Genomic DNA, 72,089 nt, shown 5'->3' with positions numbered 1-72,089 from the left:
GCAAGTCCCTAAGCTTGGAGCAGGACACAGGTATTTAAGGGACAAAGGAGGTCAGTATGTCTACAGCATGTGAATAAGGGAGAGAGTGGAGGGAGCTGACACTGGAGAGGAAAAAGTGGCCAGATCAGGTAATGCTATCTAGACCACAGTATGGAGTCCAAATGTCACTGTAGACCTGGTGGAAAACCAGTGGAATTATAAGATTTGACTTTTTCGAGAGACTCTCCAGGTTATACTCTGGAGGTCAGCCTGATGAGGCACAAGAGAGGAAGTGAGATGATTTCTGAGGACTGTGGAGCACTAGTCCTTGCAAGAAAGGGTGGGAACTACTCCAGGGTTATATTAGTGGACATGGAAAGAGAGATATGTATGACCTCACAGCAATTTGAGAACTAGAAAAGTCGGACAATTTCTAAAAAAAACATAAATAAGAAAAAGCATGTATTAAGCATTAATTATGTATCCCGAACTATGTTAGGTTCTGGGAAAGATACAAAAAAAATTAAGACAAGTTCCTGCCCTCCAAATGCTTACAGTCTGGTTGGGGTGCAAACTAACTAATGCCTGTAGAACTAAGGTGATATATGGTGGTGAGGCCATTGTTCCTCTTCCCTAGGAATTAGCAACCAAAGCCACAACTGAGAAAGAGAGAGAGAAAAAGAGAGAGAATGAGTGGGAGAGGGAGAGAGGAAGAAAGAAAGAGAGAAAGAAAAGAAGGAAGGAAGGGAGAGAGGAAGGAAAGAACTAAAATCCTACACTATCCCCTATAGAAATTTGGAGCCTGACACCCAGAGAAAACTCTCTGAAACCTCTTCCTCCCCTTCCACTGACTCCCAGACTATATAAAAATAGATTGATAAATGTCACCAATGGGATTCTCTTAAAGAAGATGCTCAGATGGAATTGGGGGGTAAGATGTTTCTTAGGAAAAAATACCTGTGAAAGCATGGAGGAGGATGCAGGATCAGGCAGAGGGAGAAGTTGAACTGTGACACAGGATAGCCACAACCAACCCAACAGGGCACCCTGGGGTGAGCAATGCTCACCAGAGTACTCCACATGGGGCAGAAATGGTCAGCCCTTATCCTTACATCTGTCAGTCACCAGAGGAGATATAAGTTGTTCTGAGAAGGGTGTGATCCTCGAAGGGTTAGTTCTCTGCAGCTGAGGCAGTCCGAGAAGGAGCTGACAGCTAGAGTAGACAGTGCTGCATCTGGGCCATGTATCTTGTGTCCCTGTGTCCATTAGGGTGATAGTAGGTAAGAGTGCTTAATAAGTTCTGTTCTGAAGAAACCATTTTGGGGAAAGCGATTGTCCCTTCTTCTCCATTCCTATCCCCAGTCTATAAAGAAAAAAAGAAAAGAATGCATTCTATAAACGAAAGTTTAGTAATTATTGATATTTTATTAGGCATTATTTTTAAAAACCTGTAGAAAGTCCAGATGATAAATCTTAAAACAAAACGGTTCACCTTTTGCTCTGTTTGGCATATAAGGATGAGGAACCGATTACATCAACCCATGTGATGGGTACCTCTGTCCATCATGAGTTAATACATGCTATCTGGTAGCATAAGCCGACTTATTCTCTGTTTCGCTCCATCCAATTACTGCCTGATGTGCCCCCTGAATATTTTAAATTTTATTTACTATAATTATAATTCCTAAATTTTCATTTTTAAGTCTTCTATGAACCTTTCCATAATTTTTTGGTTCTTGCAAATTTTATTAAATTTGTGGGGTTTTTTTCCTTTCGACAGAGCAAGCATGGATGTTTTTAAATGTGGCTGATATTTCCAATATATGACGTATGAGGAAATCTGTTCCTGCTCTCTACTTTAATCTGCTGGATCTCACTCCTGGTGACTTGTTTTGTTATTTGTCAGTTTATCCTTGACTAAATATTACGTATGAAGATTTCGCAAGGCCTAAGATAAAAGTTCTTTATTCTAAGGAGTATTCCCATTTGCCTTTGTCAGATATGTGAGGATACAACTGGTCTAGTATCAATTTCATTGTTTGGGGTGCTCATAGCTTGAGGTTCTTGGTCATGGTCACAATTTTGGAGAGACAGTTTTCTTGCCTTTTCTTTAAACTTTTATTTTCTTTGTTTGCTCAGCACCAGGGAAAGTTCTCTGTAGTCAGAGGATTCTGTCCTGTCCTGTCCCAGAGAAGGCTGTCCTGGCAATTCTTCACTATCATTTCAGCTCTTTGAAAATTTGGAAGTTATTTTAAAATATTTTATCCAGCACGTTTTACCTATTTTCAACATGAGGCTTGGAATGACTTGCCTAGTCACTGTAATGGAAATGGATGCCTATGGTATATTTTAAGACAAGATATATTATCTAGATATGGAATTTTACTCTTTTCAAAAAAATTTAAAAGAAAAAAATTATGTATACAAATTTAAATCTCATTTCACCTTTTTCATACCAACTCCCATTTCAGGTAATTGCAAACAGAATTTTAATTTTAACCTTATTGACTTTTATTCTTCTGCCTTTTTTTCCCTGCTTTCATTTTAGCATAGCAATTTCATTATCTATTATTAATTTATGTATCTTAAATTTATTTATTGCTTCTTCCTCTGTGCAACAAGGGGATTTGTTTCTCTTACTCATTTGGTTTTTCCCACACTTGGAATAGGACTTGAAATATAATAGGGGCTTAAGTAGTATATGGTGATTACAGCAAATAAATATTTGTAATTATTTTGGCAAAATCATCAGTCAGGTAAGAAACTGTATCCCCATATATAAAGCAGGAGTATATCAGTCCATTAGAGATTATACAAAAAATATAGACAATAGAACTCTTTCTTGGGAAAGCTTATTGTCAAATGGGAAGACTGAATAAGCATTAACATATCATTAAGAATATCTTTGAAAATGATTATAGCTCATCTTAATACAATAGCAGTAGTATCATAAAACACAAGAATATTCGTAGTATTCTTGAGGTGTGTATGTGTGCTTCAGGACCTATAGAAAAATTCCATCAATTACTGTCAAAAGACAAACCTACCCCAAAATAAATGTATCAACAATTTTATGAGGGTTTGGTTGATATAAAATTTTAAGAACATAAAATATCTCTGTACTACTAATTATTATAAAAATTCACCATAATTACATCATAGAAAAGAAGAAAATATGTTTTATTCTTCTTGGGTTTATCTAAAGACACCATTAGATCAAATAAGAATTTATTGAACAGTTACAAAATACTAAATATTGTGTTAGGATCTAAGAATAGAATGATACCTATCCAAATGATGACTACATCTTAGTAGGTAAGTCTGGTGTTTGATGACAAATAAACCAAAAACAGCATAATATTCTGTTCTAAATAGGTTAATTGTGTATGCAACTCTCATTTTAAGGCTCTTTATACTTAATATGTTTTCAGATATCTTATAAGAGTATATGAAGAAAAACAGAAATATATTTAGAGAAGGCTTTCTAAAGCAACTCCTTCACCTGCCAATATGCAAGAAAATTCCTCCAAGAGCTATTGCCAAGAACTTGATTCCAGAGGGAATACACCATAGTTTAATTTACAGCCGCTTCTTGGCAGACCCTTCAAGAGCTTAGTAAATCTTTATAATCCCAGTCTCAGTAGTCAGAATCATACTCTAAGATATTAATATTGCATCAAGAGAAGATGAAATTTGACTTCTTTTTACTGTGATATCTTCCTAATTGTACCTCAGGTTGGCTGTGTTAGGAATTTCCTTTCTCATCAACGTTACTTCACATCTCTTTCATTTGTGGATTTTGGTGTTCACATTAGGTTTGTATTTTAACACAAATGTCTTTGGAAGGCATATGATGATTGTTATGATAGAATGACTCAGCAGATGATGATCAATTTTTATTCATGTTTTATTAATATTGAAAATCAAACAGTTCAATCTTATGACCTATGTTTAACTAATTTTATTCAGTTTAGTCCACGAAAAAGTAGTTCATGTTCATGATATGTGTATACAAATATTGGTTACTATAGTATATAACACCTTTTTCATATGGTGAAAAAAATCTTAAAACTTAAAGAAATATATATAGTAGTAGAAATAAACCTATGTGTAGTGAATTGTCTCCTAAAAAAGCTTCTAATTTTTAAGAAAACTTGATGATCTCTGTGCATAATTGCAGCAAAAATTTGGTACTTTCATGTGTTACTATTACTATGTTAGTGCTTCAAAAGAAAAAAAAACTTTGTGAACCAATTGTCAGTAGTCTTTTAATACAGAAATTATAGTTTAACATTGATTTGTATATCATTGTTTATAGCATATCACCGTCAAGTGCAATGGACTTTGCAGACAGCCATAAAAAGTCAGGCCACCTTTCATCGTGGGTTCAGAACGCAATATCCTCCAACGACAACACAGATCCCATTGTGGAGATTTATGATTTATGGTTCATGAGATCTCCCATAGCTCTATCTTCACAGTGTGTTGACTTTTGACTGGTGTAGTAGGATTCTGATTTGTAGAGCCATTAGTATAATTTTTCTAAAGGACAGCACATTCCCATTTCTTGAAGTTAAGTGAGTGCCTGAGGTTTAGATTTTGATAATGTGAATGTGAGAAAAGGAAAGAAATTTGTCTGTGAAAACATTACATGTGAGTTTAAGAAATATGATCTTTTTTCTTCTTGCAGAATTCTATACTTTTCAACCATAAAAAAACTTGATGCATACAACAATTCCAGAATTCTACTTCTAAAACTAAAAATAATAGAAATACAGACTTTTAGAATTTAGGTTGTAAATTACCAGCACGTTTCCTCTTAACTAAGTTCAAAATCAATCACAGCCTAATAAAAATGTCTCTATTGAGTATGTTAACCTTTATCTGATTATTTGATGAATAAAAGTATTCTCCTTTGATATCTCAGTAATCAGACATTTCAAAAATGAAGTTTGTTTAGAAAAATAGGAAGTTAAAGAGATATGGATAGCCACTGCTTTGTAACATCAGAATCAAATCGTTTTGTAACAATCTGCCATAGAATTAATTCTCATATAATATTTAAAAACTCAAAGAAACTTCTGTGATTTAAAGTAAATCAACTCTATAATTTGAGAAATCTTCTTACCTCTAAAGACTCAAGCAAACAATAATATTAGCATACTTATATATTATCCTCTTCATTATCTGATTGCCTAATGCAAATTTTCTTCTTTCCTAAAGTTGTAGGGTGTTGTGAATGAAATGCTCTGAATGAAACAAGAAATAGAACTGTACTTGGCTTAAATATTAGAATAATTAATAGTAAAAGTTCAACAATGTAAAACATCCTTATTTTATAATTCAAGATATTTACTACTTCTATTCCCACAATGTGAAGTGCCTATTTATCATGTTGAGATTACTGAGACTGATAATATTACATATCTTTCTCAAGTTTACCAGCTAGACTCTTAATTTAAAACTTTTTAGGCTTCTATGGCCAATCCATTAGAATAGATCTCTGCCCTGTCACTCACGCAAGGTTACACCATCTTCTAGTCATGGTAGGCACTCTCACAAGAATGGCACAATTTAATTCATGATTTACCATCTCCACTCACCTGCAGTTGTCAGGGTAGTCTCATTTGCTTCATTAAGAGCCCCTTCATTTCCATGAACTCCTTAGTCCCGTGCTCTTTCTTTATAGTAACTCAAGTTCCTTTCTCATACCTCGAGTTTTAGAAGCTATAGTTCCAAGTCCTACATACAGTTGAAAAGGATGTCTAGTCCGCCAAGCTAGCTAAAGCTGAATTTCCTCTAAAACAATTACTGTTACCTCTATTTCAAGACGTTTCTTTTCATAACAAATACAGTTTTCACCCTGTATGATGCCTCGTTCAACCAGTAGCTAGAGGAGATAGAGATCTCAAAAAGAAATCTCTGGGACAATCCCTGGAGATTGGTATAGAGATTTCCACAGAAAATCTCATTTGTTTCTAGTTTCAAACACATCCTTACAAAATAGCAATGGGAGATGCCTGCTTAGAGTGGGAGACTGCCAGCCCTTTGGCCCCAGACTCCAGCTGGCCCACTGGCATAAATGGCTTATCCAGAATTTTCTGTGGCAATCTCATAATCCAGGTATCAATAACCTTTGCTTATATTGATTAAACTTACACTAAAGTTACAAGCTACAACTGCTCAAAACCAAACTGGAATTATGGTTTGAAAACCATAATGCTCCAGTGTTGTCATAGAAGGGAGATTACTGTATTCATTCTAGTTTCAATAAAAATAATGTCTAAGTATGCCTTAGAAAGATTATTCCAGAAAAAAATCAGTTAAATACTACTGTCCTGTAAAACAGAATGCCCTATATACCTTTTATAGCAATGAAGTGAATGTAGGAGCACAGCCATAAACTGTTAGGATGGATTGTCTGTATTGTAACCTAGTAATCTCTGAATCAGCTAGGTTATTTTAGGTAATCGTTAATGGAGAAATTTGTAAAGATTAGGTGAGGTCTTGCTTAAATTACTCAGGTATCTAAGTAGTTTCAGCATTCAACCACCAGTTCAAAAGTTCCTCAGGTTGGAAATCAACACAAGCCCAAAAATGCCTTTGTAGTCGTGTATTCTAATCTTAAATTTCAATATTAATATTTTCAACATAGTCCTTGGAATTTTATTTCATAATCTGAAATACTTGAGGTCATCTTAAGCAATTAGTTTACAAATTCACTCCAATATGAAAAAATTAATTTGAGAGGAAGGTGGGAGAAAAATCTGTTGTAATATTCATCTCCAATGGAGGGGAGCACCCATAGTGTGATGAAAAAGTACTAAAAATTTAGTGAAATAGCCACTTGAAAAATACTAATATAATGCTTTATCAGTTTAACTTTTAAAAATATCACTTTCTATGCCAGTATGCATCAATTTCATTATCTTACATGGCATGTTAAATCACTTATACACATTACACATATTAAAAATCAATTTCCAGAAAATCTACTGTCAATTGCACCATTCCAAACTGAGGCAGATAAACTGTGAAAATTCACCGAGCATGACTTTATAATTAACAATATTTACAACTGACTTCAAAATCTATAGAGAACGCTTAAAGTTGCTACAAGAATATTATAATTTTTTATAATTTTTAGTGTTCACTACATACAGAAAACTGTGCAATACTCTTAAATCAAATGAAAAGAATGGAAAACCTGAAGTCATTTATTATACATAGAGAAATGGGATTGGCATGAGCTATATAAGACACGCCTCCTAAAATATACATGCAAGATCTTAATTAGCCTGATAAAGTCCACTTGCTAAGGACAATGTCCTAAGTGAAGTTTAAGCTAAAACAATCCTTTAAGGACAAAAGAGAAATAATTTCACATAGATTTACTATGAGAAATTTAATTTAATCTTTCTATCTAAAACAGTCTAAAATGGCTTTTACAGTTTTACACTTACTGTCCAATGAAAAACAACTGAAATAGATGTCTGCAGAGTCATATATGCATATAAGCGTCCAATCTCCTGGGTTTCTAATGTAGGCAATAGAAGGAATAAGGTAAACTGATATGTGCTTTAAAAGACACAACCCAGGTATGGACTACTGGCAGTAGCGATATCACTTTTAATCACATTATATTGGCTATTTCTCAGTTGCATGGCTGCTCCTAAATGCAGGATATCTGGGGAATGTAATTACCTAGGTTCCCAGGAAGAAGAAGGAAAAGAAGAAGAGATATGTTTAATGAAGAGCTAGATTATCAGACACTTAACCTCTATGGTTTTTATTGTCTTCACTCTCTAATAGAGATAATAACCCTCATTATAGTGCTCATATAAAGTTTCAAGAAAATACATGTTAAAGGCCCTGTCTATTTATTTCACAAAATAGATGCTTCACAAAATTCAGACTAAACTATAAAGTCTTAACCTCCTTCTGTGGCCCAGAAAATGGGTAAGATGCTTCAACCAGTATGTGTCACAGGGGCTGAAGCTGTTAATGAATACCTCATTCTGTCAGCTCTGAGTTCAAAGAAATAATGAAGAATTAAATATGGTGAAACAAAAGGCAGGGAGAGTGGGTTACTGAAACAAGGAGATCCCCTGGAGATACTGAGTTGCTGAGCGATAAGCTTGGCTTCTAGAGAATCAGAGGAGAATTGTAGGAAATAGAATCAATAAGGCAAGTGTTATGGCAACCTAGCTGAACCCTGGAATCAGGTACTGTTATACCAACCAAGTTCACATTTTCCCTGTTTCATAATGTGACTTAAAGAACTGTATATGGACAACTTCTCAGGGTCCTCCCAACCTTCCTTAATTAAAATGAAATTTATAAGTTTATTGAATTCTCTGTCAAACCAAATTGGTAGAGAATCAGTAGAGAGAATTTGGTTTTTGACCATGAGACTGTATTTATATTTTTTTAGATACTGAATCTTAGCCTTCAGGTTCTAAATTAGCGGAAGAAACTGTCTAACAAGGGCAATGTCATATCTTCCTTCTGTGTTGAGGAGGTGGATGGAAGGACAAATAATCCCGGGTGACATTATCCTGCCTGATTCCTTTGAGAGTGTCAGACTAGCAGTTGCTGAATGTAGATTGTGAAGGATGGGTAGTAGAAAAACAATTAACAAAGGAAGTCCCTCAAAAAAGAACAGTTAGCAGAAAAAGTTTCCCAATTCTCAGAGTCAAAATTGAGACCAACTGATATGGGAGATAGTGAAAGAAACCCTCAAGAAGTGTTTAGGAAAACTTTGACAAAAGGCTTTCAGTGTAGCCCCTGGACTTGTATATGGAACATGGGGAACGGTGGAGAGTTGAGCCCCAAAAGACACCACTAGGAGAGAGATTCCATTTCCCCCAATGAAAGGTAGAGCAAAGGTAGAATTTGTATAGTTTTGACTACCAGAAGGCTCTAAAAGACTCAACTATTTGTGAAAGGTGGTAGAATCTCAAATTGGCAGCTTCATGCTGGATCCGACTTTCAGATATCTTTTGATTGACTCAGAGTATTTTAATTTGGGAATATTTCACATAAAAATCCAGATTTACAGCATATCTGAAGAAGTAGGATATTTGGCAACAGTTGATCTATATTTCTCCATATGATCAATTAGTCGTAGCAAACTACAGCTGATCTTTTTCATCACGGACTATGGTTTCAAGATTACTACATTTCTCATCCTTTCTTATTGTATTATGGCAGATAACACTATACTCATTTTCTTTTCCTCATGGCTTCTAACAGCAGTTAAATTTGTGACATCTGCTTTTAAAACTCCTATAGCCTTGGAAATAGATCAACCACTGGGCTCAATATACTGCTTCAAAAATTGCATACTTCTTTGAATCATTTAATCCAGGACATACTGCATCACTGCATGTAGGTGTAGATTGAAATCCCAACTGATCAGTAGAGCATGGAGCAACTGAACTTAGAGAATAGTCACATGGAAGGTTGCCATGGAATTGCCAACCCCTTTGATTTAGTTCCCTTCAGCATCTAATAGGGATTGGTATTCGTTTTTTTCCTTTTCTCTGAAGGAAACACAGTTTTGATCCCTCACTTCTGAATTGTGGAAGACATTTGTTTTCCAGTTTCATTCAACGTTAAAACCTTATATGCTACCATAATTAGTGCTCTGTGCAGCCTATAGTCCCCCAGGTAACAGACATGGGGTGAAAGCCCGTGTTGTTATAGAAAGGGATGTTCTAGTGGATAAACTTCAGGAATTATAGAAAAAAATCTGACAGATGGATCAGCATTGTTGTTGGTCAATGGTGGCAGAGCAGAGGTGTTAAAATATCTAATTATTTCTAATTATTACAGGTGGAGAGTGAGAAGATATACATAAAAGTGAGACTTGAAGCTTGATATGGTATCTAAAAGTGGAATATAAATCGGTAACTCTGTCCTTTGAAATACATGAAAGTTTTGGAGTAGATTATAGACAAAGTATTTGGAACAGTGGCAGTAATTTACCACCACCAGAACGATATGGTGTTTGGTATTGGGAACCGGTTGTGCTGGTAGATATATCTTCCTCCACGCCATCTGATCACATCCCTTCCTTTTGGGATCTGTTCCTCCCTTCATCAAGTGGCCCAACTTCCCTTATCATGGGGATGATCCTGTGTCCCAGGCGTCCAATCAGACAGCTTCCTCCTCTTAGATACCATGATTTTCCATGGCTGAAGCCACAACCAAAATAAGGCACATCATTTATTTTTCAGAGCTTGATATAAATGTCAGGAAGGATCACATTGCTTTTCTTCAAATATCATAAGTTCTAAAGGTAATAAGTCTTAGATTATGACTAAGACTACAACTTGCCATCGTTCTGAGAATAAAACTAAGTAAAGCCAGAAGATCCTGAAAAGCACCATTTGAAGTCCTGGATTTAACCATGCCTGGCTAACGTGAACCAATACATTTCTTTTGTTTTGTTTATTTGTTTATAGGTGGTGTTAGTTGAGTTTCTGTCACCTGCAATAAAAATAATCACAATAAACCCTGGATAATTCCAACATCTTGTGTGATGGAATTCCACATGTGTAGGGTTGAGATTGCATGTAACAATCCTTCAATGTCCCCTAAGATATTTCTTGGCCAGAGATTAGTTGTCATAGAAGGCAGATACCTAAAGATATCGTTTCAGGTAGGGGACAACCAAACTCCTGGTGGATTATGTTGAATGTCTTAAAACAACCTTCACCGATTTGCTAGTACACGTTAATGGGAAATATGACATTCTAGATTGTGGTCTGAAGAAGTGAAAAAGTTGAGCTTTTCATCCTCACTGAGTTGGCTTGATAGTCAATGACTCCAATGCAAACATAATGAAGTGTTATATTTTAGCACAATTCAATATCCTGGAGGCATATCTGTAGTGCCTCTGTCAATAGGCAGCCAAGTTAATTACCTTCCAGCATGAATATGTTTCTCGCTTCAGTTTAGCAGGTCTGATAAGGAGGTGACAGGCACTTTCATGCCTCTATTTTTGTGCTGAAGTTTATTAAATCTAAAATGCTCAGAGTGAGGATTGGAAGTGATGCTGTTTTACTGAAAACTTCCTCCATAATCCCTGAATCACTGCCTTTGTGAGGTATTTGAAATATTACAGTTACTAGAAAAACAAAAATCAAACTGATGCCATTTGAAGACCTCATTATCCCCCCAAATTATATTTCTTGGCTATGAGAGGGAGCCAAATTATCTCTGTACTCCCTGCCAAGAAGACAAAGGCATTACCCTAAGCTATACAGAAGATGAGAACTCAGTATTTGTAGTATTAGTTGGAACAGAGCACATAGGATCCTTAAGGAATTCCTTTACTTATTTATTTTATTTTATTTTATCTTATTTGCTGAGGAAGATTCACCCTGAGCTAACATCTGTGCCAATCTTCCTTTATTTTGTATGTGGGTCACTGCCATAACATGGCCACTGACAAGTGGTGTAGGTCCACACCTGGGAACCGAAACCGGGCCACCAAAGTGGAGCACACCAAACTTAATCACTAGGCCATGGGGCCAGTCCCAAGAAATTCCTTTTTTAAAAGATTTTTACTCATGGCAGCAGAAATCCTGATGCAGACATGTACCAGTCTGTGGCAGTCAAAAGTACAGGTCTAGGAATTCCACTCTTGCCAATAGTGTGTTAAATGTTTAACACTGGAGGGAGCCATTGTGTTGCAAGGGGTTGAGGCCAAAAAGACAGAGACACTCTTAAGCCATTGCCCTTCCCTAAGAGTATATGTGTGGAAGCCCAGTAACAGGTAGGAGGCATAAGGATTTTTTGTTGTTAGGGTCAAATCACTAACGGGGAGCAGAGAGTTCAGCTAGTTGTTTCTAAGCATACAGACCATATACAGGGTATGATGTCTCTGCCAATAGTTACAGAAAGAAGAGACTAAAGTGAACAGTTGGTAGAAAATTCTCAGAAGTGTTTACCTATTCAGCAAAAAACATATTGGATATTTATCATATTTCAGGTTTCTTCTAGATTCCAGAGATACATAGACCTTGCTCTCTTACATATTTCATGAATTTCTTTTGTATGAAATGGTAGAAAGTAAGGTTTCGGAAGAAGGGGCAATAAGTTAAGGGCAGAAATGAAAAGGGCTGAAAGAAAACCAAAATCTCCCAAATTGATAGTTGTTAGCAGATTAAAGTTAGGGATGGTTTATTTCAGGGATTAAGCAGGTAACAAATAGCCCATATCAGATCTTCATGAGTAGACAATGGTTTTGTTCAATGCTTTGGGGGGAAAAATCATGGACAGATAGTAAAGGTTGAAAGCAGATATTTCAAGTCAAATCTAAAGTCAAAATCTAAGAAAGGAGCAAGGTCTCCAGAAATGGGACACTCTCTCAAGTGTTTAGGAAGAGAAAGTTAGGAGGTTTTTGTTGTGACTTCCCAATTCTGCATAATAGCATCTTGTTTCTCATTTCTCTTATCGTTTTTTTTTCTTTGCTGGGGAAGACTCACCCTAAGCTAACATCTGTTTCCAAGTTTCTTCCTTTTTTTTCCTTCTTCTTCTCCACCCCCACCCCTGACCCCTGCCATAGCTCTAGTACATAGTTGTGTATAATTGCAAGCTCTTCTGGCTCTTTTTTGTGAGCCGCCACCAGGGCATGGCTACTGACAGAAGAGTGGTGTGCTTCTGTGCCTAGGAACTGAACCGGGGCTGCTGAAGTGGAGTGCACAGAACGTTAACAGCTAGGCCATCAGGGCTGGTCTCCTACCTCTTTTGTTGGTCCCTCCTATCTAACAACAACAACAAAACAAAACAGCAAGCAAAGAAAAGTTTTCTTGCAGTCTTAAAGGCTTTATTGCATATCTGACATTATACAAATACATCATTAGAATAATCAAGTTTTTATTCATTCATGCAAAAACATTGATTAAATATCTAATAGATGTGATATGATATGCTAGGTGCTGCGTGTGCAATTATGAGCAAAATATCTAATGAAAAATCCTTGAAAGCCCCTTTTACCCCTACTTTTTAATGTATTTCTTGAATATCCCTCAGGGCCTCCAGCCATTTGCTTTTACATCCTAGGTATTTCTAAAGATTTGCCTAAATTAAAATCCAACAGAAGGAAAGAAAAATTTAGAAGGAGCAAAACCAAATATGTCAATACCACATCAAAATACATAAAAGGCAGATGAACCATAAACTATGAAAAGTGTTAGCCATGGGCCAATATAGTCATTTATTTATCATTCTGTAGTATCTAGATCTTTCATGAATATGACCCCAGAGGGTAGTTTCCCAAATTAGACAAGAGACATGATAATGATGAAGAGGATTAGATGGAAAAATGCTAACCACTTGGACAGATATCCTCAAGAGCCACACAGAAAGAAATGTAAACAAAGACTTGAGAGGCTGAGTTATGTTTAACCAACAGCAATGTTAATAAAGACAATCTAAGTTTTTAGATTCTTTAAAGATATTAAAGTCAACTTTTGATGTTGCTGTTCAGCTTAGTGAATTACTAATGAGAATACTAGTAACAGTTACTGCTTGGAAGTATTTTAACTAGGAAAGTCAAGGTTTCCTGATATTTCTAATTTCAAATAATTGGTCACAATCAATTTTGTTTCTACATTGTCATGTCTGAGAATGAAATTCCTAACTGAGTTCCCTACGAGTTTGAGGGTGTATCTCTTTTTAAAACCATTCCTATCTTGTTTTCTTAAAGTATTCTTTTGCATTTTTTATCCACGTTTGGATATCCTTTCTTATAGATTTATACGACAATATATGCATGTGATAAAGATGACAAATTCCATGAGAGAATATACAGTGGAAAAAGAAGACCCAATTTATCCTACACCGACAATTCTCAATCGTGATACCCAGAGGGGACCACAATAATCTGGTTCTTGGATATCTACACTTTTACATTTTCCTCAACAATATATTTAGGAAATTATTTCATATTGGGCTTTAATAAGTTTCATAAATTTAGAGAAAATAAGTCATATATTGAGCTATTGGAAATGAATAATGATAAAAGAATATGAGAGGCCAAAAATATTTAAAAAATAGTTCTTTTAAATGATAGCATGGTCTTTTCAATTAATTATTTTCACTGTTTCCTGTTTACTCGATGTTTTCTGTGTCAGTTAAGTTGTTTCAATGCATAATTTTCTCCAAAGAACTTTTTTTATGTGTATGTGAGGTTCTACTTAAATTATTTTTACTACGTTACTAAAATTGACTGATTCAGAGTAGAAGCAATGCAGATTGACAGAGATCTGGATTTGGATCACTGAACAAGTGATTACTGGAGGCCAAAAAGAAGGAACAGACAGATGATACGGTTGCTTGGAGACAGAGATTTAGAGGACCTGTGTTCATCTGGTCAGGCCACTGAAGAACTGTTCCCTTTGGTAAAATGCCTAGCGCAGTCTATTTTTATGGCCCAAGAGATGATACGTCTATTCACTTCACTTAATAGTCTGTTTCACAATCCATCTGATTTAATCGTTGGGATATTGCTTCTCTGATAGTCAGCTTAACATTTTCTTTACTTAATTTTATCTGATTTCCTCTACTTTTACTCTTTTCTCGCATCATTCCGGAGGAATATGACTGGCAGGCTTTAATGGAGGTATCTTGATGTATACCTCTAATTTGGGGCATTAAAATGATTAAGAAATTAGAACCATACAGTCATTTCTAATCTATCTCATTAATTGTCTTAAATATTCCTATTATGATTCCACATTGGTCCCATGAGTAATGATATAAGGAAGAACTCATTATGTTATGGAAAAAAAACCCCTACACATTTATTAGATTTATACCTATGGGTCAAAGTCCATTGCAATGTTATCCCTGATTAATATTATTTTACTTCCCTGAGTTGCGATTATGCTTTGCATAATGGGGTGATCAGGATTCAGTACAATGAAAGAGTCATGAAGGTCATGGTTGAACAAGTGGAATGTGGTGACTAATAGCTCTGGGGTCGAGAGTGATATTTAACATAGACTCCATTATTTTCCTAATGTATGTATCCATCTTTTTATCTAGAAATTAGGGCATTATTAATGCTCAGTGACATCATGTTTCTCTTATCAAATGAAAGTCCAAGACCTCTGCATAATATGCTGAAAGAGTAGAAGCTCCAGCTTTCAATGTTGTTACATGAACTTCTATGTAATAAAAAGTTAAATTTTAATTTGAGTAAGAAAATGGAGGATAAAATACACATATCTTGGCAATCTCTCCCTGTTAATTTGTTTCACTGATCAACAGAGTACATTTTTATAAAAAATAAGAGCATGCAACTTTTGGGGCTGCCCAGTGGCACAGCGGTTAAGTTCTCATGTTCCGCTTGGGTGGCCCAGGGTTTTCGCGGTTCCTGGGCATGGACCTACACACTGCTTATCAAGCCATGCTGTGGCAGGCTTCCCAAGTATAAAGTAGAGGAAGATGGGCACGGAATATTAGCTCAGGGCCAATCTTCCTCAGCAAAAAGAGGAAGATTTGTGGCGGATGTTAGCTAAGGGCTAATCTTCCTTAAAAAAAACAAAATGAAACATGTAACTTTCACTTCATACACAGAAAAGAGCCTGGAAGAACATAATTCACATTTCTTGCCTGTAATTTGGTTAGCTGGCACCACTGCAGGAACATTTCTCCTTTCAAGGAGGAAAATGAGAGCAGTTGGGGGCATATGGAAGCACTGGGTTCCCACAGCAAAGCTCTTCTTTTTTACTGTCTGCGTTACCACACTCTCAGAAAATATGTTGGAATCCCAAGATAAAAACAATTAAAATAACATGTGATTTAGTCATTGGACTGTAAATGATTTAGATATACACTCTGTCAGGATATAACATCGTCAAAAATAAATTTAACCATATGAGACAAAGGGTGGAGGTAGAATTTCCAGAAAACATTCCAAAAGAATCTCCCTATGGCTCTCAGGACAGAATAAGCCTCTGCTTCCCCAAGGCTCTTCTATCTGGAGTTGCTGGTGTGGTCCAAATGCACTGTTAAATCTACCATGTTTTCGGCCAGTTCGGATACAGTAAGAAAATGAATGGGCAACTTTAGCTTTAGTGCCTAATAGGGCAAGGAATTTATGGTACCTCTCTTTTCTATCTTGCAATTTCACCTACCTTTTTCTTATCCAGAAATTTAATTCCTGCTTTGTCTGAATGTTTGCATCCCCCCAAATTCATATGTTGAAATCCTAATGCTCAATGTGAGTGACAACAAATTTGGGAGGTGATTAATGCCCTTATACAAGAGGCCAGAGAGATCTCCTCTGCCTCTTTCACCAAGATGTCTGTAACACGGAAGAGGGTCCTCACTAGACCCTGCTGGAACTCTGATCTCAGACTTCCAGCCTCCAGAACAGTGAGCAATAAATTTCTGTTGTTTATAAGCCACCCAGTCTGTGACATTTTGTTACAGCAGGCTGAAATGACTAAGACAGTTCCTGTGGATTGCAACTCAGCCGTTAAACCCAGGCCCCTTAGCAACAACATTGACCCAGGTACTTTCTAATATTCTGTCCTGGAGTGTTAAATCTTGCTTCCTATACCTCTAGTCACAGACATCCTTCTAATGAATGAAAAGATTGTCTGAAACCATGATGTTATTTTTTACCTGAATATTACCTGTTTTGTAGAGGATCATTTCCATAGCCATTGCCTACCATATTGAACAACGTTAGGTTTCTATGATTAGCCAAAATGCACCTGAATTTGCTATGCCCATTTGGGTATTTTTCACTAGAAGTCTCTGCAGTCTCTCAAGCACCTGCAGCTAATTATTTTTTTTTAATTCTCTCCTACCTAGGATGCCCAGCACATCTTATCCGGGATCTGGGCACTCTCTCAGGATAACAAAGTTAGTATACTCTGACATTGAGATGGAGGTTAGTGCTCATTTTTGTTTAGCAAATATTTTACATGTCAAGTGATTAAGATTTCTCCAAGAGCAAAATATTAGGAAGATCCCAACTCACTATATGTTATTAGTTCAATTTCAGCGGTTATTGATTTGAGAGGGCATCAGTTTCTTGTGAAACAGAAAAGCTTGAATGGGCAAAAGCTAGTGTCAATATGCTATATAATGTATTGTTCACACTGGGGTCCTTTTGAGAGCGAAAGTAGGGCAAATATTAAGCTTTCAAGATGCCTAGGACACGAAGAATAAACCAGGCAAAACAAGTTGACAATCCCTCCGGCTATTATGTTCCCTTTGCTAGAATCAGGGAAGGCATCCTTGCATACATTTATTTACTGCTTCATTGAATGACTACAATATACTAGGCAATTTGCTAGGCCCTTAGGCTACACGGAAATTAAGGAAGACATAATTTTTGCCTTCATGGACCTTGTAATCTAATAGTGAGAACAACTGAGCAATTATAAGTATGATGAGGGCTACAAAACAAATGGAAAAATACAATGAGAAAGTATAACTAGGGACCTAGCTTAGCTTTGGAGATCAGGAAGAAAAACTTGGGAAGGGACTTAACAAAGCTGCAATGTGAAAAATGAGTAGGATTTAGCTAGGCAGCAGGTAGGAAAAAATGTACTTGAAGAAGAGAAAAAATTTGTAAAACTACCAAGATGGCCTTAACAATCCCCTCAGCTTGATTAAACTTTAGTCGGGCTTTTGCCTGACTCTAGACCCCTGACCTTTTCTTAGAGCATCCACTTTAGACAATATAATTGCAAACTCTTTCTCTATCCCTTTGACATGTAAATCTTCTTCCAGCCTCTTGTTCATTTTACAAACCAGGAATGTCTTTCTCAAGGATCTAGGAGCCATCCCTTTGAAATGTGAGCATCAAAGGAGATGGCACCACTATCTCCCAGTTTCTGTGGGAGGGTGGGAACCTAACGTAGATTAGAAATGATTAGCAACACAGATGGCCTAATAACACTGAACATCTCCCACCTAATGTCCTCCAGCGTTTTGCCATTAGCTCACCCCGGATTTTAAAATCTTCCTGCTTTTTGTTTCAGTGGAGTTCAGTTCAATCTCTCTCCCTTATTGCAATAGTCTTGAGTAAAGATCTACTTGCCTGTTTCACTCCATTCAATGCAGTCTTTCTTTTATAAAACTCAGCTAGAAATGGACCATATGGCACTTTTGAGGAACAGAAGGATGACCAGTGTGGTTAGAGTATGGAGAATTGAAAGGAGTGGTCAGCAGTTTTTGTTATTGGAGAGGGCAGAGCAACATTCATTTAGTGAGACACCATAGAGAAAAATGACTCGTGGATTTTTAAAATCAAACTTCAATAATCTAAGCCCTAAGTGTCTGGTGCAGATGAATTCTCTCTTTAATGCCCAGTTCCTCCAAACCCTTGTTTAAGTCTTAGCCATTGCTTAACAACATAATTAAATTCTTATAGCATAAGCTATGCTCATCACTGTATATTGGAGTGTAAAAAAAATTTTAAATGAATGCCGACTCCTGGAATTTTAAATTAAATCGAGGCATTTATAAGCTGCATTCAGAATGAACCTCCAATGAGGGACCAGGAAGACAGATATTTTCAGGCTGAGATTGTCAATTTCAATGTTTCTGGAACTCATACCATTCCCACTTGTTAAGTCTTTTCAGTCATTGGTCTCCTTTATGAGCTCTTCCTCTTTATATATTTTTGACTATTCTGTATTTTCCTAGTTATATAATTGGCTCAGTCTAATAGAAGCTAAGAAGAAGTTTCTTAGAGCAAATGATCGTTCACGACGTCATTTTGACATTATTCACTAATAAGGTAGCTCTAAGTCAAATGGTTGTATCCTTTGCCATACCCTTCTTTGTCTCTTCTAAATATTTAGATTTGACTCACTTTTAAAAAATGATCTGTTTAGTGAACACTTACTGCTACCTGTAAAGTGCCATTGAGGAAGAACTCAAAGATTTTTTTCCCCTTGGCCCTACCCTCTACCTCATTGAAAGAAAATAAGAATACTACTATGATTCTATGATTAGGCAGTTAAGGAGCATGTATTCATTACCACAACAGAACAAGGAGCTCTGCGTTGTGAAAAAGAAAAGTGTTATGCCAGGATTCTCACCTCTGGCTTCACATTAGCATGACAAGGGAGAGTTTTTTAAATACCCCGGAGCATGAGCCACATCTATGGAGATACAGATTGGATTATTTTGTGGCAGACCTGGGGTATCAGAATATACACTACATGTATATATTTTCTATGTCTTCAGGGAAATCTAATGTGCAGTCACAGTTCTGACAACTGATTAAAGGTAGAGTCTATGCAGGTTGATCTCTCCTGATATTTATTTATTAGGAAGGCCCTTTACACACTTCTCTTTGTGGCTCCATAGAAGGATCTTCTGCTCTAGTTCCAATCTGGGAGGCACTGGAGGGAAAAAAATTAATGTTTTTCTTCTACCATTACTGATTGTTTCCCACAGCAGGGAAGAATGGGGAACAGTATGGCATCCTTTAGGGGCATTTCTCAAACACTTATCTGGAATTACTCTTTTTTTTTTTTTTTGAGCCTGTTATACCTCTCTGCCACCTAGACTACCATGACGAAGCAAAATGATTTCTTGATGTAGTCTAGCCAAGTCTATTAAAGTTCTGTTAGTTATTTATGGCCAAAGTCCCTGCAAGTAACAACATACTATTTGCCAGCATCATTTCACATAGATAGATTTCTCCTATTTAGATGGCATGAATGCTCAGGAGAAGATTTGTGACCCTGTAACCCTTAGCCAAATATCATATTGATATTACTTACTCTAAAACCATCACATAGATTTGCTTATATGAAAACAATTCTGCCTACATCAACTCGTGCTCTAGTTGTGAGACAGGCACAATTTAAAAGTAATTGAGCCATATGGTAATACTTACTGTTAATAACAGAACTGATAATGTTACTATCAATACTAATAATTATTTCTTATTATGGCTTCAATTTATTGAGGGTCTACGATGTTCCTAAGGACACGCTAGTCACTTTATATTCATTTGCTCTTTTAATCTTCACTATAAATGTATGAAACAAATCTAATTAAACTCATTTTCAGATGAGAAAATTAAGACAGATATTTTAAGAAACAGAGCTGAAATTCAAAATCAAGCAAGTTGGACTCTCAAATATGTGATGTTTTCACTACAGTAAATGTTCAATTAAATATTAAAATTTCACTATAGTAAATACACTACATTAACAGCTACTGTTGATTATCTGTTATGTGCAAGACACTCAGCAGATGATTCCTGATCCTCACATTATTGCTATAAATTAGATATTAGTATTTATATATTACAAAGAATCTGAGACACAGATAATTTATGTAAATTGCCCAAGGCCTTCTCACAATTTAGTTACAAATCTGGGTTTGCTGACTCTGTAGTCCATTCAGGAATAACAACTTGTTAAGAAAAACGAATAGAAACAATTTCTGGAAGAGCAAACCATACATGCAAAGACTGAAATCTAAAAGTAGTATGGTATAACTGTAGCAATGGGCATACACATAGAAGAATGTAAAGAGATGAGTCAAGAAACCAGGGGATATCAAATCATGTGAACCTTTTTACATGTCATTCTTTTTGAATTTAGCTAACAAATATCAACATTTATAGGTCACTTTCCATGCCGTATACTCTGCTAGATGTTTTATATAATAGTCCAAATCCTGATTACATTGTCCTCTTGAGCATTCCCTTATGAAATTATATATTCTGTATCTTACGATTATAACCCTTTCACACAAAAATAAACAGCCAGTTATATTCTAATCTGCATATTTGTAAGAAGGAATATTAATCTGATGCCTTGCTGTCCTTCAGGAGTCCAGAAAGCTTGAGCTCATATAAAAGAAACATGTCCAGATTTTAGATTCTTAGTAATTTTTGTTTAGGTATTAATTAAACCATGAAAAAGAGGAAAGTAAGAGGAGAGAGTGACTTCCCTGGATGACAACACAGCTGCAAACCAGATCTAGTCCCAATGTAAAGCATTACACAAAGATCAGGTTCAAGTTCACCTATGAGATGTGAAACTTGAGAAGAACCAGGTCTCTCTGTGCCTCCAAAATCCTGTCAAATTTTATACTAGAACATGGCTATGGAGAGTTTACGAAGAATTTGAGCTTCTGGAGCACAGGGGTTACTCCTTGATGTCTTTTGCTATCCCCTTAGCATTTTTCAATAATGGGCACTTAGAAGTTTAGTTATCAATTCAACAATACGTACTTCCTATATTATTTTATATTCAATGAATTATAGAAGGAGGCTGAAAAAGGACCATTATTTTAACTTTCTCTTTAGCTTGAAGGAGTGACTGGTTAGATAACCTCTAACGAGACCCTTCCCTGAGCACCCATACAAGCAGGTGCCCTCATTTAACCCTTATATTATTCTCTACCACGAGTGCCTATTGTTTTCTTTACAACACTCATCTATAAGTATACATTTATTTATTTGTTTCCTTGCTTAACACCCATTTTTCCGTTCTAGAAAATGAGCTGTATAGTGGAGGTGCAAACCTTTGTTTCACCAGTGTGCCTAGCAGTCTGCCTGGATTTCGAGATGATCAATAAAATATCTTGAATGGGTGATCAGTCACTTCTAACATACCTTCCCTCTCTATTCCCCCAATTTATAGTAGTTATGAAACAGTCATTAATCGGGCAATACATGATAAATGTAATAAAATATCTAAATATACAAGTACATAATAAAAAGGAAAAAGTGAGAACTAAGAGTCATTAAGCCATCACCCGTATAGCATGCAAAACAAAAGTTTACTTCTTTTGTTACTATTTTTATCTATTATTGCTAATTATACTATTATATACTAATAAGACTATTAGTACTATTAATTAATCAATTATTATTAATTATAAGGTACCATTAATTAATAAGCATTATTAATTAATTAATATTATTATTATCATTCTATGGACCAGAAGAGTTAAAATTGATTTTTGAATGCATTTGACTAACTTCTGGAAAACAGCTCATGAGTAAATTAATCTGCTCTTGCAATCCTGCCAAAATTGGGGAAAATTTCAGCACTAAAAGCTAAGGAAGAATGCTATCAAGATAATAGAAACTGAGAAATTAGTGCTTGAAAATGCAGATGTGACCAGACTAAGGAATGACACCAGTGCCACTCCAAAGGAAGCACTAAATCACTGAAAAACACTAATACTCACAGTGCTACTGCTACTATTAATAGTTATAATGAAAATAATAGTTCACCTATGTTGAGTACTCCCTATTTTACAGTTATCGTAAGCCTAATGTACTGGTTTATTTATGACTTACAACAACTTTATGAGGTAAGTGCTATTATCATCAATATGTTACAAATAAGGAAAATGAGGCACAAAAAGGTAAAACGATTTACATAAGCTCCCACAGGTAATAACTGGAGCAAGAAAGTTAAACCTAGATAATGCCAATTCCTCTCAGGCTGAATTGGTGATAAAAACATATTCCAACCAGTCCTTTAGCTTAAGATCTGGTCGAAAGACATAGATTAAAATGTGGTAAAAAACAATTCAGGGAATTAATTTTTTAAGAGAACATACTTTTTGTTTTGGCAATGAGTTTTTAGATACAACATCAAAAAAATGACCTAAGAAAGGAAACATTGGTAAGTTGGGTTTTGTTAAAATTAAAACCTTCTGCACTGTGAGAGACTATATCGAGAGAATGAAATAGAAAAGCTACAGACCAAGAGGAAATATTTGCAAATACATATAAAATAGAGGGCTTCTATCCAAAATATACAAAGAACTCTTAACCTTCAATTAAAGAAAACCAAACAATCCAATTAAAAATGGGCATAAGATCTGAATAGACATATCATCAAATAAGATATACAGATGGTATGGAAGCATATGAAAAGATGTTCAACATCATTTATCACCAGGAAATTGTAAAGTAAAGCAACAATGAGATACCACTGTGAGACTAATAGAATGGCCAAACTAAATACCAAACACTAGGGAGGATATGGAGCAACAGGAGCTCTCATGCACTACTGGTCGGAAAGCAAAAGGGTATAGCCACTTTAGGGGACACTTTGGCAGTCAATTTAAAAACTAAATATATTCTTACCATAAAATCAAGCAGTTAAGGTTCCAGATATTATTCACCTGATTTGAAAATGTATGGCCACACAGAAACCTGCATTTGAATGTTTATAGAAACTTTATTCATAATTGCCAAAAAATGAAAGCAAGTGAGATGTCCTCCAGTTGGTGAATGTATAGAGAAACTGTAGCACATCCATATAATGGAATATTATTCATCAATAAAAAGAAATGAGATGTCCATCCACAAAAAGACATGGGGGAACCTAAAATGCATATTGCGAAGTGAACGGAGCCAATCTGAAAAGGTTATATACTGTATAACTTCAATTACATAATATTACGAAAAATACAAAATTATAGAGACGGCAAAATCATCAGTGGCTGTCAGTGGTTTAGGGTAAAAGAGTGAAGCACAGGGGATTTTTAGCGCAGTGAAACTATTCTATATGATATTCTAATGGTGTATATTTGACATTATGCATTTGTCAAAACCCACAGAATTTTACAGCACAGAGGATGAACTTTAATCTGTGCAAATTTTTAAAAAGTCATTTAGGAGATGATTAGAGGATCCCAGGAAGGAATGCACACTGTGACAGGAGACTCTAACTGTATTACAAACAATCTCAGTGAAAAGAATTGGGGAAAAAGTGCTGACCTAAGCACTTTGGTAATGAGCAAACTTTGGTAATGAGTAGAATCTCTAAGACTGAAGGCAAAAGAAATCCACATATACATTGTATTTTAGTCAGTAAAATTGCTTCCCACAGGGATACAGGTTATCAACTCTGATATTGTTATACAAATACACTGCATTTGAACAATTAAGGAAATGACTGGCAGATGCTGGGAGCCTGGTTTCTCACTGTTGGAGGGGATGTTTACAGCTAAGCAAGGGAAGGAGGGTAGAGACTCATGTGGAAATAGATTAGAATTGAAGACATCAGTATGAACTCATGTTTAGCTTAATGTAGATGCAGATGATTATACACAGAAATATTTATAGATGAGAATATTTACACGGATTAGCACACATATACATATTTCTTTGCTCTGTCGATTGAGACTGTGTAGAAGCAATGACTCTCCAGTACCAAAGAATACACCTAGCAACCAGACCTTGCTCTCTAATATTCTCCAATAATTATTCTAAGGGAACAGAGGTCCTTGGAGAAATGGCTGATTCTAGACTGGGGCAGGAAATATAAAAGAGGGGCCAGGAGCATCTGGTAGCGCCAGAAAGTAAGAAAGGTATCAAAACAACAACAACAAAACTTACATTGATGAGGGTATGGCAGAGGAACATAGGCACCAACTGGAAGCTCCCAATGGTCAAAGTGGGTATAGTTTAACAACAAAATAATTAAATTGATTTGAAGTATAATCCAAATTATAAAATAAATATCCATTAATCCATACCATATCAGTAAATTATTGGATAGATAAAAAATGGGGAAGAAGCGACAAATTTCTCTTGCAAAAAAAGTTCCAAATAATTCATGCAGATTCTCTGTCCTCAAGAATGAGAAGCATGAATCCAAATTTATAGTGTGGGCTGTGCATTGTGACTTCTTCTCAAAGCGTACAAAATGGAAAGGGGGAAAAGGATTAATTTTATAGTGGGAAAAGCTGACAAACACTACCTCAACCAGGTGACCAAGGTCAATATCAACAGCAATAAATCATGTTGCCAGTACGATGTCTTGATATGATGTGATGAAAAGGGCACTTTAGTTATGTGGTCCTTCCCAAACCCATAACCCTAATCTAATCATGAGGAAAACATCAGACAAATCCTAGTAGAGGGTGTCCTGCAACATACTTGACCTGTAATTCTCAAATTTATCAAGGTCATCGAAAACGAAGGAAGTCTGAAAAGAACTGCAAGGAAGAGCTTAGAGACACGACAAAAAAATGTCATGTAGTATCCTGAATGGAATCCTAGAACAAAGACCTAGAAAAAGATTTTGTGTAAAAACTAAGAAAATCAAAACAAAATGTAGGCTTTTATTAATAATAACATATGAGTGTTGGCTTATTTTTTTTAACAAATGTACCATACTAATATTAGAAGTTAGTAATAGGAAAACTAAGTGAGATGGTATTTGGCAACTCACTGTACTAAATCCTCAATTATTCTATAAATTTAAAACTACCCTAAAATATATATTCTTTAAAAAAACCCAATATTTTATTTCAGGGAAATTGTCCCTTAATGTCCCTTTAAATCACCTGTCACCTGTCCAATAACCAGAATGGCCCTGGAGGATGGCAGCGTACTACTGCACTCGAATAAGAAGTAGCAGCAGTCACAGCCACCAGGTCAAATGCGGGATCTTTGCTAGAGCAGATTAATCTATCATGCAGCCATTGCTCTGCAAAATGCATTCTTTTTCAGCCTCGTAATAAAGAGGATTAGTAACGGTTTGCATGCAATTAGAATAAAAGACTGTATCCATTTAGTTTTGGAACAAGGCTGTGTGAACTCTCCCATCCTCAGTCACAATACAGTCTGAAGAGATCTGGACTCTGCATATTCCTGTATTAGTTTTCTGTGACTGCCACAATTACCACAAAGTTAGTGGCTTAAAACAACAGAAATCTATTCCTTCCTAGTTCTGGAAGCCAGAAGTGTGGAACTAAGATTGTAGGAAGGACCACACTCGCTTCACAGACCATAGAGAAGGATCTGTTCTTTGACTCTTCAGCTTCCAGTGGCTCTTGGCATTCCTTGGCTTGCGGCCATGTCTCTCTCTCTGCTCCGTATTCATATCACCTTTTCTTCTGTGTTGGTGAGCATACATGCGCTCCACTCTTACAAAGATACACATGATTGTCTTTAGGATAATCTGGTATTTACGTATACATATTTAGTATCTATAAAAGATTACTAAATTCATCAGAATAAATAAGATTGGATAGAGAAAAGCAGAGTGGGGCGCGGGTACGAGAGAGAAAGAGACAGAATAGAAATAGTAAAGAGAAGGAAATCAAGGAATAAATATTGGAAAATTTCTATTTTTAGGAATTAGGAGAAGAAAGAAAAGGAAGAGCTAGTTTCCATCATTTACAAAACAAAAAGCTTAGATTCGTTTGTTTATTTATGCATTTATTTATTTTGAGGAAGACTAGCCCTGAGCTAACATCCGTGCCCATCTTCCTCTATTTATACGTGGGACGCCTACCACAGCATGGCTTTTGCCAAGCGGTGCCATGTCCGCACCCAGGGTCCAAACCAGCGAACTCCAGGCTGCTGAAAAGCAGAACATGCTCACTTAACCGCTGCACCACCAGGCTGGCCCCTAAACTAGTTTTCTATTAAAAGAGCTAGATGGAAGAGCTAATATGACCATCCAAAACCCAAAAATCAAAACTCCAGAAGCTAAGAATAAGTGTGTACAGTATGGATGTATTTCTATAAAAAATATAATCTAAAGGAAATTACACTATCTGAACTCCTCCAAGATTGCCTAACTAAAGAGTCCATGGTTTATAAAAAGAAAGTAAAAGACAGTCATTTCAATGTGAGATAAGAAAAAAGTTTTGTTTTTGCTTTTATAACTAAATTGGCATTTCCTTGTATTTTGAATAAATTTGAAGAAAAAATCTAATAATATTTAATTATCAACTTGCAACTTTGTTGAGAAACTTACAACTCTTTTTTCTTCTGTCTATGTCTGAATAATTCACTTCTATACTCATTATGAACTATTTATACATCCATCTTATCAGCAGCCCACTATATTTTAATCTTCAGAGTAGACTACCAACATTTACAGATTCAAATTCCCATGGATATCTTTAAATCCAATTTACTTTTTTCTTCTGCTAAATTGTATATTTTCTTCTTTTCTAATAAGATTTCTTAGGTAATAAAACTTTTATGCTTCAGTGTTTCCATTTTGCATTTATTCAGTGAAATTGTTTTGAAAGTACTGCTGTGTGTTTCAGCTAACTAATGCACCTAGAGGTTATTGTTATTTTTTTTAATCTCCTTACCAGGATCAAAAAAGGATCTTGTTTCCAAACGTGTCCTATATCTCTTTCCTGCTTTTCATCTTAGCCTTTATAATTGATATATATTTTATTTGTTCAATATTATGTTGTCTGTCTCTTCCACTAGAAAGCAAGCTCTATGAGAACAGAATTTTTGTTCGCCGCAACAGCACTTAGAAGAACAGAGCCCAGCTTGAGTTCAGTATGCCATAAATACTCCTTAAATGAATGAATACACATATTTCTGCCAAATATTTGAAAACACTTTCATCCTAAATTCACTTTTCTTGCTTTATGGAAAATCTTGTATCATTAATATGGAAATTTTTCCAAGTTCAATTAATGTTAAGCAATAATTTTTCACAGAAAAGACTATGAATAGTAATTTTATTCATAAATTTCTCTTATATATACAAAACATTAAATTTGTGAGAAATAATTTTGTAATGTAAATTTCATTTACACAAAGTTTAAGGAAATAAGAACACAAACTGTAGCAATACGAAAGTAATTTGAATAAGTAAAACCACATTTTCTAAGTATTCTAAATTAGCTTTCAAACCTGGCTTACCACAATCAAAGTTCTAATATTCATTAGATTACGGATCCCTCCTTTGCTCTGATTTTTTTTTTTTTTTTGGCAAAGATGGTAACAAGAAGACTTTGTTAATTATGAGTTTTCATAATTTATATACTTGAAATTTTTAAATATAGTCTTACAAATGCATTGAATTGTTCTGGGCATCAGGTTATATTTCAAGCAATTTCTCTTATTCTAGACTTTTCAGTTTAGTCAAGGTAAGAGGTAAGCTAAACGAATGAGTATATACAAGTCATTGGTTACACCCGGTTATTTTATAAAATAGTATAAATGATCCTCACTTTGCATTTTAATCTGGTTCCCTAAGATCCGACCAAAGTACCAAATTGCCCACTGGAGAGCTCCACCTCCATGTCCTAGATCGTAAATTCATTACGTTCCAAACTGAACTGCTTACCTTTTTACTTCTCACCACTTCAACCCTGCCCTTCTCCTATATTTCCTGTATTACCAACCACATAATAACTCAGACTAGAAACTTGAAAATCATAATCAACTCTTTCTTTCATCCCTTTTGGAGTCAAATAATCACTGGTTTTATCATTAAATATTGTTTTAAACTATTCCTCTTCCCTACTGCCTCTGCCACTGAACCAGTCCTCAGTTTTTGCTGAGACAATCACAGTAACCTCCTAACTGATTTTCCTGCTTTAACTTTCTCACCACTCCTTATCTATCCTTCACACTGCCTAAAGATGTATTTTTCCAAAATGAAAGTCTCAGCCGACCATGCCCTGTCTGAAATCCTAAACTGGTTTCTGATTGCCTACTGGAAATTCAAAATTTATAGCATACCATGTGAATAAATCCAGCCCAGATAATCTTGCCATACCGCTATTATCTGCCTCTATATGCTAAGCATTTTGACACGTCATTCTGTCATAGGCATTTCATTTCATTTGTATTGGATAGCTTTCTTCTCTGAGTATAGTTAAGATGCATTTCAATTACTACAGTATAAATATCATCATTTCTTAAAGACCTCCTCTAATTCTCGAGGAATTGTTTCAACCACTTTGCTCCTGTAGTGATCTTATATGTATCTCTGTTTTAGAATTTACTAAACTGCATTGTAATTCTGTGTCAACGTATCTGTTCAACTAGGCCAAGAATGGTGTGCTGTTTATCCTTGCTTTCTCTGTGTCTAGTACGGTGCCCGGCACAGAGATGTTATGTCATTATGGTTATTGCACTTTTCAACTCTAGAATTTCCATTTGGTGTTTTTTATATTTTCTCTTTACTGATATTCTCTATTTGATGAGACATTGTCATTGCACCGTCCTTTACTTCTTCAGGCATTGTTTTTTTTAATTCTGTGTACCTATTTATACTGCCTGCTTTTAAACTTCATCTTCTAAGTGTGACATCTGGTCCCTCTCAAAGACAATTTTTATTGCCTACGTTTTTTTTTTTTTTTCCCGAGTATGGATCACATTTCTGTGTTTCTTTTTTGTATCATAATTTTCTTGTTGAAAACTGAACATTTTAGACAATATGTTGTAGCAATATTGGATACTTACATCTCCCTTCTCCCCAGGCTTGCTGTTGTTTCCTGGCTTATTTTTGTAATGGCCTGCCTCAATTATTTCAGCCATACCCATTACTCCCTCTGTGTGCAGTCTCTGAAGTCATTCCCCAGAGGTGCGGCCTTGGGCAAGCACGTAGTCATGTGAGATTTAGTAGATTTTCTTGAATAAATGTTTCTCTATTTTCTGTATTCCCTTATGACAATTTCCAGAGACTTTACATGGTTCAGATTTTTTTAGTAATAATTTTAACCAATGATGGTTGTTTTTCTGGGGGACGTGGCCATTGAGCTCCTCCTGGTGCCATTTTAGAAGCATCTTTTTTATATCATCCTTATTTATGACAAAATCTTTCAGTATTTTAATAATAAAATTCATTTCTATTTTAATTTTCCAGAAAACTTGAGTTGTAGAAAACTTACCACGTCTCTGGGGATTAACATATAAAAAAGTACTTTAACTGTTGAGATAATAGTGTAAATCTTACTGAATCTTAAAAATTTAATTTGCTAGGTGATCTTTGGGCTTGAGTTTTTGCCCTGTCTTAGAATTACTAATTAAGTAGATTTATCTTCAATATATCAAAACTGACAACAGTATGGACATTGAGTAATTAAAGATGAGGAGATTCTTCTTGTATTAATTTATTTTATTTTATTCTATCTTGGTGTTATAGAAATGTATGATCACTATATATTACCAATGAACTAAATGATAGATGAAACAATAATACCAGAGGTGAATATGGATTTAACAGTCCCCAGCTTTGACAAGGATTCAATACCTTGTCCTTGAGACAAAAGCAGAGTAATGGAATGTGGTCAGATACAAAAGGAAAAAATAGTTTATAAAAAGGCATATTTGAGAGTTAAATTCCATGGACAAATATAAAATCAAATTTGGTCAAAGATAACAAGGAAACAAGACAATGTATATAGGGATAGTATGTGGATGATTGAAAATGAATTATCAAATCATTGTGTCCTGTGTAGAACCCAAACAGCATCACTCTCCATACTTTAAAGAAATGAAAATGGAAAACAATGAACTAAAATTTATGGGATGCAGCAAAATCAGTTCTAAGAGAGAATTTTATAGTGATAAATGCCTACATTAAGAAAAAAGAAAAATCTCAAACAACTTAGCTTTACACTTCAAGGAACTAGAGAAAGAAGGACAAACTAAGCTCAACGTTAGCAGAAGGAAGGAAATAACAAAGATCAGAACAGAAAAAATAAAATAGAGACTAGAAAAACAATAGAAAAGATCAACAAAACTAAGAGCTGTTTTTTCAGAACATAAACAATATTGACAAACCCTTAGCTAGTCTGAGAAAAAAAGAGAGAAGACTCAAGTAAATAAATTCAGAGATGAAAGGGGAGACATTACAACTGATATAACAGAAATAAAAAGATCATAAGAGACTACTATAAAAAAAATTATATGCCAACAGATTGGACAAACTAGAAGAAAGGGATAAATTTCTATAAACATACCTCCCACAAAGAATGAAACACAAGGAAATATAAAATCTGAATAGACCAATAATGACTAAGGAGGTTGAATCAGTAATCAAAAACTTCCCAGCAAAGACAATCTCAGGACCAGATGGCTTCATAGGTAAATTCTAGCAAACATTTAAAGAAGAATTAACGTCAATCCTTCTCAAACTCTTCCAGAAATTTCAAGAGGTGGGAACAGTCCCAACTCATTTTATGAGACCAGTATTACTCTGATACCAAAGCCAGATAAGGACACTATGAGAAAGGAAAACTATACACAATATCCCTGATAAATATAGATGAAAACATTCTCAAAACAGATTAGCAAACTGATTTTAACAGCACATTAAAAGGATCATACACCATGATCAAGAGGGATTTATCCTTGTCATGCTTGGATCATTCACTATACACGAATCAATAAATATGATACACCATTTTAATAGAATGAAAGAGAAAAATCATATGATCACCTCAACAGATGCAGAAAAAGCATTTGTCAATATAAATGTCCTTTCACAATAAAAACTCTCTGGGTGTAGAAGGAACTTACTACATCATGATAAAGGCCATATATGGCAAGCTCACAGCTAACATCATATTCAATGCTGAAAGGTTGAAAGATTTTCCTCTAAGATCAGGAGCAAGACAAGGATGCTCACTCTCACCACTCCTGTTCAACTTAGTACTGGAAGCCCAAGCCAGTGCAATCAGGCAAGAAAAAGAAATAAAAGGCATCCAAATCAGAAAGGAAGAAGTAAAATTGTCTGTTTGCAAATGATATGAGTTTATATATAGAAATCCTAAAAACTCCACCAAAAAACTATTAAAACTAATACAAAAATTCAGTAAAGTTGCATGATATGACATCAACCTGCAGAAATCACTTGCATTTCTCTGTACTTACAACAAAATATTTGAAAAAGATATAAAGAATACAATCCCATTTAAAGAGCATCAGAAACAATAAATAATTAAAAGTAAATTTAACTAAGGAGATGAAAGACCTGTACACTGAAAACTATAAGACACTGATGAAATAAATTGAAGAAGACACAAATAAAAATGAAAGATATTCCATGTTCAAGAATTGGAAGAATTAATATTGTTAAAATGTCCATACTACCCAAAGTCTTCTATAGATTCAACAAAATCTCTATGAAAATTCCAGTGGCATTTTTCACAGAAATAGAAGAAAAAAAATCCTAAATTTTGTGTAGAACCAAATAACCCAAATAGCCAAAACAATTCTGAAAAAAAAAAAGAACAAAGCTAGAGGCATCACACTTCCTGATTTCAAACTATACTGCAAAGATGTAGTAATCAAAACAGTATGATACTGGTAAAAATACACATAAATCAATGGAACAGAATCAAAAGCCCAGAAATAAACCTCCACATATACAGTCAAATAATAATTGACAAGAGAGACAAGAAAACTCAACAAGGAAAGGACAGTCTCTTCAATAAATTGTGTTGGGAAATCTGGATAATCACATGCAGAAGAATAGAATTGGACCCCTATCTTACACAACTTGCAAAAATTAATTTGAAATAGATTAAAGACTTAAATATAAGACCCGAAACTGTAAAACTCCTGGAAGAAAATATAGCAAATGAGCTCCTTGACATTGTTCTTGTCAATGATGATTTGAATATGACACCAAAAAGCACAAGCAACAAAAGCAAAAATAAATGGGACTACATCAAACTTAAAAGCTTCTGCACAGCAAAAGAAACAATCAACAAAATGGAAAAGCAACCTCCAGAATGGGGGGAAATATTTGCAAACCATCTATATGATAATAGGTTAATATCCAAAATACATAAGAAACTCATACAACTTAATAACGAAAAAACAAATAATCTGATTAATTTTGTTTTCCAAACAAGATATACAAATGGCCAATAGGTACATGAAAAGATGCTCAAAATCACTGAACATCAGGGAAATGAAAATCAAAAATTTAATGAGGTATCACCTCACATCTGGTAAAATGGCCATTGTCAAAAAGACAAGAGAGGGGCAGGCCCTGTGGCCTAGTGGTTAAGTTTGGCATTCTCTGCTTTGGCTGCCTGGGCTCGGTTCCCAGGCATAAAACCTATACCACTTGTTGGCAGCCATGCTGTGGCGGTGAAACCACATACAAAATAGAGGAAGATTGGCACAGATGTTAGCTCAGGGCAAATTTTACTCAGCAAAAAAAAAAAGACAAGAGACAACAAGTATTGGCTGAGGAGAAAAGGGAACAGTTGTGCACCATTTGTGGGAATGTAAATTGATGCAGCCACTATGAAAAACAATACAGAGGTTCCTCAAAAAATTAAAAATAGAACTCCCATATGATCCAGCAATCTCTCTTCTGGGTATATATCCAAAGGAAATGAAAACAGGATATCAAAGAAATAGCTGCACTCCCATGTTCACAGCAGCATTATTTACAAGAGACAAGATATGGAAACAGCCTAAGTGTCCATCCATAGATGAATGGATAAAGAAGATGTGATGTCTATATATATATGTGTGTGTGTGTGTGTATATATATACACACACATATATATATGGGATATTATTTAGTCATAAAAAAAGAATGAAATCTTGCCATCTGCAACACTATGGATGGACCTTAAGGGCATTACGCTGAGTGGAATATCAGACAAACAAAGATAAATACTGCATGATCTCACTTCACATGAACTTTAAAAAACAAGCTCATAGATACAGGGAAGAGATTGGTGGTGGCCAGAGGTGGCGGTGGGGGGCAGGGTGAAATGGACAAAGGGGGTCAAAAGGTACAAACTTCTACTTATAAAATTAATAAGCCATGGAGATGTAATGTACAGTAATGATGACTATAGTTAATAATGCTGTATTGTATATCTGAAAATTGCTGAGAGTAGATATTAAAAGTCCTCATCAAAAGAAAAAAATTTTTTGAAAGTATGTATGGTGACAGATCTTAACTAGACTTATTATGGTGATCATTTTGCATTTATACAAACATCAAATCATTATGTTGTACACCTGCAACTAATATAACATTATATGTCAGTTATGCTTGTATAAAAAACGCTAAGAGAGTGGATCTTAAATGTTTTCATCACAAAAAATAAAAAACAAAAAATGGCAATTATATGAGGTGATGGAGGCGTTGACTAACCCTGTTGTGGTAATCATTTCAGAATAAGAACGTGTATCAAATTGTCATGTTGTACACATTAAACTTATGCAATATTTTATGTCAATTATATCTTATTAAAACTGGTGAGGGGAAGCACAAGGAAAAAAATAAGAAAAAAAATTCTGCAAACTAGGACTGCTTATGCTAGCACTGGATCCCAATGAACCAAAAACTTTAGGAAAGAGAGGATCCTATTCCCAGGCACATTCTTATTTATATAAAATGCTATCATAGTCCACAATCAAAATAATAAGTTTGATTAAATGCTACAGCATTCGTAGTACTTTTTAATTAGAAAGGTTGAATCACAAAAAAATTACCTTTGGGTAGTATACTGAAATAAAACAAAATTAGCGTCAACTTGCATCTTATACCCATTTCCATTTTAAAATAAAACCTCCAACACTCCATATGTCAGGCCTCAAATGATTTATTTGGGGCACCTTGTCCTCTCCCTGTGAGTTGTTTACCAGCATAAGCATTTTTATCAAAAAAAAAAAAATAGTTCTTGGATAGCTTTGGAAAAGATAATCTGCTAAAATTGGAATTTCCTCTGATAGAGCATCCAGAGTGATTAACTTCTCCTCAAAAGAGCAATCAGCCATGAGCGCAGCTGAGAAAACGTCTCAAAACTGGAGAACTTGTGGTGTCTTGGTGAATATATTTCCAACTGTCACCGCTCATGTTGCTTTGGGCATGGAAAATATTTGTGGCTAACACTTCCCCCTTTTCATTATTCTCTGGCAGTGGCACTTCCGAAAAACAGGGCCCTCTCTATTGTTGCTTCTGTTCTTAAGGGTTAGGCAGGAGCTAAAGCAATGCACACTCTCTAGGAGAGCTTCCTCCTAGATGTCATTGATGCCATCTGTGTGCTGACATCCGTGTTAGGATAAGTATGGTGGGATGGAGCATTCTGGGCTGCCCTATTGTTACAGTGCCAGGGTCGTTTTTGCCCATCGCCCGGAAATCTTGTCACTGAGATGACAAGATTGCAGAAGAGAGAGGGTTTAATCACAACATGGCCGTGCAAGGAAGCAAGAGCATGAGTCTCAAATCCACTTCCCTGAAAATAGGGGCTCAGGGATATTTATGGGATGGGGTCAAACTGGTCTGAAATGTGGAGATAGGTGATTGGAGGTGAGGTAGGTGAGGTAATTGATGATCTGCGCAAGTGCAGTCAGACTCCATGCCTCTACATAGGACACATGCTCACAAAATGGCAGTGTGAGAATGATCTGAGGGTGGAGTTTTTACCCTGTTGACATCAAAAGGTCACCTATCAGACATCTGCATGGGTCCAGTTGATGAGTTGGTGGTCTCAACCAGCCTGGAGTGGACAAAGGGGTTCTAATTCTTGAGAAACAGCTCAAACACCCATTACCATGGTGACCCAGGCTCCAGGGAGATGATATCTACAGGAGCCTAGTGGGAGTCAGAGAGCGTATTGCCTAACAGCATAGTTAACAATGGGTGGGTTAAACAGCTAAAAGCTATAATCAGTTCCCAGCTACTTAATCAAGGGCTAACTCCTTGTTGGTTTCACTATAACATTAGTGACTGCTGGGATGCTCCACCCAAATCCTTCCCTTTAGAAGGGCACTCAATTTTCCAGACGCCCAGTGTTGATTGCTGATGGCTCATAGCTGAGACATACTTTGGGCCTGAAACTCAGCAGAAGGGATATTTATCACCCAAGAATACGCTCCTTTTCTGGTTCCAGTGACTGGTTGATCAGGGCTACAAAGCGTTGTCTTCTTGCCTTAATTTGGGCCAACTCTGCAGAAGCTTCCTAGTTCCAGAGCTCCCCTTGGGGCTGCTTTAGACCTCTATCAACAATTGCATCTCAGCCTGAGTTCTTTCCCTCCTCAAGCCCTGTCTTCACTCACAGGTTTCTTCCCTAGAACATTCCTCAACAAGGCTCCTAAGTGCAAATGTTCATTTGAAAGCCTGTTCCCTGGGAACACACCCCAAGATAGGCCAAAATTTCCTTAATGGAAAAGTGAAGGTCTTTGGTGTGATAATATGTAAGACACCTCCTGGCTTTAAGGTGCTATGATTCTAAACCATAGTTTCCCACTCTCCTCCTACAGTTACATGTGCTTATCTTAGTCAGCTATGGATTGAAAAAATAAATTAAATCAATCGTTCACAATCACTAACTAGATTTTCTACTAAATGAAGAGTATGACTTTAACTGCATGGGCTTTCAGTTAGCATAGGGGCTACAGAGACAGATTTTCTTTAATTACTCCAGGTTCTGGGCTACATTCTGGATAATTTAGGTGGTGGATAGTGACTGTAAGATAACTGCCATAAGATCATTTATTTTGAGGGCAGATATTGTGCTAAATGCTAGGGAACACACATAATTAATAGAAGCATCTACACTAACAGCTTTCACAATTTAGGAAAGACACATGCTTATAGAAGTTGTATGGAAATTGCTGTGACAAAGGTGGTACTATACAGAATAGTGTGATTATGCATTAAGTATTACAAATATTTTTAATTATACGTTTAATATTTCATAAGGTAGGAGAATAAACATAGAAATAACTTAAACTTTAAGATTTGAAGTGGAATTGTTTTTGACAAATAAAGCCACCTAGAACGAGGATATTTGAATAATCAAAACATTCTATTTGTAGACCATTACTCATGAAGATTTTTAATATTTTACTGAATCTCTGGAAAGTCAGTGAAAATAGGGAGGAAGGACAGAGAGAAAGCTTTTAAAATCTAAGAGAAATTCAAAAGCACATCTGATGTATATCATAGATTCACAATATAGATGAAATAAAAGAATTCTTAGGAAACTATCTTTCTTAAAGGTTGATGCATAGTTACTAAAATTCCAATTCTTAAGATACATTTTGGGATTCCAGTGTATTTTACAGATTAGATTCTATTCTTGCAAGTGTATCAATGATAGAGTAATTCACCAGATTCTTAATGTCAGATGCTACTTGCTACTATAAATGTTGACTCTTCAAAGTCATTTAACTTAAGAAAGGGCTACTTTCAGAGCAGCTACAGTTCCTGATGCCGTTTCTATGGATTTTAAGTACTGTAGTATAAATGATACATTGCACCAAATGCCACAGGCTCAGGTGACTGTAGTTTCCTGCAGCTATCAAAAGTTTTACTTGCTAAAACGGTATGACCAGAGACCGACAAGTTCCAGGAAAACGGAAAAATACAGAAAACTTCTCATTGCTTTTGAAAATGACAGATTCAAATGATCATTCTAGTTCAATCAGATGAACTACAGTGACCTGATTCACAGTTTGACAAGTGACAAGAAGATTGACATAATGGAACATTTGTTACTAGTCTCTCTATTTTACAATGTGGAAGTACAGCCAACAGTTATTTTCTGTTGAGCGAATAATGCACTCTGCAAGAAAGAAGACCAAAATGGCTATGGTTAAAGAAAAAAATTAATCTTATTTTTAAAAATTATAAGTGACAGGAAATATTTATGTTGCGCATGGGAAAAAAAGTATTTCAAAGAAGATTGAGTGAATTCTAATCTATTGAGCATGTGTAGGTTCCCTGTGGAAAAAATTATTTTACCCTTCAATACCTTACTCATTAAGGTAAAAGAATTTAAACTGACCATAGGTGTCATTTACTTTCTTTTACAACTTGGGATACTGCTGTTCTCTGAAATATGTTGTATTTCTTAACATTTTTAGAGTCTTTCTGATAAAGATCTACTTCATTTATCTGAACATACTGACATTCCCAAAGCAGAAACTAATTATCAGAAACGTAAAACTTTGTAAGAAACAACACAGAAAAACTCAAATCATTCATCACACAATCTCAAAGTAAGTTCAACCCTCAATTTCTAAAAACTGAAGGCTATCTTGATAAATGGTAGGATTTTGACTTTTTTGCTTGTTTTGTTTTGCGTTTTTGTCACTCAGAAAACAAAATGATGATATCTAACATTGAAAGTTAAATTGAGTTTTAGAATTGAAAATCAAGTTGAAAACATAGTATTTATATTTTTATCATATAATGTCAAAAATAAAATCACAGACACTAGAATGATACTGTATATGTCACATAATGATCACTCAGTAATTTTCATTGAATGGATGAGCAAATGAATTTAGTTTAGAATATTTAATGTTATACATTTCAGACAATAATTATTAATCAATGGAAGTAGTGATAGTTTGAGGTTTTTGACCTTAAGGTAATGTGATATCTACATATAAAGGTTATCCTTCTTGAGAAACAAATTAATCTTTTGTATTGACAGCAGTGCATTTCCCAGTTGGGGAATCATTCCAGAGATCTCAAAACAAATATCTTCTGTCATTTATTATCCAACCTACATCCTTCCCTCACCACCATAATCTTTCCTAAGTTCCAAAGATGCCTGAGCTTAGAGCCTTTCTAAGCCTCTCTAAGACTCATTGACCTCAGCTTTAAAAAAGTAGATGGTAGGGGCCAGGTCGTGGCAGAGTGGTTGTTGCTATACTCTGCTTTGGTGGCTGGGGTTTCGCTGGTTCGGATCCTGGGCATGGACATGGCACCACTCATCAGGTCAGGTTGAGGTGGTGTCCCATATAGCACAACCAGAGGTACTCACGACTAGAATATACAACTATGTACCCAGGGGGCTTTGGGGAGAAGAAGGAGAAGAAAAAAAAAGATTGGCAACAGATGTTAGCACAGGTACCAATCTTTAAAAAAAAAAAAAGTAGATGGTAATACCTACTCTACCAATTATCAATTTATTGCCTTTCAGCTCCAAATTCACTCTTAATTGCCTGCTCTGGAAAAACGGAACTGGGTCCTTTAAATAGTTTTCCTTTGTCACCTATCAGTAAAGAGTAATAGAGGGATATTGCAGGAGGAAAGGGTTTGCTTACCAGTTCTGTGGGGCCTCTGGGCTGGTTCCTGCAGCACATGTAGCTCCTGTATTGCCAGCTCCTGTGGTGCACACCTTTGCTGGCATCGGGCTCCTGCAGTGCATGGCGGCCAGCAGCATCCAGCAGCTTCCCATGGCACCTCCTAGGCAGTTTCATAGAGCAGTGTCTCCAGCAAGACACCTCCCCATGAACAGATTTTCCTAGCACCTTAAAAGAAAACTTTCCAGCATGTTCCCCACCATGCCACCAGAGCAATTTCACTGCTGTTCACGGAGAACTCTCACCAAAAAGCACTGATCTCTGCCCTGGAGGCAAGGTTCTTCACTGGCTGCTCTATCTTAGCCCTAAGGGTGGGGACTGCTCATTATATCTGGTACCCCTATACTTTTTGGAATTCTCTTTATTTTTTACTAGATAATACCTTGTCATTCCAGTCTACTGTATTGAATAATTACATTAAGTATGGGCTTTGACATACTATCCCACATTATTTAAAGATTACACATACTTGGCATATGCAAACTGAAGTTCAGAACATGCCATCCCAAAATATGCCATTCTCGCATATTGACAATTTTGACTTAAAGGCACTTGAAAAACGGCAAGTATAAGAAAAACATTCAGATTTTCCTTCTTTTTCTTAAAAGCAGGTGATGAAATTCTCATGTGAAAGATATTCCTTATACCTGAAGGAGAGTAACATTCTTATCATCAATGACAAAAGGTTGAGACAGACAGAATTCTATACAAACAGACCTTGTTAAAATAATTCTTATCTTCCTTTAGCCTCTTCACAAAGTTTAGTTACTTTTCCAGAATTGCCTCTCTTTGTTCAACCTAATATAAAAACAAGCAGGTTTCACCATTTCTTTGAGCCTTCATTCCTTCTAAAGGCTCCCATGTCACGTAAAACTTGTATTAAATAAATTTGTAAGCTTTTCTCCTATTGATCTCCAGATCTCCTGGTCTTACGTCAATTCAATTCTCAGACCCAGTTGAAAAAAACTCTAATAAGGTAAAGGTAAAAATTTGCCTGCCCTACAAAACCATCTGATGTATAACAGACGCTCTACAACTCTTATTTCCATTTCTGTCCTTGGATTTTCAATATCATTACATCAACTGTATGTTTGTCAGAAGCAAAATTTACTAAATATTAGACATTTTACATTTAAGCAGAATGTAGAATCTGTCAAAAGTAGTTACATTTTCTTTTCCAATATATTGGCAATTCAATTGTAAGGAGAACACCAAGGTGAAATGTATGTAAACAACTATGATTTAAATTAATTAAAGGAAGAACTGACAACTTCTTTTTATATTACTGACCCCTTTCTTCCCTTTCTATATTCATTCATGGCGCCTACTATGTACCAACATTGTTGTAGGTACCAGGGGAATCAGTGTAAAAGGGAACCCTGGGTAGGATAATTTACGCTATTAAATCAAAAGTATTTATGATTTTATGGTATTAAATCAAAGAAAAATATAAGCATAATATGATACAATAATTAGAATAAGGGAGGTAATACCAAGATTATAAGTGAGATAGAGAAACTTATAGAAAGGTTCCAATCCAGACTATATGAAAACTAGGTAGGGGAATGAGGGATGTTTGCTCAGATAAATCTTCCTAGAGAAGGAGTTTTGATAAGATTACGTTGGAAAATTGATTGTGGAATGATAAGTAATACTTAACGAGACAAAAAGGCAAATCATTAAGAAGCATGTTGTAGGTAGACCATATGTAAAAGCTTAAAGCATTTAGAAGCACACACAGAAGCACAGAAAATTCAAGTACAGTAAGGAGTTCTTGACGGCAGGATGAAATACATAATGCAAGAAGGAAGGAATGGCAGAAGATGAAACCATAAGGGCAGGCTTGGTTACCTATGTACCACTTAGCTTGCCATGTTAAGGTGTCTTAGACATGCTTAGCGTGCTTAACATATCCTGTGGGGGAGCACTGAGGATATTAGCAAAGACCATGACATGATCAGTCTTAGGTTTTCAGAAGATTGTAGTAGCAATAAAAAAAAGAAATGATTGGGGGCTGGCCCCGTGGCCGAGCGGTTAAGTTCGCTTGCTCCGCTGCAGGCGGCCCAGTGTTTCGTTGGTTCGAATCCTGGGCGCGGACATGACACTGCTCATCAAACCACGCTGAGGCAGCGTCCCACATGCCACAACTAGAAGGACCCACAACAAAGAATATACAACTATGTACCAGGGGGCTTTGGGGAGAAAAAGGAAAAAATAAAATCTTTTTTAAAAAAAAAAAGAAAGAAATGATTGGAGGATCACACAGAGTGGGCCAGCAGGCAAAGACAATATAAGATATTTAACAAGAGGTTACAATAAAGTAGAAAGGACAAAGGAGGGATATTAAAGAGATATTTTTGAAAAAGTATCAAAGCTCTTAGTGAATAATTGTATGGAGTAATAATGGAGAGAGAAATGAGTTAGTGGTGCTCCCCTGGTTCTGGTTTAAGCAATAGGCGAAATGATACCAAGAGAGAGACCAAATTGTAAAGAAGCTGATTCGTAAGAGGGGTGGGAAAGGAAATCGTTGCTTCAATTTTGAACTGGTTAAGTCTCAGGACAAGATATTCGTTATAATTAATAGGCATTTGGATATTTTTATTTCACACTCCGGAGGATGATTTAGATGGGTGTATATGATATGCATTAACTCACAACCAGTATGTTTCATGTAGATGGAATCAAGAAAAATTGTCTTTATATAATTTAAAAATGGGGGTGGGGGTTGCATCAGTAGGCTATTCCCACAATAGTGTTGCACCAACAAACTGCCTGAAGATTTTAGTGGCTTTAGCTAGGATAGAACAAGATTGCAAGTGAAGAAAATGGAGAAGTCAATGTGTGGTAAAAGAGAAGATAAAGAATGGAAAGTTTAGTTAGGAATTGCCAACTCAAATTCCTTCAGTGTCCAGGCAGAGAGCCTGCATAAATGCAAAAGATTTTTTAAGTATTAGTAAAGAAAACAGATCTGCCTGTAGCTATTTTGCCTTCCATTGGCTGCTGCCTGTTCCATTCTTTCCAGTTTTCTAATAGCTTTCAAACAGTCCATGATGGATACAAGGAGATGCTGAGAAAATGCCTGAGAAACTGCCAGAGGGAGAGTTCTAAGAGGGCAGGTAGAAATTCTACCCCTTCTTCAAATAGAACTGCTCCACTTTTAACACTGTTATAAATTTGACTTCCTACTAATTTTTTTTTATAGAAAAAGTTTCGCTGCTTAAAAAAATGGAAACCACTGGACAATGGAATCAAAGGGGCTTCAAATACTTTAGATCCATTTCTATGCTTGACCTTATTGGCTCAATGGAAGGATTGTGGGAGGTAACAGCGGCTTGAGGGAAGGAGGTCAATCAGTGTGCAGTCATTTCACAAAGTACTTCCTATTTTAAGGGATATAGAAATATGGGCTGTGAGGTCAGATGATAAGCTTCAAATAGCTGTGGTGCCTACAGAAAGTGACTGACTTCTGCAGGAAGTAAGCTGGTTGGGACACCAGGATGTACTGTCCTAAATTAGCCTCTTCAACCATCTCCACATTTTAGAAGGGGAAAAAAAAAAGAAAAGAAAAATCTTCCCTAACGTGTCCTTCAAAAGCAGAGGACTCTCGTGCACGTATTTTTAAAACAGAAAGCTTTCAAAAATATTTACAAGGAAAATTATGCCATTATTCACCGGAGAGTGTTCATGATATAATCTTATTTATCTCATCATATCCTAGCGCAAATTGAATTTTCTTAGTTACCGGAAGGACACACAGCTTTCTGAGAACAGGCCAACTGAAAATACGGTTGTTCATTCTGGACCTAAATATCATGTTTTTGATTCCAGTTACCCCAGGTATATAGTTAGTGATTGTTCCTTACATATTTTTGAGTATGTTATTTTCTTGAAAAAATATTAATTACATGGTTAGGCATTAAATGTATTAAATTTAAATTTCCACAATATCTCTAACATCTAACTTGTTCTCTTTAAACTTGAAATTAAAGCCTCTTTAAAGTCTGATTATACTACTGCAAATTCTTTTCCTTGCACTTTTCTTAGAGACTCAGGGTTACCTTGCATCATTCAAGGTTATTACGGCTCCTGGTTGAGCTCCAGGGACAAGACAGACATTCTTATTCTGTCTTACAGAGAAGTGATAAGTAACAGGATACAAGACAAAGAGGTCTCTAGGTTAGTTGACGTATTTTTGTTTGGCAAAATTACAGATGTCTAGAATTATGATAATTTCCTTGATCTCTTTCCTCTCTTTCATTATCCTCACTTCCTTTCTACTTACTAATAGCTATGCATTGTCTTAGAGGGCAAATATTATAATCCTGGGAAATTTGTTATGTTATAAAGGTTAGGGAAATTTTCTTCTTTAATCACTCCACCTCTAGCATTTTCCCAGGCACATGGTAAGTAATTGTACATAATACATTTTTGTTGAACTGGACAGATTCTGGCTCAGGAAAGAATAACAATTTAACAGTTCAGTATAAACATAGGCTAGAATCAGGATAAAAAATAAATAGATAACTTCCTAACACCTGTCAATCGGGAATCTATTACACTAACAATGAATAGTAGAATTAAATCATATTTGATTTTGAAAATAGATGCTATATAAATTTTGGTGAGCTCAAAAAATAAGCTTTGTAAAGAAATTTCATCATAATTTTGCCAATTAGTTAATATTTCCAGCATTTTGTTAAATATTTGGTGTATCAGTCTCTGTGGAATTTGTTGGAGATGGAAAGAAAGCGTACTGTATTTGTTTTGGGAAACTCCCAATATAGTTAGAGATAACCGTGCAAACAAATAATTGCACTGCAGTGTGGAAACTGCTATATAAAGGTATACATACGCTACAGTACACTGTGAGGGTATAAATCAGCCAAGCGAAGCCAAAACTATCAACTGAGGGCTTCTCAGGAGAGGCTGCTTTTGAATGGAAGTTGGAAGGAAAAGTAGGAGTTGTGAGCATATGCAAAGTTATGACAATGTAAAAAGAAAAGTAGCAAGTTCAGGGAACAAATCAGAGAGAGTGCCAAGAATGAAAAGACATTAAGCACAAGACAGAAGTACAAATTATGGCAATATAAATGAGAATTGCAGAGAGATGAGAAAGCAGGGAACGTGTTACGAAGAACCTTGGAAAATATACAAATATGATGATATTTTACAATAAAACAATGGTAAGTCATACAATTGAAAAATAAAAATAGTAGTTGAATTTTTCTTGTATGTGAAATACCTACATCAAAAATGAATGAATTCCCATTTAAAGAATAATAATTAATGATAAATTCTAAAAATATACTAATTGAAATTTGAGGAGAATAGGACTTTTTTTCCTAGAAGGAAGGATGAAAAGTTATTAATTGGTTATTAATTTAATGCTAAATTTTTATGCTATTTCCAAATGCATAATTTTATAAGCAAATAAATTTTGATCAAATTCTTTTGTCTTTATTTTCAACTGGCCTCTCTTATTCAGGAGTTGGCATTCTTTCCACCTACTCCCCCAAAAGAGGGAGTTGGCCAAAGAAGTGAATTAAACATTGCAAATAACTGATTATTTAGCACAGATAAAATCAAATTTATATTGTGCAATGTTAATGAAAATATTACTGAAAACACTCATAATATTTTCCTTGCTCAAAATAGAAAATTTATCTCACAAAAATATTTAAATTCTGTTTTAATTTAGACAGTATTATAGAATTAAACAATAAATTTTAGAAAAAGCAAAATATTACATAAAATGCCACTAATCTAGGGTAATCTCTTTACTAACTTCATGTAATAAACTTCCAGTTTTTATCACAAATAAAATACTTCATGTATGTAAAAAAATTTTTATAATCCACATACTGTTTCATAATTTGACTTATTTTTTATTTAACCTTGTATGCTAAATAATTTTATAGACCATTAAATATTTCCAAAAAGTATAGTTTTAAATGCCTGCCTAATATTCCATTGTATTGATGTAATAATTCCTGCTTATAGGTTAGTTTTTTTCAAAATGTTCACTATTTTAAATATAGCTGAGATGAATAAATCAATGATTATTTTTTTAGGTCAGATTTCCACAAAAAGGATTACTAGATATTTAAGTTGTTAAACTTCTGGTACTTGCTGTCAAGTTACTCCACAGAAAGATGATGGCAATTTATAGTCCAATTATCTTTATCCTTTAGTCTTACCTGTATTTAAAAACCAAAAATTGTATCATTGATGGATGCTAAAACATGTGGGTTAACCTTTAATGAGAAAGAGGATATTTACAAATCCTAAAATATCTCCCTGCAAATTTATATTTTAAGCCAAAAATAGTGATTTTATCATAGAAAAGTCTGGCAAATACCACTTCAACCAAGTAATTGAAGTTAACATCATCAGTCTGGGATAAAACTACAAGATCTGGGGGGCTGGCCCAGTGGCCTAGTGGTTAAGTTCAGGGTGCTCCACTTGGGCAGCCTGGGTTCCGTTCCCAGGTGCAAACCTACACCACTCATCAGTGACCATACTGTGGCAGCAACTCACATACAAAATAGAGGAAGATTGACACAGATGTTAGCTGTGGACCAATCTTCCCCAGCAAAAACAAAACCAAACAAAACAAGAAGATTCACCAGAAAGAACACAGCCTCACTTCCATGGTGTTCCTGCCAAAACATACACATACCCTGATATAACCATGAGGAAACATCAGACCAACCCATATCGAGGGATATTCTATAAAACCAAATAGCCTACAAGGTTCAAATTGGCAAGATCAAGAAGGATAAAAGAGGTGAAGAGGAGGAGGACACAAAGAATGGTAAATGAAGTAAAATGTAAACAACTGCTGAATATGGGTAAACGGTATTTGGGAGTTCCTTTTACTGTTGCAACTTTTCTGTAAATCCAAAATTATATCAAAATTAAAAATTACGAAAATTGTCAACATAATAGAAACAAACCATAACAAAAAAGAAATCTGGTTAAATATATTATGTATTAAAGGCAGTCCTCACTTTCCATGGTATTGTGGGAGCATAAAATAATTGTGCAGACTGAAAACATGCTGAGAGATCCTAAAAAATAGGAAAAGTTGTGACTTCAATGACCTTTAAAAATTTTTGTCAAAATGTTAAAAACTGTCAACGTCAGTTATAAATGCATAGGGAAGTGGAAAACTAATGTTTATTTTGTACAGTGCAATTTAAAACATTATAATCAAGAATTAAAGTGTTTTCTTGGTAAAAAACTTCACAAGAGTAGTTTGAAGAGTGTTTGTCTTCCTATTCTTGGCAAACTGACTTAATCTTTTTTTAAGTTTGAATCAGCTCCAATATTATATTCTTTGCATTTTCATGCCATGAAATACCTCCAAATGTTTCTTAATGTGAAGCTTTTTGCTGGTGTCATTTCCTCTGGGACATCTTCATCGTTTCATCAAGATCACTTTCCTCATTTATGTTGACAATTTCACCTTCATTAGGTTCCGCTGGCTGCGTATCTAGTCTTTGGAACAGTGGCAGTGTCAACATTCCCACACTCAGCTATTTCTACTATAACTTCATTTCCATCCAATTCAAATTTCACTTCCACTGTTATTTTGTTTCCTTGCTGCACTTTCATATTTATTGGCCAATTCTCTATTTCAATTATTAATTTTTATAGAATGTCAACTGGGTTTATCACTGGGAAGCAAGGAGGCAACACAACTACGCGTGTTTTGCTCTCTGTACGTGAACTAAATAAGAGATGCACAGTGACCAACCACTGACAGACTTTGAATAAAGTTATGATTGTTTACTGATCATGATGTGCATCTGTTATAAACTGTGGACTTAAGAGTTAGCAGAGGGTGCCAGCCGGGTGGTGCAGCAGTTAAGTTCGCACGTTATGCTTCTCAGTGGCCTGGGGTTCGCAGGTTCGGATCCTGGGTGCGGATATGGCACCACTTGGCAAGCCATGCTGTGGTAGGCGTCCCACGTATAAAGTGGAGGAAGGTGGGTATGGATGTTAGCTCAGGGCCAGTCTTCCTCAGCAAAAAAAGGAGGTTTGGCAGTAGTTAGCTCAGGGCTAGTCTTCCTCAAAAGAAAAAGAGCTAGCAGAGAAATTTGTACTTTATGCTTTTAGTCACTGTCATTATACTGTGGTATGGAAATTTGAAACTCATCAGAGGACTGGTATTTAACTGAAGCTCTGTAACTGAAATTTGTGCATATCAGAACCATACAAAGCAAAGACTGCCTGCACTTTCCTCTGTGATGTTAATAGGAAAAAATACTCTTTGATAAAAATAAATTTTTAAGTAGATACAAATATTTTGAGAATTCTTTGATATGACCTGTTTGAATCCTCAGTACTTCAAAGTGGCTACTAAGATTCCCAGAAACTCAGCTGTGGGTTTTCCTTTTAGTTCTACCCCTAATGACAAATCATATAAATTCCTTTGAACTCTTGAATCGTCTAAAAAAAGAAAATTGGAATACATTTTTTCTAGGATGGCTCCATCTTACTCTTGTCCTAGCGTTGTTATTTATAGCTACCCTCCACTCTCAAAATTTGGAGGATAAATTATACAGCTTGCCCCCATCCATTCTTTTCTGTATCAAAAGTTTTGTCCTATGCTAAACTAGAAATATTATTGTGACATAGTAGCATTGACATTACAATGTTATAACTGTTATCTACAGTTATAGGAACATTTAATATGCTAAGTAAAAAAAAAAAACAACTTCAAAAATGACTTTTAAACATATTCTACAGTGTGAAACTCTACTCCTTAAATTTTCTGCGTCTTGTATATTTTTGCAAGACATAGCAAGTTCTTGTAGAGATTGTAAACTCTTATCAGGTCTCAATGCAAACTCATTTTTACCACTGAAAAGAATTCTGAGTAATTCACCTGATATCACTAAGCATAGTATATGTCCAGTGACCTGTCCTAAGGAACAGAGCCAGCAAGCAGTAAAAGCTCACATTAAAAATGATCTAAGTCAGGAGTTTTGTACATTCCTGGTTGTCCTTTTGACAGATCTGAATTCAGAAACACAATGATATTGGTTTATAAACTGGATTATATATTTAAAAATATTTAGACACTTTTACGTGTGGTTCAGAACAATGGAACAACAAACAATGTTTAGATGAAAGAGGTTTAATTTACTTGAGATATCAGAATCTGCTCCAGCAATTTCATTGTAACTATCCCCAACATTTATTTCAAATAATAGAGTGGATAGATTAAGACTATAATAATCTTCCTACACATCTCCTAGGTTTTAAAATGCGAATTTTGAACACAAACACCTCTAATTATATCTTAATGTTCACTCTGAGCTCCATTCACGCAGAAAAAATTGTATGCTATTACATGACGATAAATCAGGAATTTAAGCAAGATACTGACATTATAATTTCTTTACTTAAATCACGAAAAGAAAAGAAATACCAGAATGTTTTATCTGAATGTTATTTTATATCTAATGTTTTAATATATTTGATATCAGACACAATCTTTCTGATATTTCTAATGGAATGAAAAATTTTTAAATCTGAGTTGAAGATCAAAATTAATACCATATGAATAGATTGTCCTTTGTAATCTTTGACTCTTGACAAAGCATTTTTGTTTTTTTGAGTTTATTTATAGGAAGATTTAAAATTTTTAAGTCCTACTTGACTTTATGTATAAAATATCACCTTTACTAAAAAAAAATAAAGTTTATGGACATTAGTATGTCCTGGAATTTCCAGGTTACGTATATGACATAATATACAATACCATAATTTAATCCCTTATAACTAAATTCTAGGACCAAGATTTGGTGTACAGTATACAAATTATATAATAATGACCCAAGTTATAGTAACTGTGACATTTCAAATATATTCTGTAGTATCACATTTTGGCCAAACTTCTTTGATGGAATATATGTGCATAAATGCAATATGCTATAAATCTCTGGTAATCTTCAACTACTCAGTCAGCCATTTTCAGATGTGTTTATCTTTAAATATTTGATTTGAGCTCATATTGCAGTATTTCAGTATTTTTAAACAGTGGCTGTTACAGAAAAGAATATTTAACTTCATGTTACCTGGCCTGTGCAAACAAAGTAACTTTTCTGACTCTGGTCTTCCAAGTGTAAAACGGAAGTATCAGATTACAGTAGTTCCAATGATCCCATGTTCTATGGGTTTGTAAGAGTCTCAAGAGCATTCCCAAATCCCAGAGTTACTGAGGAGTTATTTATGATCGTTATTATTTTGTTAGATTTTTAAAATTTATATATTCAGATATTTATTTAAAAATCAGAATTCTTACAGATTTCCTCCAAATATTACCCAATGTCTGTGGGAAACAATAAAAGTATCTAATATTTTTTAAATGTTTACTATCTGTAAGAGCGCTGTGTTAAATAACTTAATTTACATCATTATTTATCTCCATGAATCCTCTCAATGCTTCCAATGAAGGAAATATGATTATTATCCTCATTTACCAAAAAAACAAAAAAAACAAAGAAAAAGAAACTTAGGGCCGGCCCAAAGGCACAGAGGTTAAGTGCGCACGTTATGCTTCTCAGCAGTCTGGGGTTCGCCGGTTCAGATCCCAGGTACGGAGGTGGCACCGCTTGGCAAGACATGCTGTGGTAGGCGTCCTACATAGAAAGTAGAGGAAGATGGGCATGGATGTTAGCTCAGAGCCAGGCTTCCTCAGCAAAAAGAGGAGGACTGGCAGTAGTTAGCTCAGGGCTAGTCTTCCTCAAAAAATAAAAAAGAAAGAAACACTAAATAATAGATCCAATGTCACATAGCTAGTAAATTCATGATTGGGACTCAAGCTCCGATTTGTCTTACATTAAAGTGAGTGTCCTTAAACAATGAATTACAATATAGGGGAGGGAGAGTTAGAGATTTTACCTTGAGAATACTTTTAATATATATAAAAGATTAAGTCAATTTTCTCTAAACTACTTGGATATGGCATTTATATAAAAATATTATATATGATCCTTTCTAACTGCAAAATCTGGGATAGCACATAAAAGTCTGATTAGCTATAATTTAATGAATATCTTTATTGTAACTATATTTAATCCAATGCTATTTTAAGAATGTTGTAGGCTGACCCAGTGGGGTAGTGGTTAAGTTAATGCTCTCTGCTTCAGCGGCCCGGAGTTCGCAGGTTCCTGTCCTGGGTGTGGACCCACACACTGCTCTTCAAGCCGTGCTATGGCAGCATCCCACAGACAAACTAGAGGAAGGTTGTCACAGATGTTAGCTCAGGGCCTGTCTTCCTCAACCCCCAACCCCTTCAAAAAAGAACCAATGTGGAAAGACTTTGCCTTTAAAAAAAAAGAATGTGGAACTTCTTAAAATAAATATATGTTGATCGTCCAAAAATAAATAAAAGCTTCATGTCAAATAGAAATGACAGAAAGGACGGGCTTATTTTAACAGTGCATTGTGTTCTAATTTGCTTATGATTTATTGAGATTTGGCATCATTTTTACCAAAGTCAATTTTATCAGTAACTGAATAAACAGTTAAAGGCTTTTAAGCATGTTAAGAACCACTCAAATCCAGACGTTGATTAACATCATAGCTAACTTTTGTCCTAACCTCCAATTCTTGCCCCATTTGAAAAGCCTATTATAATTCTGGCATATTTATTTTTTAAATATCAAATAGATGAACATTCCTGCATCCACGGAACTTAACCATGTTGGGGAAGACAGACAACGTTTAAAAATCAATCATTTTAGCTATCTGACTTTGGACATATTGCTTGATAATTCTATATCTTTTCTGAAAGTAAAACTACTACCTCTGATTCAAAAAACCTGCCATTTAAGCTAAAAAATGCTGAACTCTTGAAGGAACAATATTCATTTCTACATTTATGCACCCTATCGCCCCGAAAGGAATACTCTCCCTGCTCCACTTATAAATCTTATCCATCTTTTAAATTCAATTCAAGCTTTACCTCTTCACTGAATCCTTTGTTGAACTTGTGATAGTTCTTTATTTGTGGCACTGTGTTATTCACATTCTATGTTTTTTAAAACACTGACTGTATATTATACTTTTAATAATACACATAACACCTGGTAGGGTCTTATGAATATAGTAGATACTTCTCAGTATAAAGAAATGTAGACAACTATTAAGACAACGACAATTTTAAAATGGCCCATGAGTGCCAAATGCAGTGACATAAATTTGTTCTAAAATACTAATTATGTTACTTTTTAAACAATTACATATTTATCTTTTAAAATCTAATAGATTAAATAATATACTTAATTATCTGAGATCCCTGAAAAGTTTATTCCCTGTGTCAACATCTACAATTGTTTAGAGTCAAGTTTGTCATGTTCATTCATTCATCTGTCTCTGCTGTGTCAAATATTTTCACTTGTAGAACTTAGAGTATATGATGCAGGTATAAGTTCTCCCAAAAGGAGATTTCAATGAGGAAATTCACAAATCAAAGTTCTCTTTATATTTCTTTGGCCAACACCAATTACTTACTTGAAATATGCTTTCTGACCTTTTTGGTTACATTCAATGATTGTTTTCAGAGAAGGTAATCAAGTCTAACCTGTGCAACAGCTTAGAATTTGATAGCTGAGCTACATTTTGTAATCAAAAAGCAGTAAAAACACAATTGTTCAAACTTTTCCATATACATCAGCACCATGGATAGACTTTCATAGATTGTTCTTATTGTTCAGTAATTACCTAGAGATTCAGAGCCCCCAGGGTCTGAAAATCCACTTTCCCATTTAGGAATGTGTTCTTTTTCCTTTGAGGAGACTTTGGACACCAGGTTCTTGCTAGGGAACCTGGAAATACGCTTCCTGGAAGCAGCAAGCAGAATGGCCAAAGTGAAGAAAAACAGGTGAAACACAAGATTGGTTTTCTTAAATTCTTTCTGGAAATGCTCCAATAGATGAGAGCACAGTTACAACGATGGCAGGAAGGAAAATAAGGGACCCTATATTTATGAGCACATATTGTATACCAGACACTATGCTCTGTTCTTTAAAGATATAACAACAATGTAAAATAGATATTATTATGTCAACTTTCAGATAAAGGAAGCAACCTCAGAGAGGATGAGTAACTAACTTAACATCCTACCAGTGTTAAGTGGTAAATGGGATGTAACCAAAGTCAATGTAGCTTCAAAACACTGGCCATTCCATCCCAACACAGTAACCATGTGTCCCTCATGTTGGTGTTCAGGGATAGGCCTTACATTCCTAGAAGCAATATGGGCAAGGGAAAAGAAGAGATCCAGTGACTAAAGATGGTTTGGAGCTGGAATTCTTCATTGAAATGTAAGCCCAGTTCTATGAAGTTTTGCCTGATTTTTGTTTCATTCATTTATGAATTTTTGTTTGATTGTTGTTATTTAACAACTGAATTCCACACTTTCCTATTCACCTACTATGAAGCTCTCTTGTAAATTTCATGTGCTGTAGTGAAGATTCTCACGATGTTTTCCCTAGTGCTACACGCATGATGAATGTTTTTCAAATGTGTGACACACCTTTAACGGATAAACTCCAAGCGTAGGTCCACCCTTTCACTTGCTATCTGAGCAACCTTACTATAGATATAGTTATAGAAATAATGTTGCCTCTTTATATGATTTAAGTAAATTTGAAATTGGTACTTAAGTATTGACTTCTATTATTTCAGAGACACCTCACATGTCCTGGTTCAAAGTATGCATTCAATAAATTCTAATTGGGTGACTAATAAAAAGCACATTAGTATATCCTTGGGTTGCTTGATAAATCTAGTTTTTAGAGTCAAATTGTCTGCCAATTTGTGCTTGAGACAATGAAAGAATTTTAGGAGAATATTATCAGGATTAATAAAAAGCAACTGTTTGGTAATTAAATCAATTTTGTGGTAAAAATCTTTTCTGCATTATCAATTGGATCAGCCATGGTAATTAACAATGATGTAGAATGTCAGCTTGAATGTGTGTGTATACTGATGAAATCACACAAATATATATGTATTCCTGTTAATACACATACATACACACATACACACATATATGTATTCCTATAAATCTTGAAATATGGAGCAGTAGGAAATGGTCTCTGATTGTCGAGTTGATTCCAATTTTCTTTCGGTTGCCTTAATGATCCTTTTTTAGTAATTCACTAAGCATCTCTATGTTAACTAAGAACTGAAATGAAGGAGACATCTAAAATTTTTAAGCAGAAATACGTAATTATTATAGAGGAATATTGGTACAAAGTATTATACTTAAATGAGAAAAGTCTGCATGCAGCAAAAATGTGAATAATTTATTTGAAATTTAAAAAATGAGCAAAAGTAATTGAGGTTGAAATGAAACACATACACAAAAATGATCTGCATTATTTAAGCATTTCATCTTAATTATATCTAGAATTTCTACAAGAAAGGAGCTAATTTTACCTGATAAAAAATCTAAAGAGATTCCGAGATTGATTTTTTTTAGGAGAATGAAAAATCAAGTAATGACTAATTAATTCCATGGCCTACTCATTAAGCATACATTCATAGGAGCTACCCAGGACAGAGTTGAAACTGGGAAATTCATTGCTCCACCTTTTCCCCTTTAATAGAGAATCTGAGGTAAAAAGGAATGTGAGATGTAAGGAAATGACTTAGCATATCCATTCGTTGTAAAGAAAAAAGAATTTGAGGAAGAATAATCAATCTGGAGTTGCTCTGAATTACTAACTTGTCCTTTGCCTGAGAGAACGTGTTGGACACACTATGTCACAAATGGCTGCCCTCCACAGATTATTCTCTGGAATGGAAATATATTAGCCAGCAATGAGGACTTTTTAGAAGAGAGAGGAGGACTGAGCAGCATCTGCACGGCTTTAGGAATAAATAATTAATAGCAAAATGTACCCATATTAGTCAATATCAACAAAGGAAAAAAAAGGTTTTAAAAATAAAAACTAGGGGCCGGCCCGGTGGCGCATTGGTTAAGTTTGCACATTCTGCTTTGGCGGCCCAGGGTTTGCGGGTTCGGATCCCGGGTGTGGACATGGCACCGCTTGGCAAGCCATGCTGTGGCAGGCATCCCACATATAAAGTAAAGGAAGATGGGCACCGATGTTAGCTCAGGGCCAGTCTTCCTCAGCAAAAATAGGAGGATTTGCAGCAGTTAGCTCAGGGTTAATCTTCCTAAAAAAAATAAAATAAAAACTATACTAACCACAATTTCTCCAACTACAACAGAGTATCCTAGCTGTCAGAGACCTAATGTGTAGTACGGAAACAAAAGATCGCGTAAACAAGGTCTGTTCTAGAATTTCTAGGAGTAATAAAAAGAACTAAGAAAGCAATAACTATAATATATTGTTTGCCTATTATATGTTGGTAAATGTGAAATATTTTTTTCAAATATTTCCTTTAGTACAAGTAAATATTTTATTATCATTTTAAAGATGAGGAAAATGAGGCTCAAAGAGATTGGACTTGCTCAAAGCCACATGCTGCATAAGAGACACGACCAGAACTTAAACGCTAATCTTGCTTCAAATCCCATGCTCAAATCACTCCAGGATCACTCTGTGGCAGTAGTCAAGGGACAAGTATGAGAAAATTTTAAAATTTTTAACACCTTTAATGTTTGCTATTTTTGTAAATCTTTTCCAAAGTAATAACAGGGAACATAGCTATAGTAGTTTTCTATTGAGGCTGCAATAAATTACCACAAATTTAGTGGCTTAAAACACACAAATTTATTGTCTTATAATTAGGTAGGTCAGAAATTTGACACTGGGCTAAAATCCACGTGTCAGCCAGGTTACACACATTGTTTCAAGCAGCTAACATGAATCAAGTTACTTAGTCTATGCCACAGAAATAAGAGGTTCATATTGTCCCACGGTCTATTTCAAAGAAAAGGAAACCAAGGCAAAATGTGGTTAAGTAACTTGTCTAAGGTCATGCAGTTAGTGTTAGAGCCAGGATAATACTATTCAGCGATAAAATATTTGAAAGACGGACCAGCTCATGTTCTAAATTTCTAGATTTTAATAAAAGAAACTACTAAGAAAATATATGTGACTTCATAGTTGAGCAGACAGAAACCCAGGAGGGAAAAATGGACTCTTTCTATCCTAGAAAGGAGACCACAGCAAGTTCTATCTCTATGACAAATCAGACTTATGAAGAAATCATCTTAGGTGCAAGAAATTGATCCAGGAGCTCAGATCTTGCTACCTGCTGCCAGACCTCTTGGATAAAGAACACCTGCCATCTTTATTTTCACGCTACCATCCACTCCAGATTTTCAGTTATTGAAATGAGATTTCAACCTGGCTACTAAAAAACTACCACTTTCTCTTTGACATGTCCCATGTACTTGGACTCAATGGTCACCCGGTTCCCTGGATGACGAGCTTCATATGTTTGCCTACATTTCCTCACACTGTATACAGAAGGGTCCCTCAATAGCATCAACCCTTAAGCCAGGTCGCTCCTCCATCCTAAACCATTGAGGAGGACAGATGTGTTGTGAATAGGGTTGAATTTGGGACGCCTCTCCCAACTCCATTTTCACACACTTCCCTAAAAGCACTGATTCTTAATTAAAAAACATTGTCAGATGGAAATTAAGCATACATGGGAATCTTTTTCCTCAAAGATATTTATAAAAAACATTGAAAAGTGAAAGTTCACTACGAACTTCCTTTATTTACCCATCATATATTTTGGTTATGTAATGCAAATATGTTAAACAATTCTCAATGCTATCACAACTTTTACCATGACCAGAAAAATAACCATAAATTTTTTAGTTAAATAATTTGTAAAATTCAAGATATATAACTAATGAGGTGACATGCTCCTCTTGTTCGCTTTCCAAAGTACTAAATACGAAATCGATGATATTAAAATAATTCTCTTTGAGTGGCATTATTTTCTTAGCAAATTTACAGTGACACCTCATCCATGCTATGTTCTTTCCTAAGTGCTCAAAGTTTCTATAACAAGCCTAGAGTTTGATCAAAGATTTGTCTTATGCTCTTAGTTTACAGTTTTTAGTTTTGTTGTTTCTTCTTTAAAAGAAGAGCGACGTTGACTTCTCTCCAGTCTCTCAACAGTTCTCCCATTTTTCAATTTCTGAAAGAAAAACCCTGCTGGTTCCATAGTAGCACTGAAAAGCTCTTTCAGTACTCAGGCATTTGATTCATCTGTATTTCAACACATAAATAAATTGTAAGTGACCATACTTTCTCCCATTACTTATCACTTAATTAAGCCTTAATTACTGCATTTTTTCTGTTTTGAAGATGAATCCTGTTGCTTAGAAATTTAAAAGAAAAAAGTATGTAAAGGATCTTCCTACGTTCTCTGAAAGAAGAATGTGGACTCTGGAGCCAGACTTACATGCTCCAAATGTTATTTCTGCCACCAATAAGCCATGTGGCTTTAGACCAGTTACTTAATGAGAATAGTAATATGACACGCGTTAAAGTGTTATTGTGAGAATTGAAGGATGTAATATGATGCCTTATATAAAACACTATTGTCGTTTCATATTAATATTATAAACTTTACCCCAAATCATTTTTCCATTTCATTTTCACTCAAATGCAGTTTTTAAACTTCCTTTTACACATTTAGTAATAGTATATAATAAAACAAGGTTGTGTTATGCGTTTATTTCCCACACAAATAACAGGTGTTATTATAAAATAGTTGAAATAATTCTAGACACTTTTCTGATACTTTGTGGCTGATCTTTTGGACACGTGCTTTAATTGAACATTGACCTGATTAGAGAGCTAACAAAAATTTCCCTTTTTATTCATCATCAATGTTAATTATGATTTGTATAATCAGAATTGCATCTTATAATATTGCTTCTCATATTCAATGCAATAATTCTATTCAGAGCCCATTGACTTCTCAGTAACAATCTAAATAAAATCTATGGTTTGGCATCAGTAAGAGTATTTTTTCAGCTTAAGTGAATTCACCTATTTCCCTTACATTGCTTTTCATTAGAATTGAAGCTTCAGGTATAATCTATTCATCATTTAAAATTATTGTGTTGTATATATTTTTATAAGCCAAGATTTTTAAACACCATGTTTGTTTTAAAAACTATTTTAAAGGAGAATTTTGGTATTTCCTTCCCTGTAACCAAATTCCCCAAAAGGTCAGAAAATATAAGTAAAAATAAATTAGTAACAGTACAGAATAGCAAGAAAGTATGGCTTCAGTGAATTCTACTTTTATAAGTTCCATGAATACAGAAAGTAGAATGGATGGAATTGATGGAGACACAAATGCAGAGAAATCTAGAGCCTAAAATATACATAAAAGCAAATTGCTACAAAAGCAAAAGGAGTTCCAGAAATAACACAAACTCAGATCCAATAAATACCAGGAGTGCAAGGAGGCCACGAGGTTGTATGTGTAAGGAAGTCAAGAAGTGTGATCAGAAGAACTGTGCTTGTGAGGCCTCTGCCACCCCAAGAATGATGCCAAATAGCTGCCAAGGGGAGCTAACAATGCCTAACAAAGCTAACCCAACCTAACAATGCCACAAATTCTATCTTTAAAAAATGAAAGATCCTCTGGAGAAAGCAAGTAGATAGAATGCTAGGATTGGAGAGAACAGCAGAAAACTCCTCCTGAAAATCCACAAAGACATCTATCAAGGAAAAATCAAAGGGGATCAACTGACTTTTGCCCATTTAAAGTTATGACATTGTTTTCTGAGAGGAAGAAATTTCAAAGGAGTTTGCCAGAGGCACTTTCCACTTTTAATCAAGACTTTATCTATACTGTTCTGACTACTCAATGTCACAAATAACCTCCACATTACAAATCTGATATTCAATTATTCATCTTCTTGGCATCATTTGAATAAATTAAACATAATCACTGCCTCCTGTTAGAAACATTTCCTTCACTTGACTTCTAAGGTATTAAACCTTTCTCCTTTTCTTACTACCAGAGTGCTCCCCTCTTGGAACTTTTTCCGTTCTACAACTACAATCATTTGGTAAGTGAATAAGTCCATCTCATGACTTTAAATAGTAACTAAATAATAATGACTTCCAGATCTATATCCACATGAGACCCTCACCCTCGATTCCACACATGTTTATCCGACAGTCTACTACAGGACAACTCCACTTGGATATCTGGTAGGCATCCCACTTATGACATGCAAAAGCAAAATAGAGATTTTCCCTCAGAAACCTGTTCCTACCTGAGAGTGTTTCTAATTTTAGTAAATAGTGCCATCTTTAACATAAATTGCTTAAGCAGAAAACTTGGAATCATCATTGACTCCTCTTTCTCTTTCATACTCTCTACCAATCAATTAGAAAGTCCTCCTATCTCGTCCAAATTTGACTACTCAAAGTTGACAATTTCTCACTATTCTGCTATCACTATTTCACTTAATCAATAGACGCAAATAACTAAGTGTCAATATATATTATTAAAAAGCAGATAATATTCAACAATTAATATGGTAAGATGAATAGAACAAGGATTAACACCAAGAAAAATATATAAATCAGGAATCAATATTATTCTCAGAGAAGGATCATTAGGAAAAAAATTTGAAAAATTAAATAAATGAAAGTTTTCCTTTGTATTACCATCATTTAACTTTGTACTGAAAGTTTTGATCAATGCAATTTTTGAACTTTTACTTAAAATTATAAATTTTTAATGAACTATGTAATATTGTATATAAACATTTGAAAGTTGATTTTTTGTGTTATATGTTTGGAATGCTTTATAGTGATACATGTAGATGAATTTTGTTTATTTAAACTTCTGCTTTGATATGGATTATGCAACTGAATACCAAAACTGAATAATTAAATCATGTTACTTATCTATTTTCCCTATAAAGAGGCATTTACATGTCTCTATTTTTTCTAGTCTTGGACAATGAGTGATAGAAGTTACCTGATTTTACTCATCAGCTTGACCATAAATGAAAGAGTCTGTCTCTTATAAACAGACTTTCTGTGTCACAGGGTATATAAACTTCAATTTTACTAGATGTGGTCCAATTAATTTCTAAAGTGGTTGTGCCTCTTGATTCTCAGTCTAGCACTGCACTGAGGTTCCTGTTCTCACTTGCAAGCCAACACTAGATATCATCAGATTTAATAATTTCCACAAATCTGATGACTGGGAAATAATGTCTTGTTAGTTTAACATGTATGCCATTGATTCTTAGGAAAACTGAATAGCTTTTAAAAATCTTTGTATTTCTTTTCATTTCTCCTGTTGTACATTTATATTTTTAAAGAAATTCTTATCTAACTCCAATATAATAAACATATTCTCCAGAAGATAATAAAGATATTTTCCTATATTTTTGTCTGTGTTTTAATACTCCACCATTTAAAAACTGGAATAACCTTATAAAAAACCACTTATTCTGAGCCTCAATGGTCTCATCTGTAAAATGAGGCTGATAAGGGTTATTGTGATGATTAAATGTGCACCTAGCCTTACTTAGCTCACTTTACGATTGTACAATTTACCCATGTTCATTCGTGTGGTCCCAGCATATTAATTTGTAACTGCTGTTTTCTACACCTAAAATGTTTCCCCTTAGAATACAGCAGGTTTTCACTTCTTTGAAGCCAGTACATTTGATAACATTAGAAATCATCTAAAATCCGCCATAATAATTTGTAAAGTTATTAATTCCAATGTATCATAAAATGTGTTTTTAAAATTTCTATTAAATTATTAACGTACTCACCTTCATTCTATACATTAAAAAGATAACCCACCATATATGTTGAGATGAAGTTCATGTTCAAATACCCTTAAGTGCAATGAATTACTTCCCTGAATTGTTTTGGATTTTAGACATTCTTTTCCTGGAGATCTGTCCTTTTATAAATACATTAATGCTTACCGAAAGAATTCTTAGAACATAACTGTTGCAGGGAAAAAGATGAGCAATATAAAAAACTTGTAGCATTTTTATTTGAAATATCTTGAATGAAACGTTTAATTTTTTGTTTCATTTTGTTTTCTCTTTTCTTTTGTCTTTTTTTGTCAACTGAGCCATACGGAATCAGCCTAGATTTGGAAGATGATGTTTCATGAAATTAAGTTGGCTACGTCAATATTCTTATTCAGAATATTCTCTATTTGATAAGGAAAATGCCTTTACTTTTCCGGTTTCCTCTTACTCTCTTAGATTTGATTTAACTCAATTAACGAGAGAACCAAGAAAATGTTGTGACTGGTTCAAAGCATTTAAGAAGGCAGAGTATTCACAGCACAGGCAATGTAAAAGGGAAATGTTAGGATAAGATTGCTGAATTACGTCTAAAACTGTTTAATGTACAACAGGCCATACATATTTGGAGTTATCTGTGACGCTTCACAGAAATCATTTGCATCTCTACTGGACCAAAAGCTACAAGTGAACAAGTAACTCCACTCTATATGAGACTTTTGATCAATAATGACAAAGAAATTAATTTAGTACTTTCTCCAGACAATCTTTAGACAGCCTTTGCCCCGACATGATATTGAAAGCATGCTGCCCAGCTTTTCTGCCTTATTTTCAAGCTGTAGATATTTTTTTACACTGATAACTCTTTTAGTGCCTAAGGCAGTCGCAAAATTTACAGTTTTATTGACAAGTTGATGCCATTTTCATTTTTTTCCCTCCCACATTGTTATTATCACTCTCTCATTTTCTCAAAGAACAGGGATTGCTCCAAACAATGAACAAAGCAAAATTGCCATTTTTCTTTTCTTTTTTCTTAATTTCAGAACTTAACCTGGAACATTTTTCTACTTCAAGAATCCCAATCATTTATTTTACTTTCTTATTCTAAAGTTTTTCTGTGGTAATTTCACAGCAGAAAAGATTGTCTTATTGATCACACATCATCAAGCCAAGAGGTTGGTGTTTGATTGCTTGATCTGGTTTAATCTACTTTGCTTTTTTAACCAGAGAGCAATAACATACCAATCAAAATTAGAAAATATATCTTATTCCTTCTCTTTGGAGCTGAACTTCTAACAGAATTCTTAAAAAAACTTTCTGCTTGGGTTGAACCCAACAGAATAACGTTTGCAGTCATTAGTAAAAGACCATGTGGAACTTCCTTAGAAATTGGAGGCCGTGCTTCTAGAGTAAGAGATTAGCCCATTCTTCCTGTCTATTTTGTTGTTGATGTTCTAAATTGATAGAAGCAGTTTCTCCTACTTCTATACTTCTCTCCTGTCTGTCCATTTAGAAGATATCAGAGTTTTTTCTTCATTTCATAAAAAAAGATTCATGGTAATATGATAATTAAAAATAATTTCATGTACTGGATTAATGGGGTGTTGAAAGGATACTGGAAGAGTTACCTGGCTATTGATCAAGGTGCTTTATCTTTTAAGACAATACTCACATAAAAATAGCTCATAAATCCGAAAGTCTGATTACTCTAGCAGTAGTGGGAACATTTTTACAAAAGAAAATTGAATTAATGAGGAAGGGATTTTTAACGATACCAGAATGCAGTATTCCAGAGCTTTTCCTCTTAGGTATCCTTATGTGGGTCATATGCATATTTCATTGAATGTCTTTAAAGAGAGCAAGGAGAACTCTCCTCGGGTAGTCTCTACAGTATTTTAAAACTAAAGAACCTCAGTAGAGAGAGAAACAATAAATACCAAAATAGCTTTATATTTTTTGTGGCGGCATGCCTTTAATATAAATAACACAGTTGTGTGTTGACTGTTATTCATCACATGAATATAAATTAATTGAGTTTTTTATAGCCATTGTAAATGATTTCAATCTAAGAGGCTCAGTCTTCTGAGGCTCTAGGTGGACACACCTAATAACCAGGTTCATGTCAACTATCTTCCTATAACAAATACACCAGTTTAGTCTAAAAGCATACATCCAAATTTGAGCTGTTGCAGTTTGACAGCATGATCATACAGCTGTGCGCTCCTTTGAAGATAGGTGGCTAATTTTCCTTTGGGCTAAAAATTATAAAACTTCATACAACGAGACATATGTTGCATGGAAAGATAAAACCGTCTTCATGATATCAGGCAACAGAATCAACACCTTTAAAGGGACTTTTAAGGTCCTTAGTGTACTTGATCAATGGAAATTTCATGACACTGGATAACAAAAAATAATGAGTCATGTATTGGTGTACGTAAATAAATACTCTCCAACAAATACAATTAATGGACTTGATGTTACTAGAATTAGAAAAGATTCTTTCCCAAAATATGTCTACATTACCTAAATTCATATATATCCAAATAATGAAGCTGAAATTGGTTCCATAATTTCTAACATTTTTGTGTGTCTCGTATCACATAATTTCAGAACCACTCTATGACATTTCTAAAGTTATCCAATACAATATCATTTACAATCATGCCAGAGAGAGTTATAACATACTTCTATTATGCATATATATAAATTTATGGTATAGAAAGGAAAAAACAACACAGATTTGTAAATCAGTTCCAAAATTCAATCACCCAGAAATGTCTCTTTATGATAGTGTAAAAAAGTACAATATAAATTCTTTATGACAAATTATTGGCAGACAAGACAAACACTTGTCATATAGTTGTTGATGTACTTTAATAAAATAGCTTCCTAAAATAATTAATAAAGATAATACTATTGTCAGAATTTATTGTGTTACACAAAAAGGGAGTAGGGCTTAGGTCAATTTATAAATTAAAGTCCCAGCATACACCAAGTGAAGTTAGAAAGTTTACAAGTACTGCTTCTAAGGTTGACAACACAAGGGGAAAAAAATTAATAAATATTCCCATGCAGAAAACGTGGGATTTACTGCAAAAGATAAAATATAAGACTGGATAGACTATCAATCTAAAACAGAATGCTTTTATTTACAAAACAAAACCCTTGAGTGAGGTTGCAGAAAGTTATGCTCATGTGGGAATGTCTTTAAGACATTGTTTTCTGCTCCTGTCTCCATCCTTAGCGTAGGTTAGGCTATCGGGGAGGGTGCTCAATAAAGAAAGAAGCTTGCCACAGCAAGGATAAACCAATTTCTAGCCTAAAGGAAGCATTTACAATAACTCAGTGCTCCTGTGTTGCCATCTCTTCAGCCATTCTATAATGAGGAAACTGGCATAGGTGTGTTCCTTAAACACGTAGAGATTCTTCAACCGCCTTCTGTGTAGAATGTGACCAAGGTAGCTAGCCAACCTCCGTTGTGTCAAAATGTTCCAAGCGCAAATCACTAGGAAAAACACATATTTATTAATATAACAAAAGGGTCAAGAATATTTACCTTTTTGATTGCATGGTTGACATTCTGTTGTGTCTCCCCTATATTATACTGATTTTAATTTTCTGTGCTCTTAATTTATTCCACACAACCAATCTATTTAATTGCAGTTCTGAAAGATGTTTCCTTTTAATGATTTTCTTTGCATATTTCACTTCTTTCAATTACAGTTACCTAAGGGATTATACCGGGAGAAGGAAGATTAGGACCCTTAGCTGAGACTGTGTTCAATTTCAACTGTGGCAGAAATGTGCAGAGAGTTCTTTTCTTGTTTTTAAGCTGAAAGTGTTTGAGAGTAAAAGAAATATTAGCCAAGACAAGCAATGAAAATTTTGTATGATTTAAGAGCACAACACCTTCTCTACAGAATTACTATGGTTTGCAGCAAATTCCACATCAACCATGAAATACAAAAGTAGAGACATCTATTATTATGTACTGTTATACCCACAATGCTTCTAAATAGAATATATATTAATTCAGACAACTGACACTGCTTGACATCAACACAGCATGACCTAGCTTCTGAGTTGCTTGCCTCTGTTTCTTTTAACCAAAATAGAAATGCGTTTTCTGTATTTTCTCAGATGTTAATAACAGGGAATTTGAGAGGAAAAGATGTACCCACTTCCAAGTGGTTAATTAGCTTACACAAAAAACGAATAATGGATCCCAGGTACTATTTTGTAACACTTTAACCGTAATGTTTAAATGATACAATGTACTTTGCACAGTGTTGTTTCTGTTCTACCTACAAGTTTTCTGTATATTCAAGGAGAACATTTTAGATTTTTAAGCAATTCAAGGAAATATACAATAACTTTGTGTTTGATACAAAGATAAACATCTTTCAAAATCATTATTTCATTTGCTTCATCCAGAAATTCTCTCAATGCAGGGAAAAAATGCCCATCCATGTCTATGTACATTTTAAGCGTTCAATAAAAATTCATTATTTGAAAATGTCTTCCAAAAATGTAAGATGTTTAAAAATTTTAGATAAATATCTTATTGCATATAGTAAGATGGGTGGTTTTTAGTAAAATTGAGCCTAAAATTTATGTAAGTGTAGAAAAGAGTTAAAAGTCATTAATAAACAAAACTTTACTTCTTGCCATAATATCCTTATGCACAAAGCATGAACCAAGTTTAAAGATATTTCTATTTCTAAGGTCAGAGGGCAAATCATATTTTAAAGAAAAGGAATCTTGGCCCATAGTACACATTTTTCCCAGAGGATAATATGACCCTATATGGCAACATTCAATAGTATCATTAGATCTGAATAACAAACTACAAGCATTGTTTTTGTTAAAATGTGGATATGCAGATCATTTTTCTCATATGGGTCGCCATAAGTGATTATTTTTTCAGAAGTTTCGTGTCTCTTGGATTTTTATCGTAAGTGGCATGCTCTGCTCCAAGCTAGACAGTCATAGAACTGAGATAAGCAGATGCTCACTATTATGGGCATTTGAAGCTGTAATTTGTTGATCAGACATGAGATCTCGAGAAGGGACTGACATTTGATTAGTGAACTGGTGACAGGACAAAAATTGTTTTCTGAAGTATAGCTGTTGCCGATTGGAATATGCTGAAATAAACCTATGCCCAGGATTTGGAATTATTAGAAAACATGTCTGTGAACTAGTTTTTAAACCGCCATCATGAGACAGTTCTGAAATGCTCTACTGCAAAGATTATTTCTGTTCACAAACAAAATCTCTATAAATACTTTCACCTGATGTGCCAGCACAGACCTTTTTCACTGTTTTATAATTCCTCAAATATTTTATGTTAGAATATTGGACTTCTGTTATATAAATAAAGTATTCTGAGGGGCAATAAATAAGTTGCATTGAAATGATTAAAACACACTCTCTCTGTATGATTTAGTGAATAATTTGCTTAACTTTAAAGAAAAATGTCAAAGTAGTTTTATTATTCTGGCTGGAAAATATCAGCATAAAGGATAACAAACAGAGACAGTCTAACCAATTACTCCTAATGTCCTATAGTTTAGCTGTGTTTTGAATGTGGGAGAGAAGGCTATAATCAAATTAAGAACAACAGTGTCAGTAGGTTTCACAGCAATAAGCGAGGTTATCTGAATGATAGGCCAACAAATCAGTAAATGACCTCTTTGACCTGATTGACTGTAATGTTTTAAATGACCAACTTGATTAAAGATTTCATGACTGTTGAGAAGTTCATGTCATTTATTTCATCAAGAAAGAGTGTGGCATAGGCAAAGCCATTCGGTTAAGCTTGAGAATCCTGTTTTCTGATACAACTGCAGACATACACTGAATGATCTTCCTTGAATTCTCAAACACTCAGTCCAATTGTGCAAGATTTACTCTGGCAAGAGCATATGTAAGCTTTCTTTGCCTATGCTCCTATGAATACTTTGGCATTTCCCAGAGACTGCAGATAAATATGAGAATAGCTGTTGATAGTACCTTTAGATTATCATAAATCTGGACCAATTTTCTTTATTAGAAGGGATGCACCTTAACCTGGAATATAAACAGTTAAAATTTTCATGTGTAATAAGCTACATGACTTAAATAGATCTTTAATATCTATTATTACAAATATCATAAAAACAAAAAGGTTTTCAATCACAGAAATGCACTAAGTTAAAAGGTGACCAGGGGAGTTCTTCTCGTATGGCCAAATAACTCCTACAAGAAAACCACTTGCAGATAATAACTATAAAATCTGGAAAAAATATTTAGGAAAAACTCAAAAAGCACAACAGCTACCTAAATGCACTAGAGGGTGAACAAATATAGGAAGAAATAGAGAGAAATTAAGACTTGGATAAAGAGAATAGAGCTTGAGAATTTCATACTTTTATCACATTGAGCCAAATGGTAGGCCCCTCAGTCTGCCGCATGCAGGTTGACTAAAATTTGCTGCAAAACACAAGGTCATACTGGCTGGCAGATTTAGAGGGCAGTGTTCAAGGTACCACAGCCACTAGAAAGTGAAGATGCAAATCCTTGAAAAGAGGATGCCAGAAAAGGGAAGCTGAGAGTAGGGTAAAAGCCAAATATCTGATTGACCCTTGAACCGCACATGCACAGGCAGACTCCAAACAGACACTAATTCAGAGATTATAGTTTAGTTGCTCAAAGTTAAATGCTGCTTTAAAATTTACTTTTTGGCAGAACCTAATTTAATTCAAATTTTCTTCAACATAGAATTCACAACCTCCATGAGAAAATCCAAAATTATATATTGTAGAAAGAAACAAGGAAATATGACCCATTTTTAAGAGAGGAAAAAATGAATGCAAAGAGACCAACACCAAATGAAACAAATATTAGAATTATAGAGAAAAAATTTGAAAACACAATTATAGCTGCTCAAAGGAGATGAACTGATAGATTAATAGAGGAATGGCAAAATACATAGGTGGAATAGCAAAATGGATAGATACGCAATAAACAGCTGCAGGAAAACTGCTAACTAGAAAGTCAAGATTATGTTCACTTCAAAATTCTTTCAACTTTTATGTAAGTTTAAAATTTTCATAATAAAAAGATGAAAAAGTAAAAACTTTACAAGAATGAAAAGTATGGTAACCCCGAAGAAAAATATTTGTCTATGTTACTGAAATACAGCATGTTTTACTAAATTTGCTACATGCACATAAATGTCTCTGCTTAATTGGGCTAGTCAGTTCTACCTATCTGATAATGTTGAGAAGGATGCTTAAATATAATAAGTAAATTAATGTTTACATGTGAACAACTGACTATTATCAGGGAAAAGAAGAGCTGTGTGGTAGAGTGAATGTGTACAAGCTTCGAAATTTAAAAATAAACTGCTTTACACAGCTGTTAGTCTTTTCCCAACTGACATTGTTCAAGTCAATTTTCTCTGAGCTTACATTTCTTCAATTTAAAAAACGTAGTTAACTTTACATATCCCCTAAGATTATTGTAAGATCAAATGAGAGAATGTATTTGAAAGCATTATATCAACTTAGAAGCATGCAAAAAGTACGATCATCATATAATAAGTGGAAAATAAGATATTTGGCCTACTTTAAAGGATTTCAAAGTCAGTAACCTGTTGTGCATTCCTGTATCATCCCTTTTGATTAGTTATTAGTAATATCAAATTCTTGTTACAAAGATAAAATGAGATTAAGTTTAGGAGCACACAATAAATTATATAGTGCTAAAACAATGTGTTATTAATATGGTTATTATTTTCTTATTCTTTACATGATTAATATAATTATTTTGAGCAGTAATAGGAAATAATAAAAAATTATGTAAGTATACATGTGATACATATATACTCATATACACATATACCAAACATAAAAATAAAATTAGATACGTTATTAAATAATAATCACAATTTCTTTATCTATATCTACAAATATAGTTAGGTATAGATATATACTCTCTCTATTGGATTATCTCACTTACGTGAGTACATTTTTTTCTAAGATAATTTTACTAATGTAAGACTTTCTTTGAATTCTCTGTGCAACATTCTGGTCAGGTAATGAAGTAACTATATGTAATCTACAGTAAAAAAACCTATATATGTACAAAGAAGTATTGGCTACACAGGTGTGATCATTTTTGACATTTAAAAAATTATTTGCAATGGTTAAAATCCTGTTTTTTAAAGAATCATAATTTAAAATATATATTATGTCACATACGTCATGTATATATAAAATAGCTTACTGTTAGTTGTAACTAGCTTCAACTAGTTAGAAGGTTGTATAACCTTAGTAATAGGCCCACTCATTGGTTATTGGGGCTGGAAGTTGATCCTAACTGGTCTACCCAACCAGGTCTGTGAAGGGCTCAGCAACAGACAATACAGGACAATGGAATAAGACCTATTCATGAAATCGGTCACAATGATTTCAAAGAACAAAAGAGGACTACAATTTCAAGAGGTTCAACTCTATGGCTCCACACTTGAAAGATCATTAAAATCCCCTAGGCAAAATTTTAAAAATACAGTGTCCTAAAGAACAAAGACCTAATAAATCAGAATCTCTGAAAGGAGGGGCTTGAAAATTTTGTATTTTTTTGTAGCTCTCTGTTGATTCACATGATCATGCAAGTGTGGGAAATACCCGGCGCTATATTTATGTTCCTATATGTCTGCTGAATTCCATGTTATTAAAACAGAACCTCAGTCACAACGAATAACATGGAAACTGAGTTTTCAGAATTGGACGGTTCTGTGTCTCAAAATTTGAGTCTCAAGAATAAAATAAAGCATGTTATTTTCAAAAAGGGGATATATTAATAATTTTATAGAAAATAATAATGATAGTAAATAATAATACTTGTTATTTTTAAAACATGTTGCCTATTATCGAGCTCTTGTTACATCCTTGGCATTTTCTTTCATTGGTTCATGTTGGGATTTTGTGGTTTTTAAGGCGGTGCCCCCAAAAGAAACCAATAGAGTGTGAGGGAAGTAAGACAGAGATTGGAAGACAAACATGAGTAATATTACAATCGCAATCTATGCGTGATTATGCAGAAAGTTCTGGAGCATATATTATACTTCAGAGTTTTTCCTGCCTTGAGGTAAGTGAGTTGGGCTTTCATATTCCTACACTAGTCAGTCCCAGCTGGATGTAGGGGAGAGAATGTAAAATCCCAGGCACCTTCCAGCTCTCTTTGGCATATGGGTATAAGGGCTTCAAAAGTCCAAGGACACTTGCAATTGCACATTGTCAGAAGCAAGACACACAGAAACTGAGAGATAGTTGGGCAGTACCAATAAGTGATTTGAAAGGTGTCTGGGACAAGCACTAATGGTGTCTACATCGATTTAACAAACATTTATTGAAGGCGTGTACTGTGTCAGGCTCGCCACTCTAGATACTGGAGATACAGCAGTGAAAAAAACAGACAAAAACCACTCTCCTTATAGAGCTTATATTCTAAAGGGTTACACAATTTTTGCAATGAAGCAGACTCGAAAACCAAGACTTAACTAAAGGGTTTTCATTGGGGTGAACTCTACAAGAAGCATTGGAAGCAAATCACGGACAAGGGAGAGCCTATACCACTATGTGTAAATGAGTCGGCTACTGTTAGAAGGGGTTCATCAATCCCATAGGTCCTCTTGAGAAGCCCTATGAAATTCACAGTAGAACCATCTAACAGAGGATGAAAAATGAGGGAGGCATTTCTCCATGGGCTCCATACCCCATTGACCAAAAGTTTACTCCACAAGGCGTTAACTCCACCACACTGCCAAAATGTCCATGTTTATACGAAGAAGTTTCTTGTAGCATCCACACTGTGGCAGCCACTGACGAGTCACCCTTGAGTATGACAGCAGTAAAGGGCAGGAAACTAATAAGTACAGCATAGGGCTGGCGTGAGACTCTCAGAGCACATATGGAACTGATCCACAACAGCCATGGCTTGAGTAATAAACAAATGAAGACAACCAGACATGAAGTGTGCACAAGAGTTATCTGATACAGATCACCTCTTGCATCGCACTGTTCCACTTGTTTTCTCCTTTAAATCCAATCCAACACAGATTATTATCAAGGTGATGGTCCACAGAAATCTCTGCAAAGTCTTGAGGCAACAGGTTATGAAAATAAGCCATAAACAATAATACAGTCACTAATCCTTAGCTTTAACATTTTAATATTAAATCCTTAATGTCCACTAAATACATTTTTCAGCGTCCTTCTACATTCCTCTCACCCTCAGCTATCATTTTTGCTGCTCTGAGACCTAAACTCAAAAGAGGGATGAATTCTTCATTGTTTTGCCCTTGTCAGCCCGTGGTTGCTGTAATGTATATTTGAATTTATCACTAGTCCCAAAAGCCTCAAGAGACTTTGAAGAGAATACCTTGCATTCCAGCATATTCGTCTTCCATTGTTTAACGGCAATTTTAGTTCCTCATTTTAATTGGAGTCAATTACTCCTGACAGTACAATTCTTTCTTTCCTTGCTTACTAGTCTGCTAGAATAAAAAGACCAAAATGAACAGATAATAGTGTTAATGTTCTATGGAACAAAGAGTGTTTCCCTAGGCAGAAGCCTTCTCTCCGTTGCAAGAAATAAAGAGGTTGACTCTAACAGAACCTAAAGTGGTAGAGACAGAAAGAAACTACAAGGTCTGAAAGTGGATCACTGACAGTACTTCCATTTCCTGGTTCCTGGACTTACATAGTCTAGCATTTGGAGACAGAACACTATCTGTCAGTGGTTATTTCAGCATATGTACCACATTCTGAATACCAACCCCCAACTTCACAGGACGTTATTCCCTTTCAGACACATTAGCTAAGTATTTAGCAGGCTATTCCGTATTATATTAAATTATCTACTTGTAATTGATGAAATACATGTGAACACCTGAAAATCCCATGGCCATAAACTCATGGTTAGACATCCTTTGCTGTAAAATAGGCATTGTATTGCTAGGCAATATTGTGTGGGATATCTTACTAAGAGATTAGGCATTCTGCAAGCCCTCAGCTGGTCACAATGCAGGAGGTACTGTGAAAGGAAAGTAAACCCAAATGTGGAGTAGATGTTAAATTTGTGATTGCTATCCCTGTTAGGGTGAAACGTGTCTGATGTAATCAACCTGCCATTTAATGGCAGGCACGTCTCCTCGAAGACTAGTGCCGCAAGGGCTCATCATTGGCCTTTTGATATAAAGTATGGGCATTTAGCATGGCAGTAGTTTCCTCAGCCTTGGAGAGAGGGAGGTACAACGCTGCTACTATGACCACTCACATCAACACTTTGGTGACTGAGGAGAGAGGCTGATTGCCATCCTTAGGATACTTCGGCCTCTCTATCTAATTGTTAAGAGTCTTCACAGTAGTATATGATTGGCATTTGTGGGCATTAACTTGAGACACAAAGATATGAGCAGTTTGTGCCAAACCCCATAGGACTATCCATGTGTTTTTTTTTCTAGAATTTCTTTTCCCCGATCTTTTAGTCTAATTCTTTCCAGACCTCTGAATAATCTGCAAAATATTCACCTCTGCCCAGAAGTCTCTGCAGATGCATTCATACTTCAGAAACTTTTTTCCTCCATACAAAGTGAAGGACAAAATATGATGTCCAAGCTCATTATTTACCCTACACTTTACTCTACCCTTTTGACGCCCCAAGCTCTATCTTTTAGGCCACCACGAGAGGGGCTGTAATAGAGCATGTATATATCATGCCTTCTCATCTAGGAACTAGATTGAGCTGTCTACTGTTGGTCACAGAAAATGTCTCATAGGGCCCTAAACATGATCTGGAAAAGGTCTTTAGTGGGAATCTAGGTCACTGCCCCTAATTCATTTGTTGCTTCTGGATCTTTTTGGGCCTAATCTTGAATGCACCATTTCTATTGCAAAATGGATTATTGTTATATCTGTCTGATCTTATGAAATAGGGGATCTAAAAATACCAAATCTTGTCAAATACTAACTTTGTAATACATGGCTAGGTATTTAGTCTTTATAGTATCCAGTAACACGACATGAGCTAATTTTTCAAGTGATACTGCTACAGAAATTTTAACTTTCCTGCAGAACTCACAAGGTCTGTGTGTTTCTCCTATTTTTTATGCACTAAGAATTTTATTCACTAAGAAGATCTCCAGCAATGCCAGATTACCTGTCACTGTAGCTTGGATCTCCTGCAGTGCTCTCTCTTTCTCTGGTCCCCACTTCAAACTGGCAGTCTTCAGAGTCACCAACAATAGGTTGAACGGTAATAACGTATGTTATATGTTATATATATGTATGTATATATGTGTATATATATACATGTAGTATGTTAACTTCAAAATCCAAAGAGGCCCACCGAATTCTATGCCTTTTTCTCAAGTGCAACAATTTTCACTTTATTCTAGAGATGTTCCAGACCATTGGATTTCTATAAACTTCACAAATTTAGTGAACAATAGATCTCATGCTCTTG

This window comes from Equus quagga, chromosome 18 (assembly GCF_021613505.1).
Source record: "Equus quagga isolate Etosha38 chromosome 18, UCLA_HA_Equagga_1.0, whole genome shotgun sequence".
NCBI classification, from domain to species: Eukaryota; Metazoa; Chordata; class Mammalia; order Perissodactyla; family Equidae; genus Equus; species Equus quagga.
The sequence above is the reverse complement of the archived record's forward strand: the minus strand, read 5'-3'. Positions refer to the sequence as shown.